Below are 72,089 nucleotides of genomic sequence, written 5' to 3'. Positions count from 1 at the left end.
GGTCCCTCAGAAGGGTTTACCTGAGTCCAAGATCTTCTTGGAGGCATGATCTGGAAGATAGTGAACAAAAATCAGAGAAATCCAAGACTTTACACTCTATAGCTTAGGATTGAAAAAAAAATTTCCTAAAATGTCTCATATCCCCTCTTTTTTTTTGGTTAACAGATTTTTATTTCACCAAAATGATCATTACAAAGCCAGGTAATTGCTGAGCAATCACCTCTCACTTTTTATTTCTATTCTCTTACATATATTATACTAGCTATCTATAAGTACATCAAGGATGTGAATTAATATTCTATAAGTACTTGTGCCACTTAATTACATAATTCCCTTTTGTATGTATATATAATGCAATGTCTCTACAGATGTGATCACTTGAATATGATTTCTTTTAGAATCTGAGGTTATTCCTAGCAGTCCATATAGAATAAATCATCTTACTGAAAGCTGCTACAACTAGTTCCCTAATCCTGCTTCAGCCTTCAAGCCTGTCATCACCCATTGTACCTCTAAATTCCAGCTTTCAATAGTTCTTGTCTGGCTAATCAAACTAAGCACTTTTCTCCAGATGTCCTTTGTGATATTGTATTTAAAGAATAGGTGGTCAAATAATTTATCTGTTGCCCCACAGAAGATACATGATTTCGGAACATGGATACCTATCTTCTGTAATCTCTCCATTATTGCTAATCTATGCTGTAAAGCTAGCCACAAATTAAATTTGTGACTCTGTTGTATGTAAGCCTGTAAGATAGGTTTCTTCCAAGATACTCTGGGATAATAAGGCATCTGAATTAAGTACATTTTTTGATGCTGAATTTCTCTCCTTTCTGTATTAGTATTAACCTATCCAATAAGGGCCCCTGCAGGTTTTGTGACTCCATTATCAATTTCTTGGTGTTCAAAATCTTCCTGACTACCCAAGAAATATTCTAAGGTAGGGACATATGTTCCAGGTCTTGTTGCTTTATATAGAATATGTGAAGCCATTTAATCTATAGATAGTCTTTTTTCTTTGTTACTGCCCATAGATGCTTTGCTATTGCAGCTTTATTCCACAGGTATAGGTTGTTTACATTTAAGCCCCCTTCACTCTGTGGTAAGCATACTTTCTCCCATAAGACTAGCATTTTTTTAGAGATTTCATTCCTTCCAGTCAACAAGAAAGTTATACAAATAGTTTCAATATCTTTTAATACTTTTTTGGGGATCAAAAACACTTGTGCCCAGTATGGATGCATCCAAAAATCACTTCCTTAATTAGTTAAAGCCCGTCTGCATAACTAGCTATCTTGTAGACTAGTAGGTGATTTTAGATGTTATCTTCTCAACCAATGGCCAGCATTATTCTATGGATAGCTTCCTAGCAGTAAGAGGTATACCCAAGTACCTAAATAGGAAGGTTCCAATAGTATAACCTATTTCCTCAAGTATTTTATTCTTTAGCCTCTCCGATATGCCAGCCAAATGTAGTAAACTTTTATCAACATTCACCTTCAGTCCTGACACCTGAGAGAATTTCCTAAATGTCTGATTTAGGAGTCTAATGGACCCTATCTCAGCTTTGCAGAACATCAATAAGTTATCAGCAAAACAAATATGTATAGCCCCCACCTTCTTGTATCTAGGATGAAAGTTAAAATTCTTGTTCCTGATCTTCTATTTGAATAACCTATTCAAGTACTCTATTGCAAGAACAAATAGGTAAGGTGACATTGGGTCACCTTGACTTATACCCCTCTTGCCTTGGAATGATTTCATAAGGACACCATTAAGTATCAAGGAATAGGAGACAGTGGTGATATATGCCATTATCCATCATACAAATTTACTATGAAATCCTATCTCCATCAATAGCCTCTTAAAAAGGACCAATTTAGTGAATCATATGCTTTCCTGACGTCTAGTTTTAGGACGCATCTAGGGAATATGCCCTTCTTGTTATAGCCTTTGAACAATTCATGGGAAAATATGATATTATCTCTAATGCACCTCCCTTCTATCAAGACTTACTATGCATCTCCAATCAAATCCCCTATCATATTCTTCAATCTTCTAGTAAGCACCTTAGTGATTATCTTATACATAGTTGTACACCAGGTAATAGGTCTGTAATCCTTTACATAAGTAGGGGAGGGTATTTTTGGGATCAAAGTGATAGCAGTACAATTGAATCTTTTATCCATTGAATCTTTTGTCTAATGTCACCACTGGTGAAAAAGTCAAAAAGTGCATTTAAAAGATCATTTTGTACCTCCTCCCAATAGGTGGTGAAGAATTCAATGTGAAAACCATCCACTCCCAGAACTTTCTCCTTTGGCATCTTCTTTATTGCATCCTATATCTCCTCAGTTATTACCTACTTAATTAGACATATCTGTTGTTCCCTGGTAAGATAATATCCCTTCTGAATTACCTCAGTATCTGGACAAGGGTGTATATCCCTTTCTTGCTCCATCAGATCGGAGAAGAATTTAATAAAATCAGATTCTATGTCCTCAGGTATTGTTAGCTTAACCCCTGCCTCACTATGTACTGAAGTGATGGTATTAATACTAGTTCTCATTTTCCACTGTGCATGGAAGTATTTTGTGTTTGAATCACCACTCTAAATCCATAAAGCTTTGGATTTTTGTCTCATCACCTGTTCTTCTATTCTACTCCATTTATCTATATCTACCAATGCTTACTTCTCCTGGACATATAATTGCTCATTGACCTGGTTCACTACTATTTTTTCTCGCACCACTTCTAATGTTTTCCTGGCACTGTCTAACTGCTGTTGATATGCTGCTAGGTGTCTATTTAAGTCCTTTAAAACTGTCTTCACTTCCTTCAACTTATTCCATATTATATTCATTGGGTCCCCAGTTACTCTCTTTGACCAAGTCTCTTTTACCTTCCTTTTGAATTCAGCATAATTAAGCACTGTAGCATATAATTTGACAGGTTTTGGGTGCATGACTTTTGGCATTTGTGTGTAGCAATTGATTACAATTGGTGAGTGGTATGATACCCCTGGACTCATATAGTTAGCCTCAATGTGACCCTTATTTTGTAACCACCAATAGTTCCCAAACGCCCAGTTAATTTTACTATAAACTCTAGTATCAGCTGCCTGTTTGTTGCACCATGTAAAGTAGCATCCTATGCTTTTCAGGGGAGTGAGTTGATTGTCTTCTATCATATCATGGAAGCCCTGCACCTTTACCTGAGGAAACAATTCTATCACCTGAACTCAGCACATTGTTGAAATCTCTACATAGTATCCATTTCTTTTGTACCTGACCTCCCAGGTTAACTAGATCCTTCCACAACTCCTGTCTCTCTCCTAATTCATTACTGGTATACACTATGGTCAGGAGAAAAATTCACTGTGTGTTAGATTTAACTACCTCACAATGTATCAACTTTGCACCTATTTGTATTATCTGCACTTGGATATGCCTCTTCCAAATAAGCCAAATCCTCCCATTTGCTTCCTGATCATAGTTATCTTGGACATTCCAATCTCTGGCTATATTATTTTTTACTTTATAGGCATTATGAAGTCTCACTCTAGTTTCAATAATTCCCATTACCTTAAATTTATTCTTCCTCAGAAAGAGTTTTAACTCCTTCTATTTAAAGGGCTTATTAATCCCTCTAATGTTCCATGAGAACACAATCATGGGGGTTGAAATGGATCCCCTCCTCGATCACTGGTATCAGCTTGCTCCCCTATAATTTCCTTCCCTTTTCGAATATGTCCACTTTCATTTCCACTCACAATAGGATAAAAATTTACAAGGGTAGCATCTTCACAATTATTCAACATATTCTGAGGTAGTTTAGGCTGCACAACCCCTTGAATCTTATCCGCATTTGCCTCTGGTTCTTTATTCTGCTCTAAGTTGGCTTTGTCTACTTTTTTAGGTTCCTATTGCTGAATCACTCTCCTACGTCTATAGTTCCTCCTCCTTTTTCTCTGCTGTGGGGGAAGGTTGATCGGTTCTTCTTTTTCAGGTTCCTTCTTAAATGGGCATTCATCTACCTTGTGGCCAAATCAATTACAATCTCTACAAAACTTCAGAATCCCATTATATGTGATAGTTTTTTGTATAGTCCTCATGGGAGATATAAGTTCCACCTTGGTAGGTAACATGTTACTAATGTCCACCTCTACTAATACCCTCGCGTATGATAGTCTTTCCATCTCAGTCGTATACTTGTCTATGTACAGCGGTTTCCCTACAACACTATCCAATTTACTCAATGATTCCGTCGACTAATAACCAAGAGGTAATCTCGGGAACTTAACCCACAAGGGTACCTTGTTCAGGTACTCAGGGATAAACTCAAAATCAAATGTCCAATCCTTTAGGATAAGTGGTTTGTTCCTATATGTGTAAGGACCTGATTACATCACTAGGTCCCTATTGGCCATTGTAGCAAATTTAAAGATATAATAGCCATCATCGTGATATAGTACCTTTGGTTTTGTCACGAAATTCTACATATGAGCTATGTAATTCTCCATATATTTGAAGAATGGAGAATCCCTCAGCACATATCCATTCAATGTAGAGCTCCAGTGATTTGCTTGAACAAGTATATCCTCCTCCTCAAACTGCATAATTATTTTCTCTCCCTTCATCATCAGTGGTATACAATTCAGTGCCTTTCCCATTTTTGAGTTTCAATTTGGGGGTTTTACCTGGTCCTTCTCCACTTCTATCTTTACCTCAGCTTGGGCTGGGGGAGCTTGAGATGAGGAACCCACATCAGAAAATTACAACCTTTAGGGAAATTATGAGTCCTCTAGCCTTCTAGTAATCCTCTTCCCTGCTGGATCATGTTTTTCCATTCTCACCTTCACTAGCTCTGTTTCCTCATGTATTGGCTGAAATGAGCCTGGGAGAAAGTTCCCAAAGGTTAACAGTCCTAGATGTTGTTGAATCCACTTGCCGGCGTAATAATGACCGACGGTGGCGTAGCTATTTTCTGAGGACATTATGGATACACAACTAACTATAAACCTAGGCTCTAATACTAACTTGACACGACCCATAATTGGTCCAAGTTGTATAGGCACCTCAAGAACACATAAACCAAAGATCACCCCGATAACCCAACCTAACCATCACATCAATCATAAAGGTTGGGTGAATCCCAACCATCTAATAAGATAGCAGAAAACATACAATAAGTCATAACTTAAACATATATAAACACTTCATTAGATTTATCACACTAACCAAAACAACCAATTACATAGTCATCCACATAATCTCTATACAAACCTATGTTAGATATGTATATGTCAGGAGGACAATCCCCCAACAATAGCCAAACCAAGTAAAAATATGACTAAGTCTAAAGATAGGAGACCAAGAAGGTATGTCTTCCAAAGTAAGTATAATCACCACTATAAAGTAAATGCACAACCCGCTTCGATCTCGTAATCATTGTGCAAGAAGAGAAGATGTTTCTCCAGCCCCTATGTAGCATGGGGACATAGCTTCTGGAGACGGTTAGCGGTTAGAGCGCTAGAATGTAACTTAAGGATAGGGATAAAATAGCATCATCAATCAACATCAAGACAATATATCATATTCAACCATATTCAAGACCTCATCCATACACATAGGTATATCACATGCCATACAAGTAAACAAGTCTTAGTAATATTCTCAAAGCACTCGATCACGAGACATAAAGTGGAGGACACCAACCTTTCATACTTAGATTAAAACAATTATTATTAGGTATGAATCTTCAACCACATTCACATATTACATAGACGAAGGACCTTAACCATGAATACCTTCATTAAGTAAGGAAATCTAACCATATACACATCCATTCAAGCAAGGGACTCTAACCACATACTTACATTAATTTAGGCAAGGGACTCAAACCACATGACTACACATTAGTCAAGGGACTATAACCTCATGCCATATTAGATAGGTGAATCTAACCCAAGCTATTTCATTTGGTGAGGCACCTTAACCTCAAGAGATGTCATTATGCAAAGGACTTTAACCTCAAGCCCTTTCATTAGGCAAGGGACTTTAACCTCAAGACATTAATACCATCATTATTTGACATTGGGACTTCAACCCTTTGTACATTCATCATAATCTATCCAATTCATAATTAAGGACTGTAACCCATTTAGATAATTCAGCACTATACATGACCACATAGTCCTTATGGGAGCCTTTGTTGCTCAACCATTCAATAGGCTAAGGAATTAATTCAGTTCATCATACAATTCAATTTATGGTCATAATGAACCTATCAAAATATTCACATTTCATTAGCAATCTTACCATATTCATACCACACTTTAGCTCAACACACAAGTCAAGTTCATTTTCATGTTTAGGAACTTTAACCCCTCATTAACCATCAACCAACAAGGTCATAAATTTAACCATACATGGCTAATAATACCTTTGCAATATCATTTAACAACTATTCATATTTATTGGTCCATTTCCCTAGTTCAAGACATCACCAACATAAGACTAAATAATTCACTTAGACATTTTCACAAACACCTTGTACGCATGCGTTTAGAAAGACCATTTCCATGGAAGAAATCATCAATATTAGAGTTAATCAAGACTCGCATGATATAACACATAAAACAAGCACCCACATGTGCATACCATCATCAATTACATGTACAAACACAAGTCTAAGCAAAAGTTAATTCATCATTAGGCATTAAATCCCTTTTCATTTCATTTCAAAATCACCATGTACACTTACTAATCGAAGTGTAAAATACATGTGTTTAGAGTTATTTATCAAGGGGAAGAGTTACATGCCTTAGTAAACTTGATTTACCCAAGAAGCTTGACTTCACTTTGCTCCTAGATGGACACCCTTGAACTCTAGCGTCCAATCCTTCACAAATTATGTTTTAGAGATAGTTTTGGATGTTTGATCCATAAAAATGTATTTAAGGAGGACATATTCAATTATAGAGTGTGGGTACTTAGGGTTTAGGGTGTAGGAAATGACCACAAGGCCCTAAACTAAAAGCTGAAAATTAGCCACGATGTTGGGTATGACTCACTTGAGTCAATCCTACCCTAGGGTATGAGTGGTACCTTGACTTATACCCTAGGCACCTCCTAGGTCACCTAAACTAGTTAGGGCACAAACACACACCATTGAGTCATAACCAAAGGGTACAACTCATTCCCTAACCATGTTCTTCAACTATACCAAAAATAGTTCACTCAAAGTTCAAGTCGAAACTCTATATGACTCACTTGGTATGACTCATAACTTAAGGTACAATTGTGGGGGGTATCACTCATACCTAGGATAGTGAGTGGCCCTCACCATACTATCTAGGGTACCCAAGGGGAGGGAGAGAAGGATACAACTCGTATCCAAGTGGTATGATTCATGCACCTAGTCGTACCTTCCCCAGTAATATTAAATGACAAAAGTTCTTAATGGTTCAAAGTATATGTGTTTCAATGTTGTACCATATAATAGTTCCATTAAAATTCCAACAATATAGTAAAATAATTCTCATAAGCATTTTATCAAACATGTTGTTGGCATAGTGTTTCCAAAGCCAAAACTAAGTACAAATTAACCTTTCCCATGCAACCAAATGTTTAAACCATCATTATAATAAGCAAAACATATGTAAAAGACATGGGAAAACCATAAACAACCATTATAACCAAAACCCCAAACATATATTTGAAAACTGTTGTGCCCAAGCGCACACGCAATTGTACGTGGTCTCCCCAAGTAGTAGAGTGGCCCTTTCAAAGCCAAGTATCAATCCCACAGGGACTTGTGTTAACAAATTATCCAATTCTAGTTCAACTATTAAGATTAATCAGTGCAAACATAACAAAAAAGTTTTTGAATCATAATTTAAAGTTAAAGTAAATAATGCAAAAAAGTAAGAGTTGTGGACAATCAATGAGGAGAAACCTAGGGTTAAAGCATTGTGAACAATCATACTAAGCTATTGAAATTTATTAGTTAGATTACTTATCTTGGGTTTTGATTCGCAGGGTTTGTAGTATGAATATGGTCTCTCAATCCTCTAATCTTCTACCTAGCTGGACATTACAACAACATCGTTGAGCGGGGAGGTAATAATCTATTTAGATGCATTAAAATGTCATCTTGCAAGTGAACCAAAAAAGGATTATTAGTATTTATCTATCCTAGATGCTAATTCAAATCCCTTATTTTATAAAAGAATAAGAACCTTACTTTATTTACCCTCACGTTCTATCCTCTTGTTCCTCCTCTCGGTATCACAAGATGACAATAGATGTATTCTAAGGGTTGCAAATCCTTAAAATAGTTATAACAAGGATAAATAAACAACCAGATATGATAATAAATCAAAACCAAATCAACTTAAACCAATAGTAATCATGTTATTGGCCTTAACCCCAGAAAAGAGGGCTTTTAGCCACTCGTGGACATAACTATAATCAAGATATATGAATACATGATAAAATCTATAAATAATCTAAATTAAAGAGATTAAAAAACTAATTGAAGTGTTTTCCATACCATCACCAAGTTTTAAATTCTTCCAAGGTGTATAACATCAATTTTAAGTGTCCTATTTATAGGAGGACAAAACTGCCAATTTTTGCACTAGGTTTGCGCTGCGGTGGTAATTCTCCATGATACCCTCTACTACGCACCCTAATTATGGATACAAACTGTTTTGGGTGCCTTTTTAACCTTCCTATGTGTTTCATTAACCCTATAGCCTTTTCTTTGGTCAGCAACGCGCCATGGATATCCAATGTCCATTTTTTGTCAAGTCTTTTCTTGTGCTCTCGTTGATCCATTCAAAGCCTTTTTGTGTTTTTTACACTTGATTTAAAGATTTTATATCATTCATATATCATCATAATCAAGTAAACAAGAATCATATAGAATTAAAAAACACAAATTAGAGCTCAAACCAACACACAATCCATAATAGTGAACTAGAAACTTAGGCTAAGAACTAGTTTTGTCCTATTAATCTTTAGCTTAGTGTTTTGACTACTGGCTTGAATGAGTTGAATATTGAACAATAAAAAAAAGTTGTTCCATAAATAATTACACAATAATACCATTAGGAACTCATTACATACATTAGAATCATCGATATCAACTAGAACAACACCTAGCTCAAGGTTGTAACACTAGTTTTCTCGTTTTTACTCTAAGTGACCAATTTAAGTACAAACTTGTTTGGAAAACACCTTAAACATTGTAATAAAATAATTAAACACTTATATGCTCAATTATATCATCATTAACACATTAAGTGCACAAGTTGTCCACAAAATAAGACTAAATAAGATTGGATAACAACACTGAGGTGCATAAATCTACCTTAGATCACCACCCAATACTTGAAGCCTTGTTCATCCTCGAACAACTCTTTACCTTAAGCATCATAAGGTGAGGATACTCTACACTTATTCTACAATCAATACACTCAATATTGTACTACAATGACTACATAAAATGCAAATTTCTACTCTAAGTATGTTACCAACACAATTGACAGTTCAAGACTACTACTCCAAAACATCCTAGCCTTAAGAATTGACTTACTTCATTTGAAAACTCATACATATTATTCAATCAAAGAAATCATACAAATCACCTAACTATCTTTAACCATGTTTCCTCACAACAAGAGAGTTACCCATAACCACTCATATAAATGCAATTTATTACAAATTAGGTCCAAGAATCAAATTAGGCCCACTCTCACAAAGAATTCATAAGTTACACAAGATGAACCATAGGCTTGCCGTTGGGGTAGTACTCCACTAATATCAGAATGTTAAAGCTCAGGATCAAGTAGGTCTTTAAGGGTTGTAATGTAGGCTAACGGACAGTTAGGAACTATTCTAGCCAGTAATAGAGACTATTTTTACTAAGCACTTTAACACATCACACTTATCATTCAATTCACTTTTAACAACAGCTTCACACCACTTCTTTCTACCTTTTATTGAAATACTTAAACTTTTAACCATTGAAAAAACTCTCTATTTAATATCACTAGGGTGGGTATGACTAGGGGCATGAGTCATACCCTTGTATACGAGTCGTATGCTTCTTATCCTACCCTCTAGTATTAGAGGAAGTGTGGTGAGGGTTACTCATTTTCCTAGGTATGATTTACCCCCTTCTCAATCATACCCTAAGTAGACAAGTCGTACCTAACATTATTTTATAGAGAGAAGACCTAGCTTGAGTGGACTATTTTGGGTGTGGGTGGTGTATACAAGTTAGGGGTTGAGTCATACCCTTATTATACAACTAAAGTTTGTGTGATCATACCCTCAACAGTATGGATGACCTAGGAGAATACTAGGGTATTAGTCAGGGTATCTTTCATACCCTAGGGTACGATTTGTAAGGTAGGTCATACCTCTGCATGAGTTCAGTTTATAGCTTTTAACTAATGGCCTTGTGGTATTTTTTTAATGCCTTAAACCCTAATTCCCTACACTATAAGTGTATAAGACCTCCTTAAATATCCAAAACTCTCTCTCAAACATAATTTGTGAAGGATTGGAGGATAGGGTTCAAGGGTATTCATCTAGGACCAAAGTGAAGTCAAGTTTCTTAGTGAATCAAGTTTTCTAAGTCATGTACCTTTTCCCCTTGTTAAATAAATCTAAACACATGTATTTCACATTTGGATTAGTAAGTGTACATGGTTAATTTGAAATCAAATTAAAAGGGTTTTGTTGCCTAATGATAAATAATGTTGACTCTTGCTTAGACTTATATTTATACATGTTAATGATGATGATTGGAATATGTGGGTGCTTGTTGTATGTGGTTTAACATGAGAGTCTTGAGTAACCCTAACCTTGATGATTTCTACCATGAAAATAGCCTTGTTAAATGTATACACATAAGGTATTTGTGGAAATATATAATGAATTGTCTAGTCATATGTGGTGATATGTTGAACTAGGAAAATGGCCCAATAAGTATGAATGATTGATAAATGGATGTTAAAAGTATTATGGGCTATGTATTGTATGATTGATGACCATGTTGGGTTAATTGACTAATAAAGGGGTTGAAGCACCTAAACATGATAATATATTTGAAATGTGTGTTGAACCAAGTGTGGTGAGAATATGTGAATAGTTTGTATTGGTCTTGATGATCGTAACTTGAATTGTATGATGGTTTGAATTAAGTCAATGTCCTATTGAAATGGTTGAGAAATAATAGTTCCCATAAGGACCATGGGGACATGTATAGTGTTGAATTAGTTAAATGGTTAAAGCCCTTAAGTGTTGCATGGAATGAATGGTTATGCATAGACAAATAGTTAAAGTCCCAATGTCATCTAATGTTAGTTGTGAAGTCTTAAGTTTAAAATACCTTGCCATATGAAATAGCTTGAGGTTAGAGTTTCTTGCCCAATGAAATAGATCAAGGTTAAAGTCCCTTGCATAAAGAGATCTCTCAAGGTTAATGTACCTTGCCGAATGAAATAGCTTATGGTTAGAGTCCCTTGACATGAAGTTAGGGTCTCTTGTCTAATGAGTAGGAATGAGGTTAGAGTCTCTTGCGTAGATGAATGTGTGTGCGTTTAGAGTTCTTTGTTTGAATGACTATATATGTTGTTAAAGTCCTTAGCTAATAAATGTGTGAGCATGGTGATTAGTGGTAATTTTACCAACTCATTTGCACTCAACTTTCGTGCACACTACCAAGTTTTGTATAAATAAATGAGACATAATCATGATTTAATTAACTAATACCCACATTTTGTAGGCATAGAGTTAGTGAGATGAAATGCAACTGAAGACTTAGAGCAGTCATCAGCCCCAGTTACCGCGATCGTAGGCCAAAGGCCGCGGTCGCAGTAAGTCAAGATGGTCAATTGTATGTGATCGTGAAACCATACCGTGGTCACGGACAACCTTGTGTGATCGCGGCCAAGCGAGAATGATGCCCAGGGCCATTTTACAATTTCAATTGGCCTAATCCCAAACCCTATATAGGCAAAACCTCTTTCTTCTTTAGGTGTTGCTTACCTCATAGACACTTTTGAATTTTAAACAAGAACCCTAATTGGGCAAGATTATGACCAACTATGGAAATTTAAATTCTTAGTGTTTTGTGATAAATGGATAATTTGGATAATCCTTATGGTATATCTTTCTTTACTTTCTTCATGAGTATCTAAGTAATTTAGTCTTGGTTTATATTGATCAAACAGTGTAATTATGTGTGGGTGTTGTTGTGTTTATATGATTTTTAGTTGTTAAGTATGGAGTCCACCATTGCTTGAGTTTACTAGTTAGAATTTGTGGGTGAAAACCCCAAATCTCTAAATAGGTTTGGTAGCTTAAAACCCCAAACTCTAGAAAATCTTTAACATCCTTGAAAGGGGGATGAAGGTTAACATAAAAGAACCTATAGCATCCTTGAAAGAGGTAAGACAATCATGGGCAATTAAGCATATGATTTACTACCTTTTACAATCTTAGACTTAAGGGTAAAAGGAGGGTAAGTCATGTTATAGGAATTTTCCTAGAAATAAGGATGTCTAATTGAGGTTTTGTGTGACTATGAATGAAACACTTGTTAGGTGCTCGAAAGAGACAGTGGGTGGAATCTTTGTGATTTTGTTGAAAGACTAACCACAAAGAACTTAGACCCAACCTATCTCTTATTTAACAACTAAGATTCATGTCAAACCATCATTAACTCACATGCTATTTACTTAGAGGTAGGCTAATCCCAAGATGACCACTAAACTTGATTTTAAATCAACTATTCTAGTGTGCTTTTTGACCAAAGATTGTTATAAATAAACTCTTCCCCCCCCCCCCCCCCCATTTTACTTTAAATGTTGTTTTTGTTTGTATTTTGGGTATCCTTTTAGTAATTAGAGAACCCATCGGACTTGAAATTCTCATTTTATTCCTTATGGATTTGACCCCAATATGAGTTGGCATATTGACAACAAGCGTCTTTCCCCTTGATATTGGGAGTAATTTGAGAATTATCAAAATGGTTCCATTGTCGGGGAGTGGAATATAGATTTCACTTGTGCGGTGTGATTTTTACTTAGGTATATTTGGGGTGGTATGATTTACTTTCCTTATTTTTTATTTTTGTAGGTGATCGTAGTGTTAACAATGCTAGTAACATGGGGCCCTTTGACTTTCCTCTCGAGGATGAGGGACAACTCAATGATGTGAGACAAATAAGTGCAATCTGTATCCCACCAACTATTGGTAATGATGTTTTCCATGTAACAAGTGTAATGCTATGCATATTACAAATAAAAGGGTTATATTCAAGCATATAAGGACCCCAATGTTCACTTAAAGAATTTTGTCAAGGTGTGTGTGCCTTTCAACATTGCACATATCACTCGAGAGTCTATTCGTCTTCACTTTCTCCCATTCTCTTTAACAGGCGAGGCAGTGTTGTGGTTCTATTCACTCTCACCCGGTTCAATCACTACTTGGGATGAGCTTACAATAGTTTTTCTTTATCGATACTTCCTACACTCTAAAATGCTCCAAATATGGGATGAGATCATAAATTTTATGCAATTGAGTGGGGAACCATTTTTTGAAGCATGGGAACAATTTGATGAAAAATTGGTGAAGTTTCCACAGCATGAGGTCCCGAATAAAATGCTTCTCTAAATGTTCTACTGGTCCCTTGATCCACTTAATAAAACTATGGTGGACAACGCGGCGGGAGGTTCCCTAGTGAAGATGTACTACCATGCATCAATTCAATTGTTGGGAGAGGTGACAAAGCAAAATCAGGGTTGGCATACCTGAGATACTGAAGTTCCCAAAAGCTCTCCTTCTACATCTATGGTTGACAAAGAACAAAAAAAGCAGGATGAGGAAAGAGCGGAGAGCATGGAAAAAATGATGACCCAACTTGATCTCTTAATAAAGCATGTTATGGGTGCACCTACAAAAGCGGTAAAATCCATAGCATCTAAGGACTATGAGGGTGATGAGGAGTCTAAGAAGTTGGATGAGGAGATCCTATATTTAGCAAACTATTCGAGGATTTCCCACCCTGCCTTTCAAAGGCAAGGTGGGATTCAAGGTTGGATGGACCGTGAACGTGATAGGGATTGGAGGGATAGATAGAGTGATTATGAATGCTATGTACCTCTTCATGATCAAGTAAAGAACAAAGATTTAAACTCTTATAGACCCTAAAAAGTTCAAAACCAAGGATTTTTTTACCCAAATTTTAAGTAGGGTGAAAGGTATGGACAAGATGGTCCATGAATTAAAAGGTGACGTCTCTCAACTCTCTCAAACTGTGGTGTCCCACTCCACCTCCATCAGGTAATTAGATACCCAAATTGGGCAAATTTCCATGCAACTAAATGTTAGTCCTAGAGGTGGACTTCCTAGTGACACAATTGCTAATCCCAAGAATGACGCTCATCCTAGCAATTGTCACTAATAGTGGGAAGACACTTGATGAGCACTTGAAAAATGATTTGAGTGGGAAGATGCCTAAGGCTAAGCCAAAGCAGGTGTTACCACAAAATCAAGGAGAAGATAAAAAAAATGACAAAGAAGTGGTTGAGGTTAACAAGCCATAAAGTGAAACAAGTCCTACAATCTGAGTTCCTCCCCCATTCCCTTATTAATTGCAAGGAAAATAGGAGGGTAACAAGATAAAAATATTCATGGCCAAGATTAGCAAAATATCGATAAACATCCCATTGCTTGAGGCGATCTAAGAGATCCCAAGATATACTAAGCTAATGAAGGAATTGATGTCTAAAAAGAAGCTTGTTGAAGGTGAAACTATTGAAGTCACCCATGGTTGTAGTTTTATCCTGGATAGTCTGGTTGATGAAAATAAAGTTAATCCCAGAGCTTTCACAATTATGTGTATAGTTGGAACACATATGTTTGCAAAAGCCCTATGCGATCTTAGTGCAAGCATCAACCTCATGCCCTTTATCATCTACAAGAAGCTTAGTTTGAATAAACCTACCCCGAACTCTATGCAACTCTTAATGGTGGACCAGTCCATTAAAAGACCGGTGGGAATTTTATTTGGTGTCCTAGTTAAAGTGGACAAGTTTATACTTTCGCCAAATTTTGTTGTCTTGTATTGAGAAATGGACCAATAAGTACTTCTCATACTTGGTTGTCCATTTTTAGACACCAGAAGGGCCATTGTCAAATTAGAAATAGAGGAGATAAAGTTTAGGGAGCAAGATGATGAGGTCACTTTCAAGGTTTTTAAGACAAAAGAGCAATCCATAGAGCTTCAAGTTATGTCTCTGATAGATGTTGGGATTGAGGATGGAAATAAAGGGGGGCTTGAGGACTCACCTTGAGGATGATACAAAAAGAAATACGTCATGTCATGACCTTAACTAAGGTGGTGTGGGAGGAAACCCATAAATGCCACGAAAGTAGCTCGTATCCATTTGTTATGATTTTGTAGCATAGATGTTCATTTCTTATTTGAATAACTCTTGTATTTGTGGAACTATAGAGTGCATTGGATGATCTTAAAAGGGAAAAGTGTGAAAATTTTTGCATTGAAAGCTAAACAGGGGAAAATTTGTGAATATGAGAAGTGGGCTGAACATAAGAAAACAAGGGATTAGAAATTCTCTCTAATACAGTGATCACGTTCCTTAGGCATGATCGCGGTCACTGAAGTGTCCACAATGGTGGGCAATTAATCGCGATCGCGGTCTGTTTAACTATATAACCACTAATTTCTCCCCATTTCTATCACACTCTCTTTCAAGCTTTACTCTTTAAGTGGACTAAACTTTAGTCAAGTTGTGAGCTCTCCAAAAACATGCTTGCATCCCGCTTGCATCACAAATCTGGTAGGTATTATAAATCCATGCTTTATTTTTTTAAAAAAAAATAAGCCATCAAAATGAATGATGTAGAGAGGGCCTAAATCTTTGATTTTTATATTTCTATGCTTTTAAACTTGGTATTTGCATAGTGTTTAGCTACTAGAGTATGGTGTGCACATAAGTAGGGAAGTCTTGTGTACCCAAAAATATATGCAATATGGATACAAATAAAGTGTGCACACCAAGTGTTTGATATATTTCCCAAAAGAAATTTAATAATGGTTTTTCCATTGAAAAGGGCATAGTCAAGCACCTAATAGCATTTCTCAATGGTCTTAATGTGAATCCATATTGGAAAGCATGCTAGTTGCCTAAAAATTTAGAAATTTTAAACATGGAATGATGGTGAGGAACAGGTCTCAATTACCGCAATCATGGTTATTGGTCTGCGATTATGGCAACGTGAATGCGACTATGGCTCCAAATTATGATAATCGAGGAGGTTTCCCGCTAGACCCAAAAATCCTGCACTCCAAATTTTAGCCAAACACCACCAAGTGTCCATCCAATGAGCTTTGGTGGACAATGTGGCAGTGTTTGTGTATAAAATATCATTGATTAACATAATGTGTCCCTAGTGCTTCTAGGATAATCTCATGGACAAGTATGATCACGTTTGATTCATGGAACCTGAGTGCCATACTTACTACTATAGTGATCTTCTGAGGACAAAGTTGCTCCCAGAAAGAGGAATTTTCTTGGACAATATGCCGGAAAAGCTTCCAGCAATTCATGATAAGCTTGAGACCATAGGGTGGTGGTTTTTTGTCCCAAATCCATGTACTGCAAATGAGAAATGGGTTTGTGAATTCTATACCAATATTAGCGAAGTTTCTTTCTCAAATCCATCCAACATGACTATTAAGATCTGGGGAAAATGATGCTCTTTGGGGCAAAGAAAATCAATGATATTTATGGGTTCCCCCATGAAGACATAGGGGAATTTAAAGAAAAAAAGTGTAAGCCAGGAAGTTGTTTAGAAGAAAGATTGTGTCCTGGAAAGGAAGTATCTTGGGAAAACTAAAATCAACATCTCCATAAATGACTTCAGTTCTGAGGCTTTGGTTTCACATTATATGTAGCCAAGTCTCCCCTTGCACCCATATGATAGAAATCCTAGATCTACGTGCTAGGAGGGTTGCTTGTATTCTAGACGGCATTCCTTTGGATGTTGGTCAACTCGTAGTTAATGAAATGGACCACTTCAAGGACCAAGGAGGTACGTATCTCTTATTTCCCTCTTTGATTACTAACATCTACAGAAGAGCAGGGATTGATGAGTATGCTAAAGATATTTGGGTGCGTCCTGGTCTGCAAATCTACTCTTTAAGGATTTGAGAGGAGGTAGACCTGGAAAAGGCAAGAAAAGAAAAATTAACTTAGGGAAGTTGACATGTACTGAACTCAAGTCCCATAGGCCATCCACCACCGTCCCGCTTGAGGATATTGGAGTTGATATTATAGCCATCAGGGAGCTCATGTTTTGTTTTCCCTAGGGACCAGGAGACCCCTCCTCCAGTCATCATTCATATGTGGCATAGGCCAATTATGATAAGTATAGAGAGGACCACAAGAATCAAGAAGCTACTATTTCTAGGCTTTAGAAAGCCTACTACTCCTTGGTAGAGTCACATCGACACCTCAAGATTGCATATGAAAAGATGGTCATAAGGGAGCATAAGTGGGATGAGTTCTTTATCAAGATGTGGAAGGGGATGAAGAGTCTATAGAAGGTCCTAAAACCTAAAGATTGACTTCATTCTTCTTCGGCAGAGAGTGATGATATGGCCGCAGCTGAGTGGTCCGACCTTAAGGAGAATGATGATGATATAGAGTCTGAGAGTGATAGCAGCCCTTGATGCGGCTTCAGGGAGCATCCTTATCTATTTTATCCTTGATTATTTATGCAGTAGGGACACTACTACCTTTTTAGTTGGGTGTGTCTCCGCATTCATTTGATTTGGGCTTGTATTATTGATATTTCTATATACTTTGCTACTCTTTTGGATTATTCTTATTTTTATTTGGGCTATAATATTCAGGCACTCTGATGATACCCATATTTGCATCGATTAGTTACTTTATTCCTAGATTGTTACTTTATTCTATTTATATTTGATAAGTATTTTCCTATGATAGACTGAGTGATAACATTCTTAAGGAGTTCTTGGGTTTTTATCCATGGATGCAGGGGAATTCTGAGTACTCGTGGCATCAAGGTCAATGTAGAAGAAGTCCGAGTACCTATGGCATTGATGAGTTGGGATTGCATTCATACCTATTGGTGAAGTCTTAGTAGCCATATGGGTGGTTCGCACGTACTAGAGCCACAATGCGAGACAATAGCTTGGGTTTTTTCCATGATTAGCAAATTATGCATGGTTCGAACACAAAGAAAACACCTCTCTCCGTCTGAAATTTTTTCAAAATTCGAAGGCATGGATATGAGCAACCTTGTAACAAAATTTTTCCTGTTATCATGACTCTAAAAATTGACTTTGGAGAATTAGTTGGTACTCCATTTTTGTATCGAGTGAGAGGAATAGTTTAGTCCCCCGACAAGATCTGTATGCCATGTGTGGGAGGTCATTTATCTATATTTCATGTGTACTTGCACCATCTAGAACTTGCTTCACTAGTCTATCAAGGCTAAATTTTTATTGTATTTGGTTGGTAAAATGATCCTAGGCCATTCTTGTGATATTGAAAGCCCACTTTAGCCTAAAAAATCCTACCAATACATAGATATAATCCTTAGTCACCCACTTTGTACCTTTGGACTTTTCTTTGGGAAACACATTGCAAGTCGTGACCCTTCTATTATCTCTCTCTTGAACCCTATCCTCCTTGAACTTAAGAATGCTATTTGAGGCTAAAAGCCTAAGTTGGGGGTGGTAAAAGTTGAAAAAGGTGTTATCGGGCCATGAAGTAATAAGAAAATGCCAAATTGTTTAAGCAATTAAAGGAAATTATTAGAAGAAAGAAAAGATCCATCGAGGGAAAGAAATGCATGAATTTTGTGCACAAAAAATGAGAGAAGAAAAAGAAGTGAAAAGAAAGTGGCTAAATCAAGAAAGGCTAAGTAGGCAATGATGAAAGAAAAGGAGTGGCATAATAGCCAAAGTGGAACGAGTATGATGTAGAAGTTCAAGGAGGGTCTAGCCTTGTTATTCTAAATTGATGTCCTACCCTACCCTAAACCTACGTTACAATCTCAAAAGTCCTTGGTAATTCCCAACCAAATGTGGTCATTGCATTAATGATTGAAAATAGGGGCAACCCAATGGTGATACTTGTTAACATTGAGAATTTCTTGAGAGGGAGAGTGTTTTCACTTAAATACCTTGTTGCATGGTTGATATCTAGGCATTTGAATTTTTTCATTCTCGTGAGGAGGCATGATACGCCCAAATTACAACTCTCATTAGAAAGGGCAAGCGGTTGCTGTCAAATATAGAACCCAACTGGGTTGGGTGTCGAATCCCACAGGGAATACTATGATCACTAAGTATTGCTATTATTATTAGACTGTTGGCCAAAGGTTCCAAGATAAGGGGGCTTTGGTTTAAGTACGCAATAATATTATCAGTGTAACGATGAGATGATATGTGTAATTATATTTGATCACACAGAATGACAAGTTAGGGTTATGTCCACCTTGTAGCTTCTACTTATCTATTAACTATGAGTACTATGGATTTTATACATGCATGCACTTATAGAGAGACATATTCTAATTCTAAATCCAAGTGTTCTTCAACCATCAAGGATTTATGCACCTTAGTTCTCTCGAATCCAAAGTGTACACCCAATTGTATGAACTCTCCAAGAAGTTAATCCTGCTAAGGCACTAACGTGTAAAATAGAGGTTGGAAACCCTATTTTCTCATCACACTCTCTTTTCCAAATAGTAACTTTTCTATCGAACAAGTTATTGCTATAATGGCGCATTCCCTATGTTTGCAACCACGAGAATTCAATCAAAATGAAGAGAGTCATGATATAAGTGGCGTGACACATCATAAATTCACAAACCCATATCAATAGAGAGTATACTACAAGGTTTCCATAACCCTAACAAATACGCTTAGCTACTCATGAATAAGACAGAAATCAACATAGAAAGATTCATCATACCAAAACTCAGAACGATCTTGGTGATGAAGGTGACTAGCGAAATTAAGAGAGAAACATGTTTCTCTCTCTCTGTCCACAAGCTAAGCCGCTATTCTTCGTGTTTTCAAATTAATACAGACGTCAATAATCTCAATAATGAACCAAAAATTCAGCAATCATGCTTTTAATAACATCCTTCTCTAATAAATTGATACTGCATCCTTAACTATTTAAAAATATTGAGTTTGCCCGGGAAAAAGTTCCCATGCGTCACATTCAGTCAAAGAGCTGCTTTCCTTTTTATGTGAAGTTTTCCTTTGTTGTCCACAGGTCCCCAAAGTGCTGAAATCTTCCTCATTAGTACCTGAAAAGCATGCTAATCACATAGGTCAGCTCACTTCACTAAAAATAGACTAAAAGTGCAAGAATTATGTATTTTATCCTCAAAACTTAGCTAAAACATGGGTAAGTTATGGTGCTTAGACGTATAGATACGCCCAACATCACCACCCCACACTTAAAGCTTTGTTTTTCCTCAAACAAAATAGTACATCCATGTGAATACCTAACTAAACTTCACAAGAGCAACACAAAATTTTCAACAAGACATACACGGCAATTATTAACAAAGAGTAGATTTCTTGATCATTACTAGAAACAACTCACCCTCCAACATAGACTCATTAAATTGGTTAATTTGTATACACAAGTTAAGCCAAAAAATCATATAAAACTACCCAACAATCATCAACCATGTGCCCTCACACAAAATGTTACCCATAATCACTCATAGTTTTGCATTTTTCAGAAATATGGGTATAGGATCTTGCTTGCTCTCACTCTCACAAAGAATTCTTAGATTACAACTGATGACCATATGCTTTCCCTTAGTGTAATGCTCCACTAATATCAGAATGCTAAGGTTAGGATCAAATAGGTCTTTGCGGGTTGTAAAGTAGGCTAAAGGGACGGGTAGGAATATTTTGGCCAGAAATGGTGACTATGCTCCCTAAGCGCTTTAATGCACTACCTTATGCCATTTACACTAACTTTTAACAACCACTCTACCTTCCTTTCATCTACCAACCCCCTTTCACCTATTTTGTTACTCAATCAAAAATACTATGATGGGAATATATAACTCACGGCAGACACACCATTTTTTTTCTTTCTTAAGCATCCCTATGATAGCCACCCTCGATCACATTTTCATGTACCAATAACTAAACTTTGGGGCATCACTTTCACCATTTTCCTCTTATTTTGCCACACTCTTTACTCAACTTGATTCTACAATTTAAAGCACTTAGGAGCTTTTAGATCAAATTATGGTCTTTTCAAAAAAATGGATTAGGCTACATATGGGGTTGCCAAAGAAAATAGCTAAAGGCTCAATGGGTGTTTACTAGGACAATGTACAAAGGTAGGTAAAAAGAAGATAAAAAATCAGGGCTGCCAAAGAAATGCCTAAATCAACTCCTAAACTCACAATCTTTATTTCGCTTCACACACACACTAGGCAAGTTCTAGCATCAGTCGCAACAAAGAATATACAATAACATTACAAACACATGGCACATGGTCAACTTAATTAGGAGCATTATAGATTCTTGACCCAACAGATAAATGAATTAAACCACAAACAATTATCATAGCATGAGTCACAACTTAGAGCCTAAATGTTTCAATAGTAGTGGTTCAGCACAAACTCCTATTATAATGCCATGCCGTCTATAAGAACAATTTCATGCAAACTTTGACTAATTACAACTAACTACGACTAAATCAAAATGACTATAGAATAAATGCGGGCAAGAAGTACACAGTGCAACACCCCACACTAAGAAGGAACACACTATCCTCAGTGTAAATAAATAAGCAAAAACCTGGTTAGTCAGACTGATCCTCTATATCCGGGGTCATACCCCCTGCATCAGAATCATCATCAAAGTCTTCATCATCAGAGTTGCCCTCCATATTAGACTCTAGTAGCTGGTGATCATCGTCTGTCGGCACATCATCATCTAGAGGTTCTTCAAAATTTACCCCCACTCCACACATGGCCCGAGCATGCTCATTAAGTGGGTAGTCATAGTCCAATTGCCGAAGCTCTGCATCAGTCAGCACACGATCTCCATTCATCATAGTAAATCTAGTCATGCCATACAGATGGCAAAAAAAAACTGTCATCTCTAGCATGTCTCTCAGCAGTGGTAAGGTTGATGCCTTGACCAGTTTCTGGATCTTTGATTTTTGTGAGATCTACCTTCTTTGGGTTATGTGGCAACTTATGGTCTGTTGGCTCCTCCTCAATGTGCTCTTTTCTTAAAATTGCAGTCAACAAGTTGCCAAAGCTGAAATAAGACCTTTTGTGCACCCTTGCTTTTTGCATCGACGTTTGTATAACTGCACCAATATTGATGGGAACATTCGTCATTAGAGCATATACCAAGCAGACTCGATCACGCGTGACCTTAGTGTATTGTGTCCCAGGAATCAAGCAAGAATTGACTATTCTTAACCATATGCGAGCTTCTCTGTTCAAATAAGCATATGGGTAAGTATTATGACGACCATTATCTTTGTGATGAGTCCACCAGGTGATGGACGTTGATCCACATAACGTATGTCTGATGGCTCTGTAGGGAGGTCTATTGTAGAGCTCCTTGAGTGGTGATTGATCCATACTTGGAGTACCCAGGAAAGAGTTGAAGAAATCAGCGTTCAATTGCAAGACATTCCCCCGAATCTTTACTTCATTTCCCATAGTCCTTGGGGACCAGTTGGCATAAAACTCTTGAGTCAAATCAAGATTACATTCGCCCATGTCTCGGAAGATAAAGTCAAGATTTAGTGCCATAATCTTCGCCAAAATGCGCGGGCAGTTCTTTGCTAAACTTTCCTTCTGCATCAACTCCACAGGGACATATTTATTCACTTTATTATTTCTATACCATTCCTTCCCTTCCTCCTCCATAACCCACTTGATCCCAAAAGTACGTCGAGGCACTTGAAGAGAGGAGAAATCAGCCTGGTCCTTTCTTGACCTTTTCTAACCTTTTTGTGAGGTGGATGCTTTCTCCTTTCCCTGTTGTCCTTTTGGAGCCATGTTACTTGGTGATGAATCGGGAAGGTGAGCCTGCAAGATTAGATGAGAAAAGAGAAAAGCTTGGAGAGGGCAAGGGTGCTTGGGTAGCGCCTAGGTTTAAGAAAAATTGAGTGGTGTTTAAGGGTAGAGGATATATTTAAAAGATGAGACATGGGTCGGGTTAATCCATTGACAAACGGGTTATTAGGAAACATTTACATTGATAAGCGGCGCCTATAGCATTGCCTAAGCATAAGTAGGCGGCGCCTAACCTATTGCCTATGTTGGCATAGGCGGTGCCTAGCCTATTGCCTATGTGAGGCAGTAAGCATAGGCAATGTCATAGGCGGCGCCTAGCCTATCTCCCATGTTGGCATAGGCGGCGCCTAGCCTATTGCTCATGTTGGCATAGGCGACGCCTAGCCTATCGCCTATGTGAGGCAGTGCCGGCCGCCTAGCCTATTGCCTATGTGAGATCATTCCTAGACTTACCACCATTGACATGGCTCACTTTCAAATCAAAATTTGGGGCTAATCTCCTCCTTTGTACTTCATGCACCTACACTTAATCTAAAACAACAAAAATAATTAGAAGGATGGGTTGCCTCCCACCAAGCGCCTTAGTTTTGGTCGTGGCTCGACTCTTCTTTTTGAATTTTTATTTATCAAAAACAAACTCCTATTAAAACAAAAATGATTAAAATGATGGGTTGCCTCCCATGTAGCGCTTGATTTATTGTCGCGGCATGACATAGTTATCTCGATTACTCAGACTTCATCAAGATATATGGTGGCTATACATTCTATCGAGTCAGTTGGACTAATATATAACTTCACTCTTTGGCCATTCACCTTAAAGACACTACCATCATCGTTTTCTAACTCCACTACTCCAGATGAGTAAACTTGGTTGATTCTGAATGGACCAGACCATTTAGACTTCAACTTACCTGGAAACAACTTCAGTCTGGAGTTGAAAAGGAGTACCAAATCGCCTTTCTGAAAGTTTCGTTGGATAATCCTCCGATCATGGTACTTTTTCATCCTTTCCTTGTAAAGATATTCTCTTTCATATGCATTTAGACAGAATTCATCCATCTCGTTCAGTTGCCCCAATCTCATATTAATAGCATCATCCCAGTTTAGGTTAAGCCGCTTCAGTGCCCACATTGCTTTATGTTCTAGCTCAATTGGCAAGTGAAAAGCCTTTCCATAAACTAGTTGGTATGGTGACATGCCAATTGGTGTCTTAAACGCGTTTCTATATGTCCATAAGGCATCATCCAGCTTCCTGGACCAATCTTTCCTGCTGGCATTCACAGTCTTAGCAAGGATTAGCTTGATTTCCCGGTTTAAAACCTCTACCTGCCCACTAGTTTGTGGGTGGTACGGTGTAGCTACCTTATGTTACTTAACCCCATACTTTACCAATACATCTCTGAACAGCTTGTTGCAGAAATGTGATCCCCCATCGCTTATGATGGTATGGGGTACCCCAAAACGAGAGAAGATATTTCTCTTTAAGAATGCTACAACACTCTTACCTTCATTATCAGCTAGAGCGACTTCTTCGACCCATTTGGATACATAATCCACAACAACTAAGATATATTTCATCCCAAATGAGCTCATAAATAGGCCCATGAAATCAATACCCCAGACATCGAATAACTCTACTTCAAGCATTTTGGACATGGGCATCTCATGGTGCTTTGAGATAGAACCTTGCCGCTGACACTGATCACATCTTCTTACAAAATCGTAGGCATCCTTGAATAATGAAGGCAAATAGTAGCCACTCTGCAGTACTTTCTTGGCCGTCCGTTCACCTGCATGGTGACCTCCAACTTGGGAAGCATGGCTTGCTTCCAGTATGCTAGGCACCTCTACATCTGGGATGCACCGCCTAATAATACCATCAGCATATTGTCGAAAAAGATAAGTGTCATCCTAGAAGTAATGCTTCGTATCATGCATGAACTTTTCCTTTTGATGAAAGGAGAGATTCTCAGGAATCACTTTGCTTACCATGTAGTTAGCAAAATCTGTATACCACGGTAAGTTTTCCACCATAGTTGCTAGGATCTCTTCATCGGGGAATGCATCATCAATATCAAGGTCGGTCTGCACTGTGTGCTCACTCTCAAGTCTAGATAGATGATCAGCTACTTGGTTTTCACAACTTTTTCTATCCTTTACCTCGAAATCAAATTCTTGAAGCAGTAGCACCCACCTAATTAGCCTTGGCTTGGCATCCTTCTTTGCCATTAGATATCTTAGAGCCGCATGATCTGTATGAAGTGACGTTGGTTCCCAACAAGTAAGCACGAAAATTTTTGAAAGCATAAACAACCACAAGAAGCTCTTGTTCAGTGACGGTATAGTTCTTCTGTGCTCCATTCAAGGCCTTACTCGCGTAGTACATTGGATAAAATAGCTTTTCTCTTTTCTGACCAAGTACAACACCCAAGGCTATACCACTTGCATCACACATAACTTCAAAAGGTAGAGACCAATCAGGTGTTACAATAATAGGGGCTTCAACTAGCTTTCCTTTGAGGCATTCAAATGCCTTCAAGCAATCCTTAGCAAAATCTAAAGATCCAATAGTGCAAGGAATAGTGAAAGCACCCGGATCTGCCTTCTTCTGTACTAAAGACCTCATGGCAATTGTACTGCAATGATGAAAATTATCTGCCAGTTCATAGGTCGCTGCCCTTTTCTTTGTCAAAAGGTCCTTCATGAATTTGGCGTACCCTGGCATTTGCTCTAGTGCCTCCACCAAAGGCACATTAATAGCCAGCTGCTTCAGCATGGTCATGAATTTACTGAACCTGGTGTCATCATCCTTCTTCTTCAGTCTCTGAGGAAAAGGTGGTGGTGGATTTGGAAGAGTTTTCTCCACCACTTCCTTTTTATTATACTTCCCATTATCAATCTTTTCAGACTGCTGATATTTAGGTGTAGTATCATGAATGTTCTCATTCTGATTTTCAAATTCTACAAAATCATCACAATCTGCTTCAATAATATTCTCCTCTATACTATCAACCATGGGATTGCCCTTGGATGGGTTTTCCAATACTTTACCACTCCTGGTTGTAATAGCCAAACATGATCCATCTTTTCTTGGATTTTGGACAGTGCCACTCGGTAAAGTGCCAGCTTTTCTTTGATTGAATACCACTGATAGTTGACTCATTTGTTGTTCCAGCTATTTTATTGAAGTGGAATACGAGTCAACCAATTGATTTATTGAGGACAAATCATTTTTTACCTTAGTTACTCCCGTGTTGGTTGCCTCCACTCCTTTCAATAGCTTAGCCATCATGTCCTCCATGGACATCTTCCTAGAGCTAGGTGCAGCAGCTTCACGATTTCCAGAAGGGACATACAAACCGCTCTTGTCATTCTTATTCTTCCAATTCCCTTGGTCTCGATCCTTTTATCCGGATTTTTCATAATAGTTCCGACCGCGGTTTCCTTGGACATTGCCTCGGAAACCCCCCTGATTATTCAAGTAATTTGCTTTCTCCTCAGAATCGGAGTCATCTCTTCCCTGTGATATAACAGCCTTGACCTTTTTTGTCTTCCCTGATAATAAATACTTGGTAAGAAGGTCCATCTACATTTTCATGTGAGCCATATCCTGGTCACATTCCTCTTCTCTTCGCCTCTGTTCTGCAGTCATGCCAATAGATATAGTAGAGCTTGCTACCTCAGAATCCCTGGTAAGCCAAGCTCTACTCTGCTTTGTCATACGATCAATCATATCACATGCCTTAATAAAAGTAAGGTCCATGAATGACCCACCCGCAGGATTATCTACCACTGGCTTAGTCACCAAGTTCAAAGCCCTATAAAATATTTCCATCAAGTGGACATTGGTCATCTGATGATTTGGGCACTGTATAAGCTTCTTCTTGAACTTCTCCCATGTCTCATGGAGAGCTTCAGTTAGAAGCTGTCTGAAATTGCTTATCTCATCTCTTATTTGTGCTCTCTTGGATGGAGAAAAGAATTTTTCTAGGAAAGCTTCTTTCATTTGTCTCCAATTGGTAATAGAGTCAGGAGTTAGCCTGTTTAACCATACAGTTGCCTCTCCAGATATAGACAATGGAAATAAGCACAGCCGGATCGCATTCTGTCCAACCCCTGGATTATCAAACGATTTGCATGTTGAGATAAAATTAATCAGATGTATATTCGGGTCGTCGCCAGCAAGTCCACCAAATAACCCTTTGAGTTACAATAGCTGGATCATGGTGCTAGTGATATTGAACTTCGCTCTGGGTGCCAAGGGCGGAGGAATAATAGCCCCTGTGGCACCAGCCCCATCCAAGTCGTCATCATCATCATCAAAAGCAACCTGCACAACTCGACGTTCAGGTCTCATTCTAGCTTGCCGATCTCTGTTGACATTCTTATTCACTGGTGCAACCACATTATCTGCACGCCTTGTATTTAATAACTCATCATCACCCAGGTCCTCATCATCAAGATTTGGTACCCGACCTGGGTTATTAGCATTCTGTTGATTTACTTACGTAGCTGCCAATCAAGCTAATCTAGCCTGCTCTTGTTGAGTAGCCATCCTTTCAAGGTCTCGTTGCGCATCCATTCTGCCAATGAGTTGTGGTTCAGGATTTATAGGTAATAATGACTGACCAGATCTTCGTGTATTTGGAATGCAATCCACTAAACCTGAATAAAACAAAAACAACAAACAAAAAGTAAAATTTGAGAATCTTTGACCAAAGGGTCTATTAACTATCACAAACTTAGTTGACAACCGTATTCCCCTGCAACGGCTCCAAAATTTGATACGCCCAAATTACAACTCTCGTTAGAAAGTACAAGCGGTTGCTGTCAAATATAGAACCTAACTGGGTTGGGTGTCGAATCCCACAGGGAATACTATGATCACTAAGTATTGCGATTATTATTAGACTGTTGGTTGAAGGTTCCAAGATAAGGGGGTTTGGTTTAAGTGCGCAATAATATTATCAGTGTAACAATGAGATGATATGTGTAATTATATTTGATCACAGAGAATGACAAGTTAGGGTTATGTCCATCTTGTAGCTTCTACTTCTCTATTAACTATGAGTAATATGGACTTTATACATGCATGCACTTATAGAGAGACATTCTAATTCTAAATCCAAGTGTTTTTCAACCATCAAGGATTTATTCACCTTAGTTCTCTCGAATCCAAAGTGTACACCTAATTGTACGAACTCTCCAAGAAGTTAATCCTGCTAAGGCACTAACGTGTAAAATAGAGGTTGGAAGCCCTATTTTCTCATCACACTCTCTTTTCCAAATAGTAACTTTTCTATCAAACAAGTTATTGCTATAATGGCGTATTCCCTATGTTTGCAACCATGAGAATTCAGTCAAAATGAAGAGAGTAATGATATAAGTGGCGTGACACATCATAAATTCACAAACCCATAGCAATAGAGAGTATACTACAAGGTTTCCATAACCCTAACAAATAAGCTTAGCTACTCATGAATAAAACAGAAATCAACATAGAAAGATTCATCATACCAAAACTCAGAACAATCTTGGTGATGAAGGTGACTAGTGAAATTAATAGAGAAACACGTTTCTCTCTCTCTGTCCACAAGCTAAGCCGCTATTCTTCGTGTTTTCAAATTAATACAGACGTCAATAATTTGAATAATGAACTAAAAATTCAGCAATCATGCTTTTAATAACATCCTTCTCTAATAAATTGCTACTGCATCCTTAACTATTTAAAAATATTGAGTTTTCCCGGGAAAAAGTTCCTATGCGTCACATTCAGTCCAAGAGCTGCTTTTCTTTTTATGTGAAGTTTTCCTTTGCTGTCCATAGGTCCCCAAAGTGCTGAAATCTTCCTCATTAGTACCTGAAAAACATGTTAATCACATAGGTCAGCTCACTTCACTAAAAATAGACTAAAAGTGCAAAAATTATTTATTTTATCCTCAAAACATAGCTAAAACATGGGTAAGTTATGGTGCTTAGACGTATAAATACGCCCAACATCAAGGCATATGATCAAGTTGAGGTGGGTGATTTTTTCACCTTCAAAACAATGAGGCAAAATAAAGTATAATGAAGTTGAGGTCAAGAAGTGACTCATTTCTAGAATATTAGTAGTTGTCACATGGTTGCTCCTTAAAGTCTATTGAGTCCTTCAACGTTCCATTTTATGTTGAGGGGTGTAGTCAAAATCATTTTTCCCATGTGTGAAGAGCATTTTGTGGTAGTAATCAAGTTAAAGTCATCGTGATCATTGGGTAATAGAATTTAGGCATACATGTTAAGTTGTCTCATGACAAGGGGTGGTGTTTCTTGAGGACAAGCAAAGTTGTAAGTTGGGGGTGTTGATGAGTGGTGATTTCACCACTCATTTGCACTCAACTTTTGCATACACTACCAAGTTTTGTATAAATAAAATGAGACATAATCATGATTTAATGCACTTATACCCATATTTTGCAGGCATAGAGTTGGTGAGATGAAAAGATGTGGATTAAATCTAAAAGATATCAAGTAGAAGTAAAGTGAAACTGAAGACCTGGAGCAGTCATCAGCCCCAGTTACCGCGATCATGGGGTAAAGGTCGTGGTCGCAGTCGCAGTCGTGGTTAGTCAAGATGGTTAATGGTACGCGATTAAGGAATCATACCACGGTCACGTTGGTTGTGGTCGGGGATAACCTCATGCGATCACGGACAACCTCATGCGATCGCGGCTAAGTGGGAATGATGCCCAGGGTAATTTTGTAATTTTAATTGGATGAATCCCAAACCATATATAGGCAAAAAACCTTTCTTCGTTGGGTATTGCTTACCTCATAAATACTTTTGAATTTGAAACAAGAACCCTAATTGGACAAGATAGTAACTAATTCTTGAGATTTAAATTTTAATATTTTGTGAAGAATGGATGCTTTGGATAATCCTTATGGTGTATCTTTCTTTACTTTCTTCATAGGTATCTAAGTAATTTAGTCTTGGGAGTATGTTGAACTTATAGTGTAATTGTGTATAGGTGTTGTGTTTACATGATTTTTATTGTTAAGTATGGATTCCACCATTGCTTGAGTTTGCTAGTTGGAATTTATGGGTGAAAAACCCAAATCTCCAAATGGGTTTGATGGGTGAAAACCCCAAACTCTAGAAAAGCTTCATCAAACTTGAAAGAGGAATGAAGGTAAACATAAGGGAACCCATAGCATCCTTTAAAGAGAGATATAGGGGGACAAGGCAATAGTGGATAGCTAAGCATGTGGTTTACTACCTTTTACAATCTTAGACATAAGTGTAAATGGAGGGTAAGTCATGTCATAAGCATTTTCCTAGAAATAGAGATGTCTAATTGAGGTTTTGGGAGGTTATGATTGAAATACTCGTTAGGTACTCGAAAGAGCCAATGGGTGACATCTTTGTGATTTTATTGAAAGACTAACCACAAAGACCTTTGACCTAACCTATCTCTTGTTTAACAACTATGATTCATGTAAAACCATCATTAACTCACATGCTCTTTACATCTAGGTAGACATAATACTAAGATCACCTCCAAACTTGATTTAAATCAAAAGTGCTATTCTAGTGTGTTGTTTGACAAACTATTGTTATAAACAAACTCCAAACCAAACCCCTATTTTATTTTAAATATTGTTTTTGTTTGCATTTTGGGTATCTTTTTAGTAGTTAGAGAACCCATAAGACTTGAAATTCGCATTTCACTCCTTGTGGATTCGACCTCAATAGGAGTTAGGATATTGACAATGACCGCCTTACCCCTTGAAAATGGGAATAAGTTGTACTACAAGAAATTGTGTTATTTATGACCAACATTAAGGGATGAATTAATAATCTTGTCTTTAAAAGTATGTGTATTAGGACGATATTATATGTTGGTCCTTAATATTGTGTTTTATTGTGAAGATATAAAATTCGATAGCTAAATTCTTTTTTAACTCATTCAAAATTGTAATTTAGAGCTTTGAGCGAGAAAAAACTAACGCCAAAATGTATTAAAACTTTCATAATTTATTTTTATTTCATTAAATACACTAATTTACGGGCCTTTTCCTTATTAGGTTCTTATGTTACTATACTACAATATACGTTCCTTTTTTCTTTTTCTATCTAGCTATACGCCGTATATTGCTATTTCTTTCTCCTTCAAAGTGTCTGGTCACAAAAAAACCTAGAGCTCCATCAAATTTATGCACCTTTCATTTCTCTCTCTGGCTATATGCCATTACTATTAATTCCTCCCTCAAAGCGGTTGGTCGCAGATTTAGCTAGAACTCCATCTAATATACGCAGTAATTTGTAGATGCATAATGAGTGAGGGAGCAGGTTTGTCGATTGCGTCTTTAATTCTGCAAGTTAATTGCAGCTAAAATTTTCCCTAATCTCTATTTTATATCTCTCGCAAATTTGAGGTCCGGTTCTCTTCCATCTATAGTTGCTATTTTCTTTCAAAATTGTTCTTAATTAGTTTTATTTCGTAGATTTTCAAGATATTCTTATATTTTTCCTACTTTTATTCGATAGAAAACTATCTTTTTTATTTGTACAACTCAATAATTTACTATGAAATTTGACAATTTGTCAATGGTCAATTATCGTATCTCTATCGTCTAGCTACTAGGAATTGCAATGGATTTTAGCAGGTGTGGAGTGGGATGGGTTTAATGCTAGGTGGGGCAAGGCGGGGCAGTCTCTAAGTGTGGCTAGGATGGGCGGGGTACGACAGAACCTTAGCTTCTTAAAACTGTGGGTGTGTGGTGCAGGGGCAGAGTAAAAAAGAATGAAGGTTTAACGAAAAGACCCATGTTTATGAAATTACTTGTTTGGTGTAGATACTAGACATCCAAGTTATCCTTTGTTTTGCGAGTTTCTCTGATTTTTTTATGTATTGTTTTGTTTTTTAAATAAATATGAGTATATTCATTAATTGCATAAAGAATGATGCAAAAATTACAAAAGAGATGTGTTAGCTCTCCAGTACATAGATTCAGATTTAGGGAACTAGAAAAATACATAAATTTATCTAGGGTGGATATTTAACACAGATAACTACTAGTTAAACAAATTAATTAGACATCTAGCTATAAGAGTGGTGTTTTTAGTTACCTGGTAGGTGTTTTTGGTGGGATTTGGCAGGTCTCCAGTGGAATTAGTTGAGGTGCGTGAAAGCTGCCCTGAACCACAAATATTATAAAAAACAGGGAGGGGTTTGAAGTTAAGATTCCATCAAAACATTTTTCATTCCCACTAAAAATACTGTAGCAAGTTTTATCAGTCAAATTTTCTATCACGTTTCTCTAATTTGTATTTGGCTGTGCATTCTTTGAGTTGCTCGAGTGATATGTTTTTTTCTTTTTTTTTTTTGTTGTATGTGTTTTGGAAAGAAGTGGGTGGGGGTGGAGTGGGGGTTATGGAATGTTTTAAAGCTATGGAATTTACTTCAAAAGATGTAATCTTTGTGGTTCTTTTGGATGGGAATTTTAGCATCCAGATCCAGTAGGTAATGGATTAGGCATGAAGGCTATATATAGTAGAAGCAGCAGGCCCTGATTGTATTGTTCCTAGACAGAATACACCTATTAAGCTTTGAGGGTTTAAGGTGTTTCTATCTATTTCTACAATCTAACTTGTTCTTTTCAAATCTTAACTAGAGTACATTTGAGATGTCAAAAAGTTTTTAATGTTAAGATTTTTCTAACCATTAGAACAAAAATAATTTGGTTTTCTTCTGGAACAATGACTTTGTTAGAGAATGTGATAGAGTTAACAAGTCTAAAGATGGTAAATTATGTCTTGGACTTTTGTTCAGTCTGATGTTGTAATGCTTAGCCGGTTTTCATGAACATTTGGATAGAATTCTGAATGAAGAAACTTAGCAGTAGGTTTGATCCTCTGGGAGGACTGGTGATTTTTTTAATGTAAGTTTGCGACTTTAATCTAGTTGCTGCTATCACTTAGGTTGTGGGGTAAAAGGTAATTAAAAGTTGACTTTTTCTCACTGAAGCTTATAAGGGTCCCTTTAATCTAGGTGTTAGAATGAAATAACGAAAGGAGAAGAAAACAAAAAAATAATCTGCTTTAGGTGGCGATGTTATTTAGTTCAGCCAGCAGGTCAAGTGTTCTTTGTTGTAACCATAATTTTTACTTAGTTCTCTTTTTTGTTATCAACATGCCGGGAGTTTATTGAAATAGCTTATTTACCTGCACCTACAGCAATTAATGAGATATAGAATGAAATTAACTTTTGCACCTCTGATAATTCACAATACTAAGTAAAGGATCCCTCTGAAGCACCTGGGAGCATAAAAACATCAATTTGAATATGTCTAATATTTCTTCTTAAATCTGATCACTCTCTGGTTGGTAAAATTATCATTTAAAATAGATATTTATGCAAGCCTTGATATTTTGTAAGGAAAAACTGATGTAAACAGATGCAACTTTATTATGAAGTTTTTGGTTCACACTTACTTAAAGTCTCTGACCTATTTTTCCTTATCCTCATATTATTTTTCCCTACTTCTTTTCTCTAGACAAGAAAAGAGAAGAACAGTAATAGAATGAAAAAGAGAAGATGTGACAAAAGTGAAAAAGAAAAGATAATTGCCTTTTTGAGTATTAGAAGCAGGAACTTGACTTTATCATATAAACTTTCATTGTATCTCAATGTTAAGTCCCTATATGCATTTTACAATTGTTAAGACTGGTTCTGTGTAACCAATTGGAAACTATTTTGCTCTTTCTGGAAATTTGTGAGAGGAAGGGATCCCAAAAGGAAGAAAAATAACCTAAAAGTTTGCATAGGTCAATAATCGGATGGACCATTTCTTATATATATGGTCTGTATACTTGCATTTATTTTAGAATTCACTTTTTATGGATGAAAGGAAGGAGGCATTATACTTGTACTTTGTTTCTCTACAAGAATGTTAAGATTGCATAAGAAGTGTTTGTAGCAGCCTAGTATTCATTCCTTAAGTGCAAATGTAGGCAGTCCTTTGATTGTTAGTCTAAAAATCAAATGCCAGCTACTACCAACACACATTCATCTCTCTCTCTCCTCTCCCTAACTACCATATGATTAGGAACTGTAGCTGTGATAAGTAAAAAAAGAGATGGAATTGGATAGTAATGTATAATTTGTTTTCAGTTATTGTAGAAAGATTTAACAAGACACAATTAGAAGAGTACTTCAACACATGATATTGAACAATGCATCCAACAAAAAAATGTACTTATGCTTTCAGATATCCCCAAAGGGACTCTAAAAAATGCACATTTTGGATTAAGAAAAGAAACTACCTGTTCATTTTCTGGAATTTTGTATTTGAGGTGTTATAGAAAGGTTAAATAAGACACACTTTTGACATGTGCATATTAAATGGTTGGATTTGATAAAAGCATCTTCATGTTTATTTTATGTTGTATCTCTATTATTATATCTTGTTTCATGTTCTATTACGACTTTATTTACTTTTATTGTGTCCTGAGTCGGGGGTCTATCGAAAACAACCTCTCTACTTCTTTGGAGATAGTGGTATGGACTGCATACATTTTATCCTCCCTAGACCCAACCATAAGGGAATATACTGGGTTTGTTGTTGTTGTATGATGTGCTATGTACTTTGGATATCCCTATTATTTTTTGATATTGCACATCCTTATTTACTTTTAATATGATGTGCTATATACTTTCTGCTCACCCAGTATATGACCTTTGATAAGAGGTTGTGGAGGATATAATTAGGTTAGCAGGTTAGTAGGTAGTGGTACGCGTATCCTTATTAGTTGTCGTAGAATTACTTGAATGCATTTGTTGTTGATGCTTCAAAATTTGATGTATGAATTGAATTGTATTCTGACTTTCAGTTGTTTATATTAGTATTGAACGTTTAAGAATATTTATGTTTAAAGTGAAAATACCTGATGTAGTATGATATAATCAGGTGATGGTAACACGTTATGTGAATCTAATTATTTTTTTATCCTTTATATTTTCTTAATATAATTTTTATGTATTCTCCAAGGTTATGGCACATAGTAAGCAATGGATGCAACTTTCTCTTCGTAATCGGACTGACAAAATCTACTTAGATGGGATTCAAAAGTTCTTGAATTATGCTTTTTGGGGAAAAGAAAAAGAATGTGAAATATGGTGTCTGTGTTACGAGTGTTCTAATACAACATTAGGAACTTGTAAAACAATTGAGATACATTTGAAAGTCTATGGAATAATTGAAAAATATATCTTTTGGTTTCACCACGGGGAACAGTTAGGTGAGCCATTATCAGACTCTGAAGAAGATTGGGGTGATAATGAAGTACAAGATTTTCATAGTGAAAATGAAGATGAGTTAGAAGAACTATTGAGAGATTTATATCCGAATGCTGAAAGTGGAGGAGATACATACACTGGTTTTGATGATAAACTTGAAGAGAAACAAAATCCTAAAGCTAAAAAGTTTATAGTCTTCTAAAATATTTTGAGCAGCCATTGATCAAAATTCAAAGGCTTCAAAGCTTTTTTCTTTGATTAAATTGCTTCACATCAAAAGCATGGGTCATTGGAGCAATGAGTCATTTACCATTCTATTGAAAATGTTAAAAGAGGAGTTGTTGCCTGGTGGAGCTAATTTTCTACATTCATATTATAAGGCAAAGAAGATAATTCGAGAGCTTGGGCTTTCTTACAACAAGATTGATACTTATACTAACGATTGCATATTATATTGGAAGAAGGATAACTTACTCGATTCTTTCGAAATTTGTGGTGTGTCTAGATGGAAATTAGATACACATATAGGGGAGACAAATAATAAAATGGGTAAAAAAATAACCTCAAAAACTTTATGCTATTTTCCCTTAAAGCCTAGGCTTCGGAGGTTATCTATGTCTACAAAAATAGCTTCTCTAATGACATGGCATAAGGATGAAAGAACTGATGATGGAATAATAAGGCACCCAACTGATTCAATGGCATGGAAGTCATTTGATGAACTATATCCTTCATTTGTAGTTGAGCCTCATAACGTTCGACTTGGACTTACCAGTGACGGATTTCAACCATTCTTAAATTCCAAAACCTCATATAGCATTTGGCATGTGGTTCTTATTCCTTATAATTTACTAACTTAGTTGTGCATAAAGCAAGACAATTTTAGTTTGTCAATGCTTATTCCTGGTCCAAGTAGCCCCAGAGATACAATTGATACATATCTTTGACCTCCACTAGAGGAATTGAATGAGCTGTGGGAAGATGGTATTGAGACTTTTGATGCATCAACTAAACAAAATTTTAAGTTGTATGCTTCTTTGTTATGGACTATCAATGACTTTCCAGCATATAAAAATTTATCTGGATGGAGTACAAAAGGAAAACAAGCATGTCCATCTTGTAATAAAGACAATTATTCAATCTGATCGGCTAATTGTAAGAAGGAGTGTTTTATGGGTCATCAATGTTACCTTTCTTTGAATCACAGATGGAGGAATAACAATAAGTCATTTGATGGTACAATAGAAAAAAGGCACCCACGAAAAATGCATTCTGGAACTGAGATACTTAATCAGATGCAACATCTTGAAGGGCAAACATTAACAAAGGAACCTAAGAAAAGGAGGATGATATCACATGAAAAGCGAAAGGGTAATTGGAACAAGAAGAGTATCTTTTTTAAACTTCCTTATTGGAAGTATCTGTTGTTGCAACATAATTTGGATGTTATGCATATTGAAAAAAATATATGTTATAGTTTTTTGGGGACATTCATGAATGACAAAGAAAAGACCAAAGATATAATTAGAACCCAGTTAGACTTGCAAGCAATGAACATTAGGCTGGAATTGCACCCTATCTAAGGAGAGAATGAAGTTGAAGTTCCAACTGCATGCTACATATTGTCTCCTGAAGAAAATCACATATTATGTATTTTCTTGAAGAATTTAAAGGTCCCGAATGGATTTTCATCTAATATTTCTCAATGTGTGAACTTGAAAGAACGGAAGATATCTGGTTTGAAAAGTCATGATTGTCATGTCTTTTGTAGCATATACTCCCTCTTGCACTTCGTGGTATGCCGTCAAAAAAAGTGTGTGAACCTCGAGTTATCTTTATTTTTTGTTTTCTTGGATAAAAAGAGTTGAGGATGGATGAGTTAAAACATATTGAAGAGTAAATTCCTATTACACTTTGCAAGTTAGAAAAGGTTTTCCCTTCTTCTTTGTTTGATGTCATGGTCCACTTGCCTACTCATTTATCTAGTGAAGCTAAGATTACTGGGCCTATTCATTATCGGTGGATGTATCCTATCGAGCGATGGTTATATTTTTTTGAAATCTCTCATTGGTAATAGGGAATGTCCAGAAGGTTCTATTGCAGAGGGCTACCTTGCAAATTAATGTATGACCTTATGTACAAGGTATCTGCATAGAATTGACATAAAATTCAATCGGCCTAAATGAAATTATGATTATGGTTTAAAAAATTCAAATGGAGTTTTATCTATATTTGGTCAACCTGGAAAAACTCTAGGAGCTAAAGTTCCATCTTAGCTTGACGAAAATAAATTGGAACAAGCACGTATATATATTCTAAAGAATTGTGATGAAGTCTTACCATATCTCGAGTATAGACAGTTATTTTGTATCATTTTTTTTTCAATTTCCTTTTAGGTAATATTGATTCTATATGACATTTATGGTTAACCTCAATTTTGTAGAGAGTTTGCAAATATGGATATTGCTCAAGACTTGTCAGATGCAGAATGGGATAGAGAATTTATTAAATGGTTTAAAGATAGGGTGAGTAATATGAGCAATACATAAACATTAGATTTGACATCTTAATGTTGTATTAATCATTCTAATGTATTAAATATAATCTTATTGTTAGGTCGTACAATTGCATAAAGCAGATAATAGTCGGCTCATGGAAAATCTTCTCTCACTTTAACGTGGTCCTACTAAATATTCAATACATTGTAACAGTTACATTGTAAATGGATATAGATTTCATGCAAAAGATTATGATCAAACTTTAAGGACTCAAAATTATGGTGTTGTTGTAGCTAGCAACAATGACGAAGATAGTGAGACATTTGATTACTATAGAGTTTTAACAGATGTGACTGAATTACTATTTGTCCCATAAAGAAAAGTGATTTTATTTCTGTGTAATTGGTTTGATGTGTATGATAAAATAAAAGGAATAAAAAGAGATGAGTATGACTATGTAAGTCTGAATTCTTACTATTTTTTACTTTTTGGCTCTTTTTTGAAGATTCATTATGAAGACTGAAAATGAGGATAGATCAACTATGAAGAGTACTATCAGATAAAGTTTTTGCACACCTGGTGCAATTGGAAAGGGACGAGGACGAGAGGTCAGATCATTGACAACAAATGGGAAAAATCTAACTAAGAGTTCATTTTATCAACCTAATGATCTAGTTAAGCAATACATCCAATAATTAGAAACAAGTAAATGTTTTCAAATTTATTAGAGTTTTTAATTGCATAAATAACTTGAATTAAACCCCATGGCTTACTTTTGGGTTTATAGTTATGTCGTTTTCTATATTTTTGTTATTATTGCAACATATGTAATCTTGGCACCTATCATTTAATTGTGATTATGCTTCTGGGATATCAAAGACACCCTAAATATGTTCGCAGTTTCTTCAAAACCATACTTCTAATGTTTGAACGTAAAAGACACCCTAAACATATTTTTAGATTCTTCAAGCTCTGAATTGTTAACATAGCACCAGGTTATGATATTGTTGAATGGTGATTTAAGAAATTATATATTACAATTTTACTTGGCATCGGTTTGTCAACTTTTTGTCCTTTGTGCATTACAATTAGTTATTTCTATCAAGTAAAATATCTATAATTATGGATGGAATTTTAGCTCATAGATGGATATGTTGTGATTGCTGTGTGGAAATGGAGTGTTTCTTATGCAACTTTTCTACTTGATCTCATTTTTATCAGTTAAATTAATGTCCTTTAGTTCCTCAAATACTTCTTTCCCCATCACTGGCACCAACAAGGCTTGTTGTTGGGAAACCATGGACCATCCTTAGCTATAATAGTATTCAAGCTCGATATTTCAGTAGCACATGTACCTTGCATCTCTTTAAAATAGTTAAAAAATTCTTGTTGCACCTCTACTGGATCTATAATTCTTACCCCTAATTCATTACAAATGGAAGTGATTCTGTTTCTATTTTGCCTAACTTTTGGGTAAGCATAGAAATATTTTGTCTTTGCATCTCCATATTTAATCTAAGTTGGTCTTGAATTCTATCTCAAGACCTATTCATGTATAGAAAACCATTTTTCCATCTCCAGTATAGTAATCTTCTTCTCCAAAATCCACTGAGGGTTGAATAGATCATCTTGCATTAACATCTGAATTTGACACAATTTCCCTACAACTTTTCTAGCCTTTTATCTAGTGAAGAAAACTCATTCTGCATTGTATTGGCATACCTTTCAATTATCTTTAATTTTCTAAAGAAGACATACATAATGGGACCCTCCACATTGTGTTTCCAAGCTTGGTAAACCGCCTCCTTGAAGTGTTGTTGTTGCAATAGTGCATTCACTAGGTGAAATGGTCTAGGAAACTTATTTTCTATGTTGTCAAAAGTTAGCTTTATCCATTTACATGTTAAATAAAGAATAAAGTTAGTTGTCAGGTGTAGTTTGTGCCACTGTGCATACAAGTTAGAATGTCAATATTTTCTATAGTACCAGTGCAGTCAGTAATAGCATTTATATTACTTGATCCTTTTGACATACCTACATTGAAGGGTGTTGTGACAAGAGGTGCACCAGAGAAAGGTAAATATGCACTATTTGTTAGAGAAGAGGGTACACACACACACATCTATATACTATTTGTTAGATGATGAAGGTATAGATGCACCATATTTACTCTATTGAATTTGTTTCCTGTGGGTTCTCATAATTAAATTGTAACATAGATAATTTTCTATAGGCTACTAGATAATCCAATCGGGGGAAGATGAACTTTTGAGATTTGGAGTGTGCGTAGAATAGCCAGTGCCAGGTTTACTTCATGAACTTAATAGTTCTTAAAAATCCATAATATTAGTATTTCTTACTTTATATAATCATACTATGCCTTCTTAAAAATAATCAGACTATGGCTACTTTTCACTTTCATCATTCGGTTTATGTCTCCTATTTGAGATAAATTAAAGTGTTCAACATATTATGCCCTAGGCTTTGGTTCAAAAGTACGCTAATACAATGTGGTATATGTGGTTGGTGGACGTCATAAGTTTAAATTAGTGAGCCAAGTTTGTTATTTAAGTGGAGAAGATCATAGGGTAAACCTATTATCCACTGAGTTTTGGAGCTGCAAGTAGTGAATTTGTTGTTATAAACGAATAAAACTATAACTCATTTCACATCTGTGTTCCAGAAGTCTAAATCTCAAAAGTAACCAAAACCTAAAATATTGTATGTGTTTTCTCTTAAATTAGATATGTTTTCTGACATGTTACTCAATCTAACAATCAGTCCAGTAAGCCCCAATCCAAAATTATTGCAGTTTATGAAATACCACAAAATACTATGGTGAATTCCAATTGATATTTCTGGCTCCCTCCCCTCTATATCCCCGATAACTCCATAGTGCTTCTTACTTAACCCTTTATAACCATTTCCAAGAAAAACTCTAATACTAAATTTGTCCCTGTGATTAATGAAACTATTTACCTGGTAAAAAAAATAGCAATATTGAAAGCCATTGAGGATGAACACTCATTTATTTGAAGGGCAGAAGCGATCCTTTTTAGGAGTGAAAATATATGGTCTTGTTACACCAGTCATATTAACCTTAAAACATGAAGCTCATACAACTGTATATTTGTTTTGGGAGGTTCTATTGGGAAAGGACGAGGAAAAGGACTTACAAACGCTACCATGTGTTTTAGTCAAGTAATGGGAACGATGATACGCTAGAACATCATGGTTCATGAGAAAGGGCATATGAAAGTTCATACTCCATTTTCTCCATCGACTAATCAAGTTAAGAAATTCACCAAAGAGGCTGAAACAAGTATGTTTTTTTTTAGATCTATTGAGTTTTGGATTGCATATATAATTTAAGTATTAGTAATATGATTTGCTTTCTCTAGGTGCTATTGGAAAGGGACCAGAAGGACTTAAAACCTTTACCATGTCTTCTAGTCAACAAATGGGAACGATACATAAGAACTCTATGGTTCGTGAGAACGAGTATATACAAGTTCATACTCTATTTTCTCCATCGACTAATCAAGTTAAGCAACGGACCAGAGAGGCTGAAACAAGTAAGATTTTTTAAGTTTTTGACTACATATATAATTTAATTATTAGTAATATGATTTTCTTCCTCTAGGTGCTATTGGGAAGGGACCAGGACTTAAAAACTTCAACATGTCTTCTAGTCACGGAATGGGAACGATATGTAAGAACTCCATGCTTCATAAGAACGATTATATGCAAGTTCATACTCCATTTTCTCCATCGATTAATCAAGTTAAGCAATGCACCAAAGGGACTTAAACAAGTAAGTTTTATTTCAAATTTATTTAGTTTTTGATTACATATATATAACTTAATTATTAGTAATATGATTTGCTTTATCTAGGTTCTATTGGGAAAGGACCAGAAGAAGTTCATACTCCATTTTCTCCCTCTACTGATTGAGTTAAGCAATGCACCAAAGAGGTTGGAAAAAGTAAGTTTTTCCAAATTTGTTGAGTATTTGTCCACATGCATCACATCATGCTTAGTGTAGGTGTTTCTTAATGTTTTTCCAAATCTACTCAGTATTTGTTCACTTTCATCATATCATACACATGTTTTCTCCTTGTTAGGGGATTCTATTAATAATGTGGGATCTAATACCTAGATATTTGTGCTCCTTGTTATGAGTTTTTAAGAATAATGAGGGATATAATCAAGGAATGCGATCAATGGATAATAATCCTCTGATTCTTGGGAAAGAGAACATGCAAACCAATATTTCATTACCTCCATCTATTGATCAAGGTATTAAACCCTCCCAAACTACTGAAATAGGTATGATACTTTAGAATTAATGCATTATTAAATATATAGAATTGAATTTTATTAGTATAGTTCTTACCAAATTATGCAGTTGTAGGATTATCTAATCCTAGAAAGGTAAAAAGAGTTTGAGGGAGCAACAAGTGTAAGGAAGTTGCATCACTTGAAGTCGATCAGAAGCTGAAAGTAACCTTTTACAATAATCGAACGGTTGGAAAAAATAGTAATCTATTTTTGATACACTTGGAAAAAATAATTTGTGATAGTAACAGGTGTCCATTGACCGTATCATCATGGAGTAATATTAAGAAACAAAATTAGGATCACATGTGGGCAGCTATTGAGGTAACAAATGTAGTATATAGTATGAATGGGCATTTGTACCCTTTTTTGTTTCATTCTATCTGATGTTGTGTATTTATTATTGTAGGATAAATTTGAGAGTGATAACATGAATGATCATCACGATCATATCTTTGGGTGGATGAATGCATTGTGGAACAAATGGAGAGGATAAGTACATAGTAAGTATGTGAAGAATAAGTTAATGGTACAGGCTCTTAAGTCTAAACAAGAGAGAGTAGACAAGAAGGATTGTGAGTGGTTAGTTAAGGAACATTTTTGTTCCGAAAGTTTTCAAGTATTTCTAGTGAAGAATATGAAACTTTTAGTTTGAAAACTTGCATTTCAGCTTTTGTCTTTAAGCTTCCATTTTGTCACATTGTATTATTTGATTTACAATTATGTGTGGTGTGGCTTCTTTTTTTAAAAAAATCCAATGATTCTATTTATATTGCTCTGTATTACCTGCTAGTGCTTCCCTATAAAATTTATTTGTTGATGTAATTTCAGAATTTGCATTTCAATATATGCAAAGCTTATTGTTTAAGAATAACATAAGTGGGAAGTAGAAGGAATACAACAAACTGAGCTAATTTGACAATGCTTCATCTATTGTTAGCAAGCCTATTCAAGAATAATGTATCAGCAGGTAGTATCAAAAATTATTTTCTAAAGAAAATACTTGTGAGGTATTATTTGACATGTTTCTCTTTGATGTACAGGGTGGGAAAGATGGCAATCCTCCAAATTTGGGTACTATTTTCTATGAGACTCGTAGGAAAGACAACAATCTTATCAAACTTGAAGCAATTGAAAAACATGTGCGTTTTGTAAATTAAATATGTAAATTACTTAAAGTTATTATGGGATCTGGTTGAAAATGTCCTTTTATCTATTATGTAGGCTTAATGATGAGTGAGCCTATGCTAACACATTTGAGGCTTTTAACTCTAAATAATTGCAAGGTGTTGAGCAACTTTAGCCGTTTTTGATTAGTTTACTTTGATTTTGCAGTAAATGTTGAGATGCAGGGGAACCAAGAATAATGGAAGCAAAAAGGCTGAAATATGAAGCAAATAAAAGACAAGTGTGGCTGACGACATTCATGATAAGTCATCAGCCTAGTGATAATCTTACAAAGATAGTGAGACTTAAACAGGAGATGAGTTTCCGCTGAAAGAGTTAACGATATTTTGTGATAGACCGTCAGGATGGTGATAAGGCGTCAAGGATACCGTCAGACTAAGACAGGACATGAGAATTGGAGAAGGAATGTGATGATGTTCTTGATAAGCCATCAAAATCCTGATAAGCCATTGTCATCGTTGTCAGTCTTAAAGAACAAGAGCCAAACTTGAAGAGGAGCTGACGACATCCGGGATAAGTCATCAGACTCCTGATAAGCTATCATGGATGTCATCGTTAATTCCAAGGAAAACCTAAAACCTTGATTTTTGTTTTCATAATTAGGATAAACTATTTAAATCTTTGTTTTAGTTTTTTATAGAGGAGAGATGGCAGACATTATTTGACACTTTAAGTTTTGACAATATACTTGGATTTTTTTTCTCTCTACTCCTAGACTTTAACAACACGACTATTTTAAGAGAGTATTATCAGTATTTTGTGATTTTCTCTTGTGATGTAATCTACGATTCACTGGTTATTATTCATCCCTATAAGTTTATCTTTCAAATCATGAATTCTATTATGTGTTCCGTTCATTGCGTCATGAGTGGCTAAACTCCCTTAACCTAAATTATGGGATATAAGGTTAGGTCTTGATGAGGTGCTAAGTATTCAAGATCCAATAGGTGGTAGGATCTCTTGATAATTCTGAAGTTTTAATTAATGTCTGTTGGTTGCAAACAGTAGACACACCTGCTTTGATTTGCTTAAAAGAGAAATCAAATATTGTAGGAAGTGAATTATCAACAGGGACTCAAAAATACTTCGTTTAATAATCAGTTGTGTAACAAGGTTGGTTAACCTGAGGTAAAATTTGGGCAGTGAATAGAAATTCCCTAAGTCCGAGAGGATTAGGTAATTAAATGCGTAAGTAGGTCGAGAGATATTTAAGCATAACATCGATAAAGATAGTTTTTTATCCTACCTACTGTGAGAATCTTGAATCACCTTTAGTATCTATCATGTACCGAAAGCCCTAGTGAATATAATTCAGGCTATTTCATAAACTCTTGATTACAAACATCAAAATTAAAGTGACAAAAAATTATTTGTTAAACTTAAACCCCTACTTTAGGAAACATTAAACTAACAGTGGATTAAATCGCGAACGACTTGAGTTCACACCATATTCCCTGTGGGATTAAACCCCAAACTAGTTGGGTTTTATATTGACAATGATCGCTTACACCCATTCAAGAATGTAGTTTGAGTGTTATCAAAAATAGCGCTATTACCGGGGAATATGGTTGTAAAATGAAGTTTATATGTGCTAATTGACTGTTAGTTAAGTTTCCTAGATTTAAGTTTATTTGTTGTTTTTGTTTATTTGTAGGATTTTATAATGTATGCCAAGCACCAGAAGTTTCGAAGAAACATTATTACCACCCAATCCGGAACCGCAATAAATAGGAAGAATGGCAGAACAGAAAGAGGCTAATAGACTGGCAGCCTTAGCTAGAGCTCAGGTGAATGTGTAAAATGTCAGGCAATATGCACGACATCCAAACCCTGAGGACAAAGATTTGCGAGACGAGGAGTTATTGAACCTTGGTAACCCAAGGCATACAGAGAAGATAGCTACATAAGTGCCACGTAATGTTAACCGAAACGATTCATTCCAAAGAAGACAAGAGTACCAATCGGTCTAGTATGATCTGAATGATGATGATGATGATGGCATGGACAGAGAAGGTGCACTGGGTGCAACCATTCCTCTACCATTAGCACCTGGCGCAAAGTTTAACATTAAGAACACTATAATCCAACTCCTGAATCTGAAGGGGTTGTTTGGAGGCCTTCATGGGGACGACCCCAATCTGCATCTGGTGAATTTTGTCACCATTTTCAAATCTTTTGATAACCCAGGAGTAGGCCAAAATGCTATCCGATTGAGGTTGTTCCCGTTGTCTCTGTCAACGGAGGCAACATTATGGGTGAATGAGCTTATGCCTGATTTCATTACCCACTGGAGGGAATTAAAATAACTATTCCTAGAATGGTTTTTTCCACCCTCCAGAAGGGTACAGTTGAGAGACGAGATCAATAATTTTAGATAGCTTTCTACCAAAGATTTCCATGAGACATGGGAGAGATTCAAGAAAAAGCTGACACAGTATTCGAACCACAATATGACAGACCTACACTTGATGGAGACTTTTTACAAGGCTCTAAACTCTATAACAAAGCCGATTGTAGATAATGTTACTGGTGGTTTGTTTGTTGATTTGTGTTTTCATGATGATTCAAATATGCTGAATAGGATGACCAAACAGAGTCGGGCTTGGCATACCAGGGAGTCTCTGGTAGCAAGCCTTACTATTTTTGTTGGTATATCTGTTGAACAACATAAAAGAGGTGAGGAGCGGGATCAATACATGGACCATCTAAAGACTCAAATAGACTTGCTCACCAAGCATTTATTATCGAAAAATACTAAAAATGTAAACGTTGTGATGTCTCAAGATCGAGTTGATGGAGAGCCTGAAGAGGAGACTCATTATATTAATAATCAAGGGTTTCCAAGGCATTAACTAAGGGAATCAAGGTTGGAACATTTATGGCAAGCCTTGTTACAAAGACAGGGAGTAAGGAAACTGGAGAAGCAATAATGACAGGAGTGGTTTATATGTTCCTCCTGGAAATCGAGAAACTGCTACAACTAGCTCCAAAAAGATGTTCATGGAGGACATGATAGCTAAGTTGTTGAAGGGAGTTGAGGCAACTAACTCTGGTGTGATCACCATGAAGACCGATCTGACATCCATCAGTCAGTTGGTGCACTCATAATTCTCTACAATTAAATAGTTGGAGTAGTAGATGAGACAACTTTCCGTTGTATTCAACCAAAGAAAGAGGGGAATATTACCAAGTGATACAGTTTAGAATACGTGGAATGATGGCTCATGTATGGCGATTACCACTGGGAGTGGTAAAATTTTACCTGGCCCTTCTATGGGCAAATCTGTAGAGGGTGAGGTAGTTGTTGATAAACCTGAAGAAGGCAATCCAGCAGAGTCTGAGAAGATGGATAGTTCTGTTGATGCTTTAGAGTAGGAAAGAGACAAGGAAGAGGAAGTAGTGTTGAAAAATATCCCAAGGCCACCACCTCTCTTTCCTCATCGATTAAAGCAGAAAGCGGACGATACAAAATTCAATAAATTCATGGCAATGCTCAAGCAATTCACAACAAATGTGCGTTTGGTTGAGGCACTTGAGTAACTGTCAGGATACGCGAAGTTCATGAAAGCCCTTGTGACTAAGAAATGGAAGGTTAGACATGAGCCGAAGGATAATCTTCTCCATTATGGCTCTATCTCTACAAGGTCTTTAGTGCTGAAAAAGGCTGACCCAGGAGCATTTACCATCCCTTGTACTATTTAGTATAAACCTAATGCCACTGGCTATGTACAAGAAATTGGGTTTGGGGAATCCCACCCCAACAAATATGCAATTGGTGATGCAGATAGGTCTGTAAAGTGGCCTGTGGGCATATTACACGATGTTTTAGTAAAGGTAGCCGATTTTATTTTTCTTGCTAATTTTGTAGTCCTAGATTACGAGGTGGATTTTAAAGTGCCCATCATCTTGGGTAGACCATTCCTTGCAACCGAGAGAGTGATTGTAGACATTGAGCTGAGTGAGCTGAAGTTTAGGATAAATGATAAAAAAGCACGCTTCGAGATACACTAATCCATGACTCAGCAAAAAAAGATGGGTGTTTTCTCAATCATTGATGTATTCTATATAGTTGATAATGGGGTATCAACAGGTTATCTTGATGAAGTCTGAGTGGTCAAGATAACCAAGTCGTGCCACGAAAGTAAATTAGGCACTATTGAGAGGCAACCTAAAATTTTTATATTCCAGTAAAGTGTTTATTTTTTTTGTTAGGATTTAGTATAGAGAAGGTGAAAAATAAATAGGTCAGCTGAAAGGTCATGACGACATTTCTGATAAGCCATCACAACTGTGATAAACTATCAAAAATATCATCAGAGAGACCAAATTTGAGGCAGTTTTTGTTAAGGATGATGACATTAATGATAAGCCATCATAAGATGTCATCAATAAAACCTTGAAAGCATTGTTATACCATTTTGGGCCTAAGTTAGATAATCTGACCCAGCCCACAGTCGAACCCCCTCATGTTCCCGTCTGTCTTATTTTCTTTCCTTCCTTAGTTTATTTCTTTCTTTACTTAGTTCATTTACTTATTCCTTCCAAATAATTTCCCAAATTTAATCAAGAAAAACATCTTCCTTGTGAGTGTGGGATTTGAAAGAAAAATCAAGAACCTTTTCCATTCACCTATTACCCCCTCTAAATGGTGTGAACAAGCACAAAAGCCTACCAGGTATGCTCTAAATTTAACTTTTATTTTCAAGTGGTAAGTGATAGATTGATGACAAACCAAGTTCCCAAGAGACTTGAACCAAGTTCAACTTAAAAAGGGGCTGAAAACCAGAACTAGGGTTTTCTATGCAAGCCTAAGGTTTAAAATTCAGCTCACAAATCGGAACTCAAGTGGATTTTAAGAATAATGGGACCAAACATTGAGTTAAAAGTCAAAAGTAAGATTCCAATAAGAGCTGACGACAATCATGATAAGCTATCACAACTGTGATGGCTTATCAGAAATGTCGTCAAAAGTTGCTAAGAATGAAGTAGGTTCTATTTAGAGCTGACGACATTTGTGATAGGCTATCACGTTTGTGATGGCTTATCAGAAATATCATCATAAGGTGATAAAGTTTCATAGGTTCTATCTAAGGCTGATGACAATTGTGATAAGCTATCATAGTTGTGATAGCTTATCAAGAAATATCGTCACGCCTGGAACTTAAAGCATGAATGACCCTTTTCAAAGGATGTGAATCTTAAATGATTAATGTGTTTGTTTTATAATATTGAGGATTGACTAATGGTTTTTCTATTTCTACAGGAACCCTATAATGGCACCAAAAGGAAAGAGCCCCATGCTTACAAACAAGGAACAACAAAAAAGTGTATGCCGGAGACTTATCGATGAGGAGTCTGATTATGAAAAGGAAGAGCCTCTGCTCTGGAAGTGAAAGAACAAGCAAAGTCCAAAAATTCCCTCACCACCAAAACTAATTCAGGTGGAGGATAGTGAGGACACTAAAACAATAACAGCTTCTGAGGATAAAGCATCTGAACATTTTGAACTTGAGCAGTATATGTCTGGACATGCTTAATCTGAAGAGAAAGAACATGAAGGGTTTGAGGAGCCTGAGTCTGAGGGAAAAGCATATGAATCCCCTTCCACTAAACAACAAGATGATGAGGAGTCTCTAATTTGGGGAAGACTTATCAAATATAAGAATCCCAAAGTTCGAGACAATGCTAGATGGTAAATTCCGAAGGTAGAGGGCATCTTCACTGCTGGGATCCGCAGAAATGATAGAAGAAGGGATAAAAGGCAAATTTAGGAATAAAAGAGGATTATCACCAAAGGTTTGAGTAGGTATCCTAAATTGGAATCGAAGTTCCAAGAGTACAGCTTGGGATGGACTAAAAAAGGGGGAAGCTCATTTTGCCCTGCACTGGTCCAAGAGTTTTATGCGAGCTACCAGGCTCATTTGGAAAATATGTGTAGGTCAGCAGAAAAAGTTACAGACCAGCCCCTAATAGATAGAGTTCAGGTAAAGGGAGCAAGGGTAGATATCTCAATCAGAACCATTAACAGGTTCTTGCATGGGCCCAACTTTACTCCTTACGACACTTTACCATCAGTCTATGCTCGGATTAAGAATCAGTAAAAACAACATATATGGTTGGCCAACATCATAGCCGAAAGAGATCCAGAATGGGTGACCAACCCAAACAAAAGAATCTATAAGTCCTCTTTGACTCAGGAGGCAAGGTTTTGGTGGGGTATAGTGCGTATCTGACTGATGCCCATCGATGGAGACAACATTTTGGGGGACGACCAAGCTATCCTAGTAGCAAGCCTGGTATAGAAGCTCCCCCTAAATTTTAGGGAAATCATTACTGATGAGATGAAGATTAGAATGTCGAGAATCGCACTGCTTATCCTTTCTCTTGTCTTATCATAGAGTTATGCCGAGCTATTAATGTACCAAAGATTGTAGGGGTTAATGATGACATTTTTGCTTGAAAGACTCACAAACCCATATGGTATGATGAAAATCAGCCAGGATTGAGACTTGATAAAGGTGCAGAGGTAGAAGCAAACCCTTTAGTTACAGACACCGATTCAGGACCTAATGTAGAAATGTAAAATTCTGAGACTGTACAGCTAACATTTTTAGCACAGGCAAGTTTAGTGTTTGAGAATGAACCAAATTCCTAAGCTCCTACAGCATCAGCAAGATTTGCATTTTATTTGATCGATATCAAAAAAGTGGCCAAACAAGACAAATGGTGTGAGGGACAGATAGATGCCTTTGCCAAATAGTTTTCTACTGCAGTAGACAAGAGGATCAAGGCTGCCCATGATCTTTTTGTGGCTTTGCCTGGATGGGTTGCAGATTTAGAGAACCAATTTGATACACAGGCAAAAGAAATATCAGGGGATGATCTTGCTAACTTTAAAGCAGCCCTAAACAAGGTGAAGGAAGATATTAGGGTATTGCAGTAGCACCAATTTATGGTGCCGACAGATCCGACTATGCATGAATTTGTGAAAGAAATTCTAATACTTGACCTTACTAAAGATTCACCAAAGAAAAAGAAAAAGAAGAGAGAGAAGAAGGAAAAAGGTAAGAGAGAAGATCCTGAAAGTGAGAAAGAAAGAAGAATGAAAAGGAGGGTAAAAAGAAGGCTGAAAAAGAGTGGTTAAAGAAAGAAAGAATGGAGTCCCTAGCAGACAATAATAAATAGGAGAAGGCTTTGAAATCCAGGGCTGCAGGTGCCTCATCTAGCAGACCCCCTACGACTACAAGGCCAAAAGCTCCCGATGGAGAGAAGGTCTTAGATGATGCAGTAGCAGGGTCAGAAACCCATGACCCCCGAGCTTGAGTCACTTCAAGTATACTCTAACCCTTAGTTTTATTTGATTTTCAATTTTAAGTTGAGGGTGTAGGGTAGGATATTGTCGTAATAATTTTTGGTAGCTAATTAGGAGTAATTCAGGTACTTAAGGTAGTTAGATTATTTTGTGAATTTTGAGCACCTCTCCATTAATCTGAGTTTATAACTGTATGAATTGCATTTATTTATGACCGCGGTGTATCTTTTTATGGCATTAGTCTAGCAACTTGATGATTTTTGCTGAATAAATTGCATAAATCAAATAAGTAGTGATATGCGATGTACTTGTGTTCCATGTGTATGTGAGGTCTTACTCAGTTTCTAATGTGTGTTGAATCTAGAACTTGTCCTGTTAGTCCTACCTAGGTTGTAGGATAAGGGTTAGGAAACGATCATAGGCCATTTTTTATTGTAGCCCACTTTCAGCCTAAATAACCTTCACAATGTGAATAATATCCCTTGATCCCTGATTTAATCCTATATGCCTATTTCATCTATGACACCTCTCACCATCTCATTTACATCACAATGAACCTGTCTTGGACCTGGTCCTCCTTGGACATTGTACATCTTGACTTAGGCAAATAGCCTAAGTTGAGGGTGGCTATCATAGGGGTGCGTAATGAAAAATGAGTATGAAGAGAGAAAGAATAAGAGAAAAGAATAAAAACTTAGGTGCGGTGAAAAAAGAATAAGAAAAGCGAAAGATGCATAAAAGATAATAAAAAGATAATATGATGATTGAAAAGACCGCATCTATCTTGAGCATGTGTGATCAATAAAAGAGAGAAATAAAAGAAGGTTGAGAAGTGAAACCCTAAGAGTTTAGTGTAGTTTCAAGGAGGCATAGTCATTCAAAAATATCCATGAATATCATACCATCCCTGGCCTTCGTTAAAGCTTATGAAAAGTCCTATAGTGATCTGAACTGACCTATCTGAAGACTTGGGTACTGACTATAAGGGCAAGCCTATGGAATTTAATATGTAGTGTTTAGAATTTTATTCTGAGAGTGAGCCTTGTGATTGTCCCTATGTTTATGTATGTAAATTCTAATATGAGTGAAAAAAGAATTTCTTTGTTGTGAGGGCACACTGGGTATGTTGCTAGTCACTGACTTATTTAGATAATGTGATCTTGGTAAGGCATGGTTTTTGTTGCTATATTTATTCCAGATCTTGATTCTTGTGAGTTGTATGGTTGCTTTTCAAAACATCCACAGTGGGTTTTAAATTGACTGACCTTGGCGATGGTGAATTTAATCTGAGCTTATATGAGTAGTTAGCTGCCAAATTGTACTTTATATTCTCTTAGTTATGTTATGGTTGCTTGAGGAAAAGCAATTGTTTAAGTTGAGGGTGTTGATGAGTGAGCCTATGCTAACATATTTGAGGCTTTTAACTCTAAATAATTGCAAGGTCTTGAGTAACTTTAGTCATTTTTGATTAGTTTACTTTGATTTTGCAGTAAATGTTGAGATGCAGGGGAACCAAGAATAATGGAAGCAAAAAGACTAAAATATGAAACAAATAAAAGACAAGTATGGATGATGACATTCATGATAAGTCGTCATCCCAGTGATAAGCTATCAAAGACAACGTCAGCCTTAAATAGGAGATGAGTTTTAGCTAGAAGAGTTGACGACATTTTATGATAGGTCGTCAGGATGGTGATAAGGCGTCACGGATACCAGCATACTTAACAGGACATGAGAATTAGAGCAGGAATGTGACGATATTCTTGACAAGTCATAAAAATCCTAATAAGTTGTCGTCGTCATCAGTCTTATACAGCAAGATCCAAACATGAAGAGTAGCTGACGACATCCATGATAAGTCGTTAGACAACTAATAAGCTATCACAGATGTCGTCGTCTATTCCGAGAAAAAGCTGAAACCTTGATTTTTGTTTCCATAATTAAGATAAACTATTTAAATCTTTGTTTTAGGGTTTTCTAAAGGAGAGATGGTAGACATTATTCAACACTTTGATTTTTGACAACATACTTTGATTTTTTTCTCTCTACTACTAGACTTTAACAACACAACTATTTTGAGAGAGTATTATCAATATTTTGGAATTTTCTCTTGTGATCTAATCTATGATTTACTGGCTATTATTCATCCCTGTAAGTTTATCTTTCAAATCATAAATTCTATTATGTGTTACATTCATTGCATCATGAGTGGCTAAACTCCCTTAACCTGAATTATGGGATCTAGGGTTAGGTCTTGATGAGGTGCTAAGTAATCAAGATTCAATAGGTGGTAGGATCTCTTTATAATTCTAAAGTTTTAATTAACATCTGTTGGTTGCAAACAGTAAACACACCTACTTTGATTTGCTTGAGAGAGAAATCAAATATAGTAGGAAGTGAATTATCAATAGGAACTCGGAAATACTTCATTTAATAATCAGTGCTGTAACGAGGTTGGTTAACCTGAGGTAAAATCTGCGCAGTGAATTGAAATTTCCTAAGTCTGAGAGGATTAGGTAATTAAACACTTAAGTAGGTCGAGAGACATTTAAGTATAACATTGATAAAGATAGCTTGTTATCCTATCCACTGTGAGAATCTTGAATCAGCTTTAGTACCTGTCATGTACCGAAAGCCCTAGTGAACATAATTTTGGTTATTTCATAAAATCTTGATTACAAACATCTAAATTAAAGTGACAAACAATTATTTGTTAAACTTAAACCCCCACTTCAGGAAACATTAAACTAACAGTGGATTAAATCACAAATGACTTGAGTTCACACCATATTCTCTGTGGGATTCGACCCCAACCTAGTTGGGTTTTATATTAACAACGATTGCTTACACCCACTCAAGAGTGTAGTTTGAGGATTATCACTCTAATCGAAGAAATTGTGAAAGCAAATCCATCTCTACCTACCATAGAGATTGTAGAAAAATGTTGGGGACCTCAAAATCGTAGTCATGTAGTTTGCTTTGGTGATTGAGTACAGGCGAAAGACATGAAAGGGGGTACTTCTTCAAAAACTGAATTATTGTCCGCTCTACGTTTAACTCAAGTGGACAATAAATCTTTGATTGGGGAGAAAAAATCATTGAATGATCGCTTTTCAACCTTAGAAAATGAGAAGAAAAATTAAAGAAATGCAATAAGTTTTTGCTACTCAACAATCATATATCCCTTATGCGACCTCACCCGTTTAAACTGAATGACACACTGGCTTATTTTGCTGACCAAGTAAGTGATAATATACCTTAATTTTATATTTTTTCATTATTTTTAACATTAGCCATTTCTTTTGCGGTGAGAACGTTAATAGATGTAATCACATCATTTCGAGTTACGAGAGCAATCAGGTTGAGTTATTGATCTTTGGTTAGCATGCTACGTTGTTGCATGACATCCGTTTTGACACAAGGAAGTTGTTAAGCTACAGTTCCCAATAGGTGTTTTTAGAATTTCAAAACTTCCTCTTAAACCTCCTCGGTTGTGTGAATTAGCTTTCCTTCTACAGTAGTAAGGCTTCGGATGTGGTTTTGGGATACTCTATTATTTAAGCAAGAATGAAAGTAAGATGAATTAGAGTTACCTAACTAAAGCCAATTGACTCTAGCTTTCTATTTAAAAGTATTTTCCTGTATTTTGTACCATTTCTATATTTTCAACTTAATAGCATTTTGTTTATCGAAAAACTTTTGATGGTCATGTGGTTCTGTCATTTGACTTTGTATGTATATAAGTAGTTGTTTTGCTGCTAGGATCTTGTCTTGGATGCCATGGAACTCCTTCACATTCATTTTCTTTAGACCATGCTTGAGTTTCGACAGATTCTTCCATACAACCTCTATGGGATTGTTTGACTTCTTGTTACTCCACTCTTTTTGTACTGTCATGATAAATTCAGGGTGGTAAGCTATGAAATTACAAAACTTGAATGGTTTTCCTCTTTTTTCTTGCTTCTCATCAATAGTCACACACAATGGGGAATGGTCAGAGAATTCAGGATCCATGATGATGACCTCTAGTACAGACCATTGTTGCACCCAAATGGAATTGACTAGACCTCTGTCAATTATGCTAAAAACATGATTATTTGTCCAAGTAAATTCTCTTCTGCTGGCCTTCAAATCCATCATGTTGGCTGCCTATACAAATTGTGCAAAATCATCAATCTCATTAGCTTGAACAGAGGATCTATGTATTCTGTCTTCAATATTAAGGACAACATTGAAGTCCCCCATCACGAACCATGGAATTGATATACCACCAGCTAGGCTTAATAGATCATCCCATAAGGGTTTCCTATCATGGATAGTGTGTTTACCATAGATAGCCATAAAGTAGAATTGTTTGTCACTGTCAGAAGTTGTCACAGTGCCATATATATACTGATCATGCATTTGAGCAACTGTGAAGTCAAAATTTCTTGAGTTCCACAATATCCAAACTCACCCTTTATCAGAGTTCAAGTAATTACATGTTGCTTCCCAACCTTTAGCCCCTTTATCTATGATACATTGAGTAGTTTTTTTAAGACTCTGTGCTCAACTAATTTTAGCAGAAGTCAGTGAAGCAACATTTGTATTCTAGGTGTGGCTCTAACATTGCATATATAGGCAATTTCTCTGACTATACTTTCAACCTCCCTGTCTCTCTTTTCAAATATTCTCAGATTCCTCTCATTCCAGATAGCATGAATTGCTTTCGTAAAAAACATTCAAAATAGGCTTGTACTATGTGATCTCCCTCTCCCATTGCGGATTTCCCATTCTACATATTGCTTCCAAGTTTAGGCAGTAGCCATTGGTGTTTTAATCCACTTAAACAGTAGAGTCCATAAATTGTGAGTATAGTTGCACAAGATAAACAAATGATCCCTATTCTAATCCATAGCTTTGCATAAAGAACATCTTGGCTCCACCTTTATCCCCTATCTAATTAGTCTATCCACCATCAATAGTTTCCCATGAAAGTATAACCACATTTTCATAGTTTCCAGATTTCCAGATCCAGATCCAACCAGTCAAGCCAGCCTGGTTGACACATGTAGATATAATTATTAAGCATTTAAATTTTATTAAGATGAAGAATTACTTGAGAGACTATATACTTGGAAGAGAGATAATTTGGATCATCCAGTAATCACATTCTAAAACTATGAATTCTGAAACTATGAATGTGATGCTACATTAACCTGCAGAATTTGTTGTGCGCTTTTTGTGTTGTCTTTAGTAAGCCATTGCATTAGTTTTTCAGTTTATGATAGAGAAGTTTTAGTGATCTTTACTTTAGTTGTTTAGACATTCGGTAGAATATTTATCTCTATGACAACTTGTTGTGTATTCTTATTACTCTAATCCACAATCGTTGAGTTCTTCCACTGCCAACCACTTCCAGTGATTACTATACTTTTATTAGGTCTGGTGTTTGCTAGAAGACTTTTTTGTATGTTAGCATAGGGATAAGAGGGAGATTTAGAGAAAAAATTGATTTGTCATTGTACTTCAACCCTCTAGTTTTGGCTAGGCATGACCCAAAAAATTGGAGGGTCGTTCAGTCAATCCAGTAACTTTGGCTTAGCTCAAATGTGATAAGTGGTCTTGTGATATCTCAAGTTCATAAATTTTAACTTGAATTTTCATAAACATCTGAAAAAAAAAACAAAAACATAAATTCAACAACAATAACTACTTATATACATTTAATAAATAGACGAAAAGCTTTTCCTCTCTTACCAATTGAAGAGAACCATTGCATGTTCAGAAGCTCTAGAGGTTACACCTTGAATAGATTTGGCTCTTGAAATGATATATGGTAAAAGTTCTATACATTTATTCTGGAAAATGATTGCAGGAACAATAGTCAATTACTTAATGCTTGTATTTTCTCCTTTTCCATGAATCAAACAATGCAAATTAAAAAGAAATGAGTAGTTTTTTCATATTCATCTTATAATAGTTGGACTTAGTTTTCAACTCTATGTACTTGTTTTATTCATTGGCTAAGTTAGTTATCCATTGCTATACTGTGTTCCAATTCTTTGTTTCTTATATTAAATTATATACCAATAGTTATTAATTGTCTTTCCGAAATTTGGTTCTTATAGATTTCTTAAGATTAAAGTTACAAGTGAAGATGTAAGTTTAGAGGATGCACAAGCTCATCATTACTTTGCTAAGAATATAATGTAAACTTGACATCAAATTCTAGCTTCGGATGTTAATTGATTAAACTTTTTTGTTTAGGAAATATTGAAACTATTGACATCTTATAGCTCGGGATGTTAATTGGTTATGTTTTTTTTTGTTTATCAAATATTGAAACAGTTGACCTTATATTCTAGATAGGGATGCTAATTGATTTAGTTTTTTCTATTTAACAAATATTAAAATTATATTTATCATCCTTCGACATTTTCAGTAGCAATTTTATATTTAGAAATGAAATATATAAATTTTATGATTTTAGTAGCAATCTAGGACAAGTTAATTGCTCATCTCTAAAGGTTAATCAAGGATAAGTTAGTTGCTCATCTCTACAAATTAATTTAGGACGATTTAGTTGCTCGTCGTGATAGATTAATTTAGGACGAGGCAGTTACTCATCGGAAAAAACATTTAGCGACCATAAAATAACTACTTTTTAAAGATGAAAATCATCTATTAGGGACGAGATATACAGCCTCTAAAAGTGTTTTTAAGACCAGATCTACTACCGTCTCTAATAAAATTTAACGATCAGATAGAGTACCTCATCGTAATAGACCTTTAGTGAAGAAGGCTATAAGGATGAGTCATGACCAACATTTTCTCGTCCTAAAAGATCATTTGCGGCCAGAATTGGACTTTTAGGGACGAAAATTCCCTTCCCTAGATGCTATTTTTCTTATAGTGTTGAGCATTATAAGTCGTATGGACACCTCAAGACCATATGAACCGGAGGTCTCCCGATAACCCATCACAATCATCACATCAAACCCAAGGGTCGAAAGAATCCCTACTGCATAATAAGATAGTAGAAATAATACTAGAAGTAGAAACTTAACAATGTCTAACCATTTCATAAATATCAACACACTAACTAATAGTACCCAAGTCCACAGTCATCTATAATACCTCAATACAAACCAATTTTTAGAAATGTGTATGTCGGGACAAGACCTCAACAATAGCCAAACCAAGTCAAAATGCGACTAAGTCTAAAGATAGGAGAGCAATAAGGAATGTCTTCTGAAGTAGGAAGCTCACCACTCCCACGTTAAATAACGAACTGCTTTGATCACCTAATCACTGTGTAGGAAGAGAAGATGATGCTCCGTCCCCTATATCACGTAGGGAAATAGCGTCGAAGATGGTTAATGGTTGGAATGCTAGCATGCAACTCAAGGATAATGATATAATAGCATCATTATTCAACAAGTAAATATATCATATTCAATCATATCCACATATTTATTATTACATATAGGTATATCACATGCTAATCAAGAAATCAAGGCTCAATAACATTCTTGAACATTAATTCATTAGACATGAAGTAGAGGACTACAACCTTCCACACTTAAATTCGACAATTCTAATTAGGCATAGGACTTTAACCATAAGCACATACCATTCGACAAATGGCTTCAACCATGTGATAATGCTAACCTTACACGTCAATCTAAGTGCAAGGCGGTCGTTGTCAATATAATAACTAAATAAGAGTTGGGGTGGAATCCATGAGGAACAATATGAGTGGCGAATGGGGAAGTTTGAAATGAAAGTACTGACTAAATTCAATCCTAGGAAACAAAGTTTTAGGGGTTTTAAATATTTTAAAAGATATGATTAATTTTGGGCTTCTAAACGACTAATTCAAGACTAAGAATATTTAGAGAATAATCCATGAAAATGAATCTTGGGACTATGCTTTCCTAGAGGAAAGTTATGCTTGGGAACATGATAATTCGGTGCAAATTTAAATCATTGTTAATGTGGTAGGTTTGGTTTAAAGTCCTTGAGGTTAGTTCTTCAACAAAGCCTCAAAGATATCACTCATTGACTCTTTCGAGTACCTAACGAGTGTGTCAATTAAAGCCACCCAATAACTCAATTAAGCACCCCTATTTCTATGATGGTACCCAAAGGATAGTCAACCTCATATTCACCCTTATGTCTAAGATGGTGAAAATTAGCAAAGTAAGCCCAATAATTGTCTACTATTGCCTTGGATCCGACATCCCTCTTTCAAGGATAAAGAGAGTTCCTAAAGTTCACTCAAACCCCTCTTTCAAGGATGGTTTAGGCTTTCAAGAGCTTGGAGTTTTCACCCTGAAACACATTTTGGATATTTAGGGCTTTCACCCATAAATTCCAACCAATTTACTTAAGAAATAGTAGAACCCAACACCAACACATTAGCATATACACAAATGAATCACAACCCACATATACATGCACCCTATTCTAACATGATCATGAGAGGAATAACTAGCAACTCATATAGATAATAAAAAAAAATATAACAAAATCTCCATCAATTTGGTTCATGAAAAATAAAGAGAATGCAAACCACACTTTAAATTTCAATGAATCCTCAATTGAATTTTTCAGTTCTTTACTTTGGAGTTTCTCTAATTAATTCTTGCCTCAAATTAGTATAAATTCAAGCTCCAAGCCCCAAGTGATAAAACCTAAACTAAGGATAGGATAATATGTATGATAAAAGATAGCGTGAAAATTTAACTAAAAACCCCTATTTAAGCCCCAATTCCGCATTTACCAAATATTATAAAAATGCCCTTCAAACATTTCCGCTCTACCTCGATCTCCATCCCTTAATTGTGATTGCATTACCGCTATCGCGGTAGTCATATCGTAATTTCCCTTTGGTTGACTTATGAATGGCCGCGATCGCAACTGTTAGTCTACGATCGCGGTAACTGAGGGTCGACTCCTGAGCCTGAAATTTCAGATTTTGTTTTTGTTCACATTTCTTCTATTTTTGACTTGAATGACTTGCTCGTCTTTCCGTTTCAACTTTTCCTACACAAATGAGCATTAAGTACGAGATTTACATTAAATCAATAGAAAAGCATGATAGTCTAAGCTTAAAACGTGTTAGAAAGTCATCAAATTGATGACTTATCAGTACCCCCAAACTTAAACTATTGCTTGTCCCCAAGAAACCAAGAACAATTCAACAAGATAGAGTCTTTAACTCAAATCCACCCAAAAGAAAACTATACTAAAGGAATAAGATAAGAAAGCTCTACAAAGACTTTTCAAATATGTCATGGCAACAAGTAAACAAAAATTTTCTAATAATCACATATGAAGCAAGGATGCAAGTTTGTATCAAATGAATCTTCCAAATCACAAAAACATCTTAAGAGGAAACACAAAATTTTCAACAATTTTCTCAATCTTCACAATGTAACTTACTTCACATATTTTCCCAAACCGAGAGTAAGACTTCACCCTTTACTTACTTCAAAGTATTGATGCCACTCATAAGCAAGAGTTATTTTAACAAAAGGCATTGAAATTTCTAAAGGATCTCAAATAATGAAAGAATTCACATTCACTCTCTCAAAGAAACTCAAGTACAATGAGTAGAACTATAGGCTTGCCCTTTGTGTTTTTCGCCACTAATATAGACTTACCTAGTTTGGAATCACCAAGGTATTGCGGGTCAAGGTGAAGGTTTAAGGTGAGGGAAGGAATATCTATGGATCAAGTAACTAAAATACCTCCTTCAATACAATTTCTCAATCTTTTCTACCCCCAAAAATTTTGAACTCTCGCCTTATTATCCTTCAAATCATTTCCTATATTTTCCTATTTTTCTAGAATTTACAAAACAATTCAAAGACACCATTTTTTTCATTTCTTTGGATTTTTCATGAGACTTTCTAACTTTAAGCCCTTCTTATCCCTTCATTCATCTAATTTCTATTCAAGTTATATGGCCTAGACTATTCAAATATCAAGCACATCTCTTGTCTTTTAAGCATATGAGTTGACAACCTTACATATACCTTTCTTGGTTCATGTTAGCACATGACATTCACCCCCCCAAACTTAGAGTTTGAACCACCCTTATATTATCTTCCCAACTATACAAACCCCCTATACTTAGGCTTTTACCTATATTTCATTTCTTAGAATCATGCAATGCATCAAAGGAATTTAAGTGCCAAAAGAAAGATTTTAAAAAGGGCTTAAGTCTTTTAGCAAGGTTATCATTAGACAAAGAAAGAAAAATAGGTAAAAAGGTTCAAAGGGGTTAACTATGGAAAAATGTTAAGGTGGAAATTTAGCTATGTGTAAGGTCAAAAATGGCCTCGGGTCATTCTCCAAATCAAGCTTATCTAGAATTTTTCTTTGAACACACTCGGGGCAAGTTCTAGTCTGCACATATGTACAAGAATTATACAATAATCTCACCATACATGGCATCATACTCATAAAGCACAAAGTTAATCTCTCAACCAATTTGAGCAATTTGAGTTTAATAAGTTACTCTGAGTCATGATTCATCTTTGTAAAGAGAGAGCCAAAAATTGAATTTAATTATCTCACTCAAAAGAAAGCTCAAGAACATCCTTGATCTATCTTTTTTTTCTTAAAAAAGAAGACTATCATTTTATTTCTTGCCAATGACATTTTAAAAGAATTTTTCAGCCTTTGCCTCTTCCTAAACAATTAAAGAAAAAGTTTGGGTGAATGCAAGGCAACATTATCATTACACTTCGTGGAATTCTTTCCTCACAACTTCACATATCATCCATTTAGTTCATAAAACACTCATGGAACTAATGGAAACACAAACGAACCTTTACCCTTAAGAATTGAGTCACCCAATATATCATACGGTAAGGCAAGTATTCATGTCCCCCAAGTTACTTACACTTCACTTGGAGATGCTATGATAAACACACTAATTGATCATACTACGGACACATAATTCATTAAACAATTTCAACCAAAAACCACCAGTTATACCACTTTTAAGACCAATTAGACTCAAAGCCATACTCCAAAAATGATCATATAATGCCTCGAGAAAGTTTACGTTAACCTTTACAAGCATATAAGACATTTCTCCCTTATTGACATTTTAACAAACATGTGGTGTGCATGGAAAGTAAGAGCTTGAATAGGTAAAATAACAACACATGTGAACAAGCCCAATGCACCAATTCATAACCAAACACACTATTGTAAACATACTATCACTCACCACTCAATTAAGCAAACAAACCTCAAGTGGGTGTTTTATTAAACACATGGTGTGCACTAGAGTATGAAAGAAAGAATTTTGAAATTTAACATTTGATACAAGGAACACATTCAAAAATCTTTATCACAACAACCGCATTCTACAAAATTAAGCTCAACTAAATTAAATTCAAACCAAAATAAATTATGAAATGCTATCACCATTCGTATTTTAAAGATCATACCTTGTAAGCTTACTAAAGAGAGGAAAGTGATGAAAAGAAAGTCCAATATACTTATCTGGGATTTCATTCATAAGGTATTCATTCCAACTTATGCTATTACCTACAAACACCCAAAAACAAGCTAAATAATGAATTAAAAACGTTAGAAAACATACAAAAAATTCCTTGTGTTTCCTCCCAAGAAGCGCCTTAGTGAAATTCACGGCCCGACATCTTTTGCCTATCAAATTTATGTCTCCATTTGGAAGACTTGAAATGGCAGCCCAACTTTAGATCAATACATCTTTGAGGCATCTTGGGCAAAGGTGGGGACACAATGAAATATTTTCTATCTCGCCACTTTGAAGATTTAAACCTTTTACCCAACTTCACATCAAACTTTATAATAGGCTCTTTAGGTAATTGTGAAAGCATAAAAAATTCACTTGTTACACACCGAATTTTGCATTTATTGGCCTTTAAGTGAAGAGCTTCATTTTGCCCTTTTGTAATGGCAAACTCCAAAATGTAGGGACTTTCCTTCTTATCTCCAAAATTCATCATTTACTTAGGTGTTTTAACTTTCATTACATCCACCAAGCATAATATTGAAAATTTGTTCGAGTGAGGTCTTCTCCATAATTCTGGAGTTGCATCTATTTTGACATTCTCGCCCCTAAATAATCTAGAGCCTTCTGAAAGGATTTTCTTGGCTTTTTCTTTTGACTCTAATACCATTTCCTCAATCTTGGCATCATCTCTCATGTTTGGTTTGGTTGGTTGGGGAATCACCAAATATTTGTGAACATTGAGCTTATTTAGAAGAGCAGGCATACCCATGGTATTTGAAAAATTTGCCTCCATACCCACTTTCTCTTTCCTTTTGATTTCCTCTTTACATGCCCCCTTAATACATGAGTTGTATGTTATCCCCCATTGTTTCAACTTGATCTAAGTTAAGTTAAAGCATTGCTGCATTTCCATTATTTCCTATGTTTCATTCTTCCTTTGCTTAATCGTAAGACCTATCAAAATCATAAGAATAACTAGCACTCGGGTTAACATAATGGGGGTAGGGGCATTTGGGGAATCACTCTAATATCCATCTTAACAACCACATAAAGAACAATCATACTCCTGGTAGGATCAATATGGTGCACACGTCTCTCTCTGGGAAGCATATATACAATCTTGCCAAAAGTGAGGTGCATCACAATATGGACATGGATCATCAAGATAAGATTTCCAACAACCAAACTTACGTTTATTCCAAGATTCCATAATAATAAGTAAAATAAAATAAAAATCTACCTAACATAAGAAATAAAAAAATCACAACCAAATATTTATAAGTTTGAATTCAAGAAAGCAGGCTTAAATTCTAAACTTACTCAATACGCCAAATTATTCCCCGTTAACGGCGCTATTTTTTTAATAATGCTCAACTTATACATCAATTAGAGTGTAAGACGGTCATTGTCAATACAATAACCCAACAAGATTCGGGGTCGAATCCATGAGAAACAATGTGAGTGGCGAATGGGTGAGTTTGAAATGAAAGTACTTACTAAATTCAAACTTATGATACAAAGATTTAGGGGTTTTAAATGTTTTCAAAGTTATGACATATTTTGTGCTTCTAAATGACTAATTCAAGACTAAAAATAATTAGAGTATAATCAATTAAAATAGATCTTGGGACTATGTTTTCCTAGGAGAATGTTATGTATGAGAACATGATAATTTGATGCAAATTCTAATCGTTGATTATAGGCTATGTTTAAAGTCCTTGAGGCTAGTTCTTCAACAAAACCTCAAAGATGTTGCTCATTGACTCTTTTGAGTACTAATGAGTGTGTCAATTAAATACACTCGATACCTCAATTAGGCACCCCTATTTCTAAGATGACACCCAACGGATAGTTAACCTCATATTCACCCTTATGTCTAAGATGGTGAAAATACAAAACTAAGCCCAATAAATATCTACTATTGTCTTGGTTCCCGCATCCCTCTTTCAAGGATGATGGGGTTCCTAAAGTTCACCCAAACCCCTCTTTCAATGATGGTTTAGGTTTTCAAGAGCTTGGGGTTTTCATCTACATACCTATTTTGGGTATTTAGGGCTTTCACTGATAAATTCCTATTAATTTGCTCAAGTAATAGTAGAACCCAACACCAACACCTTAGCATAGATATAAATGAATCACAACCCACACATAAATGCACCCTATTCTAACTCAATCCCAAGAGGAAGAACTAGCAACTCATAAAGATAATAAATAAAGATATACCGAAATCTCCATTAATTTGATTCATGAAAAATAAATATAATGCAAACCACACTTTAAATTTCAATGAATCCTCAGTTGGATTTTCCAATTCTTCTCTTTGGAGTTTCTCTAATTAATTCTTGCCACAAATTTGTATAAATTCAAGCTCCAAGCTCCAAGTGATAAAACCTAAACTATGGATAGGATAATATGTATGATAAAAGATGATGTGAAAAATGAACTAAAAACCCTATTTAAGACCCAATTCCACATTTGCCAAATATTATAAAAATGCCCCTCAAACTTTTCTGCTCTACCGTGATCGCCATCCCTTGACTGCGATCGCAGTACTGTTATCATGGTAGTAATATCGGGATCATACTTTAGTTGACTTATTGACTGACCGCGATCGCGACCCTCATTCTACGATCGTGGTAACTGAGGGTCGACTTCAGGGCCTGAAATTTTAGTTTTTGTTCTATTTGCTCACATTTCTTCTCTTTTTGACTTGAATTCCTTGATTACCATTCCTGTTCAACTTTTCCTACACAAATGAGAATTATGTAAGAGATTAATACTAAATCAATAGAAAAGCATGATAGTTTAAGATTAAAAGGTCCTAGAAAACCATCAAATTGACAACTTATCAATGACATAGCCCGGTTTCGGGTCGTGTCGTTTATCTTTTGTTTTGACCCATCCATTAATCTTATTCACATAAAATATGGAGGGGAGCATTGTCTATTAATTTATGATTCTATTTTCTTTAGCACAATTTTTTTTAACTCCTAACCACAACACATCAATTGTACACACCAATAACTACTACTTTGGGGCTTTACTTTCACCTTTTCCCTACTTGAATTTCAAACTCCTTAACTCAATTAATTTTACACTAAAGTACGTAGGAGCTTTGGATAAAATTACAATCAATCAATGACAGGGATTAGGATACATATTAGGCTTCCAAGAAAAATAAACTAATGTCTTAATAGGTCTAACTTGGATCATGCACAATGGTAAATAAGAAAAAAAGGTATAAACATGGCTATCAAAGAAATGCCTATATCATCTCCTAAAACCATACTCTTTATTTTGCTTTGCATACATACCAGGCAAGTTCTAGATATCATATGCTCCAAGGAATACACAACAACCTCACACACATATGGCCCATGCTAAACTCAAGTAGGATTCTTAGAGACACTCAACCAAACAATCACATGAATTCAATCACTAACCCAACAAGTACAAGAGTCATAATCATGAGCCTAAGAGTCTTAAAAGTAGTAATTCTCATAATTAACATGCTCTTTACAATAATAAGACTTGTATCATGCACTCAAATACAGCGACAACAAGAATATCCCACTCATTCCTAACATAATAATTTGAAAATTACTCCTAAAAATGGAAATTTTCCGACCCCACACTTAAAAATCTATTTTGTCCCTAAAGTGTAATTAAAATTAGAGATAGAAATACTCCCTGAGTCCTCTTGGCCTAGTTAGTAGTATCTTTTCTCATTAAGAGGGTCCTGGGACCCCACACTTAGTCTTTACCATGCTCCTTAGCTCAGGTGTTTTGGTACTCAAACTTCCCATTAACCTGTGACTCAGCAAAAATAATAACTAGTGAATTAAAAACTAAAATGCTAAAAATAAAAGATCCTTTAACTTTGGTTGCCTCCCAAGGAAAACCTGATTTAGTTTCGCGACATAACCCAATCTTTGACTTATTCGTATTTCTTCATCCTCTTCCTCCTACTTAGAGGCCATATTCTTATTTGTTTCTTACCTATTGAGGGTGAACGCTATAGGTCAATATCTCTCTCAATAATTTCCTTTTCAGGTTCATCAATCTGCATTATTTTGGGTTGGGGTGGTTGTGTCTTGGGCCACTCAATGAGGAAGTACGAAAAGGTTTCTCGTGGAGTAAACTCAACCACCCATACTTATTCTCTTCAATCACTGTAATCATGCATAAATCTTTGTAGTGGGATAGTATGTTGAATGGTTTGTACACTTTGAAAATCGTCTCTTCATCATCCATCCTTATTGTGAGTGTGCCTTCTATCACATCTATCAATACTCCTTCCATAACCAAGAATAGACATCCCAAGATGACTAACACTTTTTCATATTCCAGAAAATCTAAAACAATAAAATCAACAGGAATAATAAACTTACCAACCTTGATGAGAACATTCTCTATGATTCTTTAGGATGGGCTAGGGTCCGATCTGCCAATTGGAGTATCATAGAGCTCAATCTTATCTTCCCCAAGCCCAAAGTGATGAAAAAGGAAAGAGGCATCAAATTGATGCTTTCCCCCAAATCACTAAGTGTGTATACCACCTCACCATTACCAATTTAAATTAGGAGACTGAAACCCCCAAGATCTTTGAGCTTTTTGGGCATCTTATTCATCACCATAGAACTATACTCCTCAGTGAGTGCTACTATATCAACATCCTACATCTTAACTTTGTTAGGGACCACATCCTTCAAGTACATGGCATACTTGGTCATTCCCAACAAAAATATCTAAAAGAGGAAGACTAATGTGAAGTTTTTTTAATGTGTCGAAGAACTTCTTGAAGCATGCATCCTCCTTTGCATTTCTCATTCTCCATGGGAAAGATGGTGGTTGTCACTTCTTCACCTATTCAGCACTTTTGCTTTTGAGTAGTATGACTTTCTCAAATTTTCAAAAACTTTGTCATCTACCTATTGAGGAACCAACACCGCATCTACCTCCTTATTTGTCTTTGGAGGTTCTTCATTGAGCTCTTTACCACTCCTCAAAGTGATTGCCATTACTTTTTTAGGAAATAGTTTTGGGTTGTAAATTGAAATTAAAGTAAACAATTCAGAAAAGTATGAGCCTTGGACAATCAATGAGGGGAAACATAAGGTTAAATGTAATACCCCGTATTTCTATCTAGCTTAAATTCATCCCAAAGATGTCAAAGACTTGTTTTAAAGATGAATCCATTTTTATACATGTGGTATTTTCAAGATTTTCACTTTTTGTTATGTGAGAAATTCAATATGCTTTGCATTGATATAAGATTCACCTAAATCTGATAACTAGGTTAGAAGTTATGACTAATTCAAGTTTTAGTCATAAAACACCGTCATCTCAGCCAGTGGCGTATCGCGCCATAATCCAAAATGACTTTCGTCAATTTCCACTAAGACTCTGTGATTTCACCATGTCGTGGAGGACTCCCAAATTCTAATTGTCAAAATATAGTGAAGCTTTGTGATATCCCTGTGTTGCGCCATCATCTAATTTCCCAGTTGTCAAATTTTAGTGACACGGTGCGATAGCACCGCTCGTGCCAGGGGTCCAGGTCGGGAAATTTTTCACAAAAAATTTAAAAAAAAAAACTCTTCCAGGGTTAAATGGTTCTTTTCTCATGATTTTAGTTCAGCCCTAAACAAGAAATTTAACCCTACATGACCTATGGATATCATTATTCACTCTATTTTTCCCAAATTGAGTTGCTTTCTCTCAAGAACAAGAACCCTAGCTCTCAATTCAAAGGACAAATCACAAGCACTCCCCATCAATACTTTCAGATTCATTAACTCAGGTATGCATAGTGTTTATTCATGGAATCCTTTCATCCATGAAGCCCAGGAATCTCTTTTCAAAGTTTAAATATATGGATTTTTATGAATTCCATGTTGGATTTGTTGTGTTCATGTTGATAATGACCAATTGAATTCTAATCCATGTTTGGTGATAAATTTTATGTGGAATTAGTTATTATAGGTTTAGATTCATGTGAACCAATATTTTAAACCCTTGAATTGTGAAACTAGAATTGAATCATGATGTTTACTTATGGTGCAATAGAGTCTACACATACTATGCTTACTATGTGTTTGATTAAATGCCTATGGGAAGAAAAAGTTCCATAATAGTATGATAATATAAAATCCTCATTCGTATTCAAGTTCATGCATAAATATCTTAGTCAATGGATTATGGATATGTGTGTAGCCATTGTTGTGCTTTAGAATTTATGTCATGAATTACTTTTATGATATCAAGTCTTGGGGGTATTTCGTACCCTGCAATTTAGCTATGTGCCTAGAGCCAGCATCATATTTTCACGATATCCTTAGTCAAGCTATGTTCAATAGAGTTCATCTAGTCATGTGACTTAGGAAAAATTCAGTAAGCTCAGTTATCCCAGTAAATCTCAAAAAGCTCAGTAATTTAGTAATCTCAGTAGTATTTCGTCAGTCATCGAAACTCCATGAACTCAGTCCAGTTTAGTTAGTCATGATCAGTATCTCTTCAGATGGAAGTAGGACTTAGCACCGAGTGAGAACAAGGATGGGAACTCACCTGTTATTTAAAGGGTGTAATTCTTAGAAGCAATCTTTGCGCTCCAGAACTACGTAGCTAGCGTAGGTTAAGACATCATAACCTGTTATATGAGGGAAGATAAGGTGGCTTAACCTATTATATGAGGATCTCACCATTCTCATTAGAGTAACCTGTTATATGAGGGTCACTCACAGCTTATTCTTACCAGTGGCGCGGTATGGACACCCTCCCAATTGGGGTTACAGATTAGACCCCAACTCAACCATAATGGCGTATTAGGGGTATATCGATTAGATGACTACTTCCCACAGTTTCATTCTCAGTCTCAGTAATAGAACTCAGATAGTTCTGCAGAATTCAGGGTGTCAGATACAGTCAACTCAGAATAGTACAAAACTCAGTTAGTTCCATCAAAACCTAGACTGTCAGATACAGTTACTCAATATCAGTTATATAGTTATCAGTATCTTATGTTTTCAGTACACAATCTCAGAAATCATGTTATCAAAAACTCAGTTATAGTTATTATGTAATCATGCATGCATTCTCACATTCATGTTATCCAGTCAGTTAGTATAGTTCATGCATGAGAACCCTTTGCATTTAGCCTACCTCACATGCATACCAATACATTTAAACATACTGATACATTTGTGCTATGGTATTTTATACCATAGGTTTAGAAGCACGAGCTCCAAAGCATCAATAGTATTCCAATTTCAGCAGCCAGATTTAGCAGTAAATCCTCATCTTTCGAGGACATGACCATTACTTTATTTCGTCATTACTAAGTCTATTACAGTAGTTAGAGTTAGTTGGGAACATATCCTATCAACTCCTTATTCAGACAGTTAGAGGCTTTTCAGATTATCATGTTTCAAACAGTTTATTTCAGTTATTTTGGGTATTCATACCCCATCCAACTGTTATGTTTTGTTTTACCAGTTTTGAACCTTACGGTCTTACAGCCTTTATTTCCGCATTATACAGTATATTATGTAGTATTTAGGTATAGATATCAGTCATGGGTTAGCTTGTGGTCCTCCGAGGTCATGAGCACCATGTAGCATTCTGGGTACCAGATTCGAGGTGTTACATTAAAGCACTGCGAACAATCATACCAAGCTATTGAACTTCATTGGTTAAACTGCTTATCTTTGTTGTTGATTTTCAGGGTTTATAGTATGATCATGGTCTCCCAATCCTCTAAACTTTTACCTAACTAGATATTACAACTACATTATTAAGTGGGGATGCAATAACCCATTTAGATGCATTATGATGTCATCCTACAAGTGAACCAAACAAGGCTTCTAGGTATATCTCTATCCTATACGCTAATTCAAATTTCTTATTTTATAAAAGAATAAGACCCTTACTCTATTTACACCCACATTCTATCTTCTTGTTCCTCCCCTCGGGCTCACAAGACGTCAAAAGATGGATTCTAAGTGCTGGAAATCTTTAAAATAGTTATAACAAGGATAAATAAACAACCAAATATGATAAGAAATCAAAATCAAATCAATTCAAAGCAATAGTAATCATGTTCTTGGTTTTAACCCTGGAAAAGAGGGCTTTTAGCCACTCATTGGCATAACCTAATCAAGATAAATGAATACATGATAAAATCCATAAACAATCTAAAATAACGATATAAAACCCCTAATTGAATCATTTTCCAGCCCCTCTCCAAGTTTCAAAGTCATCCAAGGTGTATAACATCAAGTTCAAGTGTCCTATTTATAGGAGGACAAAACTGCCGATTTTTGCACTAGGTCTGCGTCGTGGTCATAATTCTCTGTGATATCCTTCACCATGCACCCTCATCACATAGAAACACTGTTTGGGGTCTTATGTTAATCTTCCTATTTTTTTCATGTGCCCTATATCCTTTGCTTGAGTCCGCGACGTGCCATGGATATCTAAAGTGTCCATTTAACGTCAAGTTTTGTCTTGTGCTCTCGTTGATACATTCCAATCTTTTTTGTGTAGTTTCCACTTGATTTAAGGCTTTTATATCATCATAATAATTCAACCAGAATCATATAGCATTAAACACCACAAATTAGAGCTCAAAACAACACACAATCTATAATGGTGAACTAGAAACTTAAGCTAAGAACTAGTCTCGTCCTATTAATCTTTAGCTAAGTGTTTTTACTGTTGGATTTATTCAATTGAATATTGAACACTAAAAACAAGTTGTTCCACACATAATTACACAATATTACCTTTATCAACTCATTACGTACATTAGAATTATCGAGATCAACTAGAACAACACCTTGCTCAAGCTAGTAACACTAGTTTCTCGTTGTCACTCTAAGTGACCAATTTAAGTACAAACTTATTTGGAAAACACCTTAAACATTGCAATCAAATACTTAAACACTCTCAATTATATCATCATTAACACATTAATCACACAAGTTGTCCTCAAAACAAGGCTAAATAAGCCCGGATAACAACACTGAGGTGCATAAATCCACCTCAGATCAAAAACTGAAAGCCATACAACAATTATGCCAAGAAAACAATTCATAAAACATGCCTTTAGTTGGAACTAACAATGAGGGAGGAGTAAGGTTCCTTAAATTATGAAAACTATGAAGAAAATCACCCTTGTAAGTCCCAAATTGATCCTATTGTTGAAACCCTAGCCTTCCTTGACCCAAGAGCCTTTGAGAGAATTTGAGAGAGTTTCTAAGTGTTTATGGTTAGAATATTAGGGTAAATGATGTCCCAGTAGTAATATAATTCATGGGTCCTTAAGAAGTTAGAGGGAAAATGTCTATATTACCCCAACTTAAAATACACAAAATTCCCACAGGAGGGCACGACTCCACCATACCACCCATACCCTAGGCATCCCTTGGACCCCCCAATACTGCCCAATATACGACCACCAAGCTCGCATCGTACCCAACTATATGATAAGTATCATGAAACCATACCCTAGGCAGAATAGAATTGTCTAGGTCAAACATAGGGCAACATACTACTCATACCCTAAGGTACGACTAGTAGGACCCAACCGTACCTTGGGTAGAAACCAACCAGCCCACACTGTTTAAGATACGACCAAGACCAACCAAACTGTATCACATCATACGAGATGTACCCTAAATCGTATGATGTCCATAAGCCAAAAAATCAGGAAATTTCTAAGGATCTAAAACCCAAGGTGTTTCAGTCTGCCCCACTAGGTCATTTGTCCCCGAATGACGGACAAGGTAGTACAAGCACGATTTACAC

General features: G+C 36.0%; 1 long non-coding RNA gene across 7 annotated transcripts; it reads left to right on the top strand.

Moving 5' to 3' along the window:
- The first annotated feature begins 31,277 nt into the window (after nucleotides 1-31,277).
- LOC107855452 lies at nucleotides 31,278-44,243 on the top strand. Of its 7 annotated transcripts, XR_007052275.1 has the most exons (10): nucleotides 31,278-31,494; nucleotides 37,887-37,968; nucleotides 38,447-41,263; nucleotides 41,343-41,516; nucleotides 41,585-41,755; nucleotides 41,837-42,603; nucleotides 42,689-42,782; nucleotides 43,111-43,249; nucleotides 43,323-43,421; nucleotides 43,615-44,243. It is a non-coding gene; the product is annotated as an uncharacterized LOC107855452 (long non-coding RNA). The 7 variants fall into 7 exon arrangements; XR_007052277.1 differs by lacking the exon at nucleotides 43,111-43,249 and having other exon boundaries at nucleotides 41,837-41,926; XR_007052270.1 differs by lacking the exon at nucleotides 43,111-43,249 and having other exon boundaries at nucleotides 41,837-41,926; nucleotides 42,132-42,782.
- Nucleotides 44,244-72,089: the final 27,846 nt, after the last annotated feature.

The sequence above is a fragment of the Capsicum annuum genome, chromosome 1 (genome assembly GCF_002878395.1).
Source record: "Capsicum annuum cultivar UCD-10X-F1 chromosome 1, UCD10Xv1.1, whole genome shotgun sequence".
In the NCBI taxonomy this organism is placed as follows: domain Eukaryota; kingdom Viridiplantae; phylum Streptophyta; class Magnoliopsida; order Solanales; family Solanaceae; genus Capsicum; species Capsicum annuum.
This window is presented reverse-complemented; position numbering and strand designations above follow the sequence as displayed.